Source organism: Sorex araneus, chromosome X (genome assembly GCF_027595985.1).
Source record: "Sorex araneus isolate mSorAra2 chromosome X, mSorAra2.pri, whole genome shotgun sequence".
Classification (NCBI taxonomy): Eukaryota; Metazoa; Chordata; class Mammalia; order Eulipotyphla; family Soricidae; genus Sorex; species Sorex araneus.
Genome location: NC_073313.1, coordinates 62,600,531 through 62,672,619, shown reverse-complemented (window position 1 = coordinate 62,672,619; position 72,089 = coordinate 62,600,531). Strand labels below are relative to the sequence as shown.

The 72,089-nt window shown below is 45.4% G+C and overlaps 2 protein-coding genes across 2 annotated transcripts; both read left to right on the top strand.

The window, feature by feature from the left end:
• Nucleotides 1-19,395: 19,395 nt before the first annotated feature.
• On the top strand, nucleotides 19,396-57,685 carry TMEM185A (transmembrane protein 185A). Its single transcript, XM_055122931.1, has 7 exons — nucleotides 19,396-19,548; nucleotides 45,200-45,376; nucleotides 47,697-47,904; nucleotides 52,358-52,441; nucleotides 54,399-54,575; nucleotides 55,049-55,172; nucleotides 56,186-57,685. Exons 1-7 carry the CDS (start codon nucleotides 19,511-19,513, stop codon nucleotides 56,428-56,430), a joined length of 1,053 nt encoding a protein of 350 aa, XP_054978906.1. The 5' UTR covers nucleotides 19,396-19,510; the 3' UTR covers nucleotides 56,431-57,685.
• Nucleotides 57,686-61,326: 3,641 nt separating this feature from the next.
• LOC101557695 (heat shock transcription factor, X-linked) lies at nucleotides 61,327-63,184 on the top strand. Its single transcript, XM_004606630.2, has 2 exons — nucleotides 61,327-62,109; nucleotides 62,548-63,184. Exons 1-2 carry the CDS (start codon nucleotides 61,327-61,329, stop codon nucleotides 63,118-63,120), a joined length of 1,356 nt encoding a protein of 451 aa, XP_004606687.2. The 3' UTR covers nucleotides 63,121-63,184.
• Nucleotides 63,185-72,089: the final 8,905 nt, after the last annotated feature.

Genomic DNA, 72,089 nt, shown 5'->3' with positions numbered 1-72,089 from the left:
GTCACACCCAGAAACTGCTCCCGGTGCCGCCATGTAATCCCATTTACAGCAAACATACGGAGACTATAAGACCAAGCTCCTGGAAGCATGCTTTGCAGCTGCATGACATTTTATAGCCTAGTTCTCCCTCTCAGAGAACCTGGCAAGCTACCGAGAGCTTCCTGCCTGCACAGGAGAGCCTGGCAAGCTCCCCGTGGCGTATTTATATGCCAAATACAGTAAAAATGATGGGTCTCATTCCCTTGACCCTGTAAGAGCCTCTAATGCAGCACCGTTGGGAAGGACGAGTAAAGAGAGGCTATTAAAATCTCAGGGCCAGGATGAATAGAGACATTACTGGGCCTGCTCGAGCAAATTGATGAACAATGGGATGATAGTGAGAGTGAGAGTGATAGTGACAGTGATTTAGCAGTCACTAGACTCACTCACTTCATGATATGGGCTGTCTGTGTTATTGAAGACCTGATTTCATATACTAGAATTCCCACAATCACCTCATGTGTGTTCAGCAATAGTATTGCAGTGAAATAGACCTTTGGCCCTCAAGTTCAGATCCTAGAAAGACAGAGACCGGGCACAGTACCCTCAGTAGCATTTATGGCAACTACATGCACATTAAGCCTACAGAGTATCTATTTCTTGCAATTAAACTAGAAATCTGGAAGTTTGGTGTCACTTGTTTCTTCAATTCAGGAGATGCTGCTTAAATATAAAAGTATGGTTCCAAAACCTCGAAAGAGATTAAGCTGCAGAGCTGCTTCTGGACCACCTGTGCCAAACTGAGCCTCATGGGTGGTATCCCGGAGAAGGACAAGTGAGTGTATCACCTGCCCAAACATCCCCAGCAGCTGAAAACCTCCAAACTCCATAATCATCGCCACGCTCAAGGCCCTACTCCACCTCTACTCAGGATGGGCCTCATCCAGAAATTGAGTGTTGAAAAACTCAGTTATGTGGGTCTTGTGACCGAAATCTCCAGGATGGACTACCTCCTGCCATCTCTCTGTTTTTCCAGGAGCCTGGCAGTCATGCCCACGAACTGCTTCTCATTAGAACCACATAAGCTCACTACCACCCATAATTCAGAGACTCATAAATAAATCCTGAAAGAGATCAACAAGCTGCAGAGATGCTTCTGGATCCCAAAGTCACCATCCAGTTAAAAAAAATTAAGACCAGTTTTATCACCCCATTCAAAACTTTTGAATTCCTGTAGCATTCATGGCCATGTGACATCTCAAACTACACCACTGACATACCAGGAGTAGCATACCACATTGGATGGGATGTAAAGTATAAGGCAACTAATCTCAATTAAGAAAATATTGACACACAAGGCTTAACCCGTAACAACATGTTATTAATATCTTATACAGGGGCTTAATAGTTCCATGGTGAGATACATCAATTTTCATACCCTTTCATTTAAGGAAAACTTTTTGTTATCATTTTTAGCAAATTATTATAACAAGCAATAAAATATAAATTATTTAAGGCCTGCTATTTGGGCAAGCTTGAGTAGTAGTTGGGAAAATGGGAAATAATGGTTGTGGGAAGGTGTAATTGTGGTGTAATTGGTGTTAGAATATTAAATGTAACAAATCATCATGAACAACTTTATAAAAATAAAAAAAAATAGTTTTTAAAGTGAAAAATAATAGTATGGTTGCCACCATCATTGTAAGTATGAGCAGAATTGAAGCAGTGTCAACAGAATCTTCCAGCAGTGGAGTTCAGATATTATTAAATGAAGACCATGTTTTTATGGCCAAGAAAGATGAATACTCAATAAATAGCCCGATCACTTTTCACAAGCAAAAGAAATCAAGAATGAGTGAGCAGTTGGCCATGGAGCAGGAGCAGGAAAGTAAAGAGTTCCAATAAAATACCCCAAGCACTGCTTAGTGTTCCCCCCCAAAAAACCCCCATATATCATGGATATTTTCCCAATTTCCAGATCTGAGACAGTTTTGAGATCCAGAATACAATAACTGAAGGAAAGATGGGGTCCCTGTGAAGAAGTTCCCTATGAGAAACACTGTTCAAAAGGTCATCCAAATTTACACAGCAGCAATACTTCCAAAGATACCTATCACCATTCACACTGGTGACTGGGGAAAGGAGAAATTCCCAAACATTTATAAAACATAGAACTGTTGGAAACAGATTAGTTTATTACCTGGAGTTTTATCACTTCCCTGTTGCATTGGGAGTCTATGAGGAACAGGTATACATGGAATTCTGCATTAGGCCTCATTTCTCCATGCTCCTAATGTATCACTAAAATGGACATGTTTGATAATGTGCATAAATTCCAGATACATTCATGATAATGTAAGAGCTATCAGAATAGGAAATAACAATTGCATTCCCTTTACTGTGATTATAATAGTAAATAAAATGCATTATTGCCTCATTTGTGCAAATATTAATAGTACTCTTAAGACCTAAGGGATTCAGTTGTAGTGATCCCCATCATATCTTCTTTACTTCTCTAGCTCCTACTATTTTTAAGAGATATAAAATCATTTATTGATCACACTTGATAATGGATTATACACAAACTTCATTACCATCCATAATTTTATCTGGTACCATAATTCAATTTGATGTCTTGCATATAATGTGTCATTAATAACAAAATTAATTCTGTTTAGGTGGTCCTTTCAATGGTTAACTCCAGGTCACAATACAGTAATTGTAAGTTCAACCAAGATTTCTACACTACTAGGGTAAGTTTAACAAAATGACTACAGAGTAGACTAACTTGACACAAGTCATTTTTTTAAAAAGACATTTATTCAGAATCATAATCTAATGGAGTCCTACGATAACCAGGAACTGCAATATCAACTGTATCTACATAATTAATTTTTATTTTTTCTGTAACAAATCATTATGGTTTTAGTCATATATCATGCAGCCCTTTATCATATGAAAGATTTTCTTAGACATACAAGGTGAGGTTATTCTGACAGAAAGAATGTATTGATGTATTCAGGATTAGATACAGAGTCATAGATTACAAGGAGGTAGTGTAACCCCTCATAGTGTTGCACCAGCATCTCCCCTCAACTTTTACTTGTAAAAATTTCACTTAGCCAATAGTAACTAGCAATATAAGTTTCAGGTGTTTAACATTGTAAGTTGGTATGTGTTTATTATACATTAAGATCACTACCAAAATGCCTATCCCACACCAATTAGTATGCAACTAACCCCCATTTCTCGGTTTACCCAGCCCTCTGCCTTCTCTCCCTCAGTATCCACAATACAAATGTAGTGGAACATGAACTGTTAGAAGCATTCCTATCACAAGTATTCATATATACTTTTTCAAAGTTGTGCTAGAAGATAAGTCATAGAAATGAATATCTAAACATAAGATAGATTTGAATAATGAAAATAAAGATGTAATATCTGGTGCCACAATATACTCATAGTTCTATAAAGTTCAATAGACTAGTTAATCCAATTTTTCAGATTAAAATTAAACTAAGAAAATAAATTTAAGACCATTATCATAAGATCAAAAGCCTTGACAAATAAAACCCAAACTATTTAGAATACACAGTATGAAATATATTCACAAATGTAAGAAAACCTAAATTTTAGCAAAGTAGAAGCATAACAGGCATAGAAGATCTTCATGAATGTAAAACTAGATACCAAATCAGGGCCAAGAGTTCCCCCAAATGAGAGATGGGATGCAGTAGGGCATTCATTGGGAATCTATAGTGGACTATTGCGGAAGACAAATTGTAAGGAGTACCATTCTAAACTCTCCCCTTACTGTCCACTTAAATGTATTTATAAGGAGTTAGAGATGTTGCAAAGATAGATGCCTAATGTCCTTCCATCGTATGCAGGGATCAAGGTATCTTTGGCCCGTAAATGCCAGTAATAGTCAAGTGATATTCAAGATAAGACCTCTGTCTTATGTTACCAAATCATCCCTGGAAAAATATATGCTACAGAGTAAAATTAAACACACACACAAACATCACTTCCAACACCACCACATCACACTACATACTACATGCTACTAGCAGAATGCCCTAAATCTGATCCAGTGACAACATAAAATATGGACAGGGTGTGGAGCATGGGAAATCTCACTCATTACTAATGAGAATATAAAAGCCTATAGTAGTTTCTTCGTAACAACACAACTAAGTAAACAATTAAGATGTCCTTTAGTAGATGAATGAATATATAAATGACAGTTAATCCCCGTAATGAATATTACTCAGTGCCGAAAGAAATGTGGAAACAAGTGACAAAAAATACAAGGAAGAATCTTAAATGCATATTATCTAGTGAAAAGACCTATGTGAAATGCTGCTTGCTTCAAATTTCTATAATAAGGCAAAAATAATGAGATAATGACAAGATCAGTAGTTAAAAGTAGTTACAAGTTATAGGGCCAGGAATTAAAATACACAAAGCAGGGATTGGAAACAGTTGTGAGGTGTCAAATTTTTTGTGGGAAAGAGAAGGGAGGAAAATGGGAAGAGGGCTTTCAGGCTTCATAGATGCAGAAAATAAGTTGGGAAGAGAAGCCCTGGAGTAGCTCTGGGACATGGGTCCATTGAGGTATTCAGTGGACCATCTGAAGCCTCCTTTCAGAGAGAAGACGGTCATTCAAAGACATAATAAAATAAAAATCATAATAAATTAAATCATAATAAAATAAATATAATAATAAAATAAAACTATACTAAAATATATAGAAGAGACAAAACACAAAATACCATGATTCAGTGTACATCCAAGAGTAGCAATTTTAAATAAGACTATATGCAATCTGAAATATGCACATGGCCATATGTAAATATATATATACAAGTTTATATATATACATATATATTTGCAGTATGTGTGTATGCATGCACAATATCCCTGTGTTATAGACACCGGGAGAGGTGTGGAATGTGTTTCTTACTGTGCAGGACGGTGAAGAAATGAGATACATTGCACTCCATGATGCAACAGCAGCTCACTTCCATACCTAGTCCTTGCCACTGCTCAGACTCTTCAGTAATAACACTCTTAGAACACAACTTGTCCAAATCTGAACTCCCAGATTGACGCCTGGGACTTAGTCCTTTCTGCAAGGGTTGGAGAGTAAGTTGGATATCATGAGGTGCACCTGTCCCACAAGAGACGGGAGACACAGAACCCAACTCCAGGCTAACGAGATACTGTCATTCAAGTTTGTGAATGTATGTATTACGCCCTCCCTTACCTTGCCAGAACCAACACAATCAAAGCCTATTCCGAGAGTTGAAGTCTCCGGCGGGGAGATGGCAGGCACATCCTTTCATATAAAGGAAGGGCAGACAGAACATTTTGTCCATTCTAAATATAATCCAGAGCGAACTAGGTAAGGGGTGTGGGACTGCACACTTCCCTCCCCACCTCTTTGGGTAGAAAAGGCAAGCCTGGGTTTGAGGGATGCAATCTAGGGTGAGCAGCGGGCATAGCCATGCCTGCTCGACTAAAGGCAAAGAACCGAAGGCAACCGGAACTCATTGGCACCCCCCACCATATTATAGGACGGCCCCCATATGTGTTGCACCAACATCCCCACCTTTTACTTCCGCCTGAATAAGAGCTAGACGATTGCCGCCAACCGCCTCCAGAAGAGCTAGTGCTAGTGGGGACTCCCCACAGTTCCTTGGAGTCGGAAGTGAGGTCCCCTAGGTAAGACAAACAAGGACTAAACTTCCAGGGAATTTACGAAGTCAAAGAAAAAACTCAGGATCACTCAGGTTAGAAGACCTTGCCAGAGTCACGGAAAGGGACCTAAGGCAGGACGGAGGGCCCCTGAAACCCAGATCAAAGTCAGTTATGATGGCCCCAGCGCACTATGGCAAGGTCGCTTCCCGAAGTCTGGTCTGAGAAAGGTTCGAAACTCTGGACCGTGGAGATAGGACTCCTATCACGTGAGGAACCCGTAAAAGGATAGATGGATCCTGAACCCCAAAGAAAACTTCCCCCACCTTTCTGTCTGGGGGGATCAAGTTTGGGATAAGTGAGGGATATCCTGACTTCCGCATTCGGGGCTGAATGTCTGAGGATTCCGTACAAGGAGCAGGAACTCGGGTGAACAAAGAGGGGTGCACAAGCCTCACTGCAGTCAAAGGGAGGGGGTGAGAGAGAAAGGACTGAGCCTGACCCCCCAGAAGCCCGCTGATGCTTCGGGACCTAGAGGCAGTGCCAGACCACGTACGTCATGTTTTCTATTTACATCCGGGTTAGTGCAGAAATGCAGTGGGTGTAAAAATTAGGACCCCAGGTCAGCAGAGGGAGGACGCTATTCTCCCAGGAGCCCCAGGAAGGACTCAGAGAGGGAACCGAGAAAACTTCAGGAGCCTAGGTCCTCAGACCAATGGAGAGCCCTTAAAAACATACACAAGCCGGGGCTGGAATATAGCACAGCGGGGAGGGTGTTTGCCTTGCACGCCGCCGACCCAGGTTAGATTACCAGCATCCTTTATGGTCCCCCAGCACTGCCAGAAGTAATTCCTGAATGTAGAGCCAGGAGTAACCCCTGTGCATCACCAGGTGCAACCCAAAAAGCAAAAAAAAAAAAAAGTGGGGGGAGGGGGGAGGTATACTGTGATTCTTGTTGGTGGAATATGTGCACTGGTGAAGGGATGGGTGTTCGAGCATTGTATGACTGCGACTTAAACCTGAAAGCTGGTGATTCAGTAAAAGAATAAATTAATTAAAAAAAAAACATACACAGGCTGTCACAAGTAAGAGGCTCCAGAAAGGGATGAGCACAGGTTGCACCCCAGATCTGTATCTGACGTAGGAGCTGGGCTGAGGTCCACAGAGGCAGGGTCCAGGTCATGCTGGCACACAAATGAGATGCAGGAGGGCAGGGTTATCCCGGACCCCATGATACAGACCTATAAGCAGCAGACAGCAGTTCTCATAAGGAGATGAGTCATGATCTGTGCCTAGAGATTCTTGGGGTGCTATGGGTTCATTTATATCATGAGTCCTGAGGCAGATAGGGAAGCATTCAAAGCCCTTGGTGGAAGCCCATCTGAGGTACAAGAAGGAGACTGAGATATTAAGCCCACAAGAGAGGGACCTGAAGCCATTATGTTGTGTCTTTGAGGCTCCATGCAAGATGAGGTGAAATGTATCCCAACTTCTACCTCTTGAGCCACAGAGCTGTTAGGGTCCTGCTGTGAGGAATGCATGGTTCAGCAGAGGGTGAAGCTTTGGGCCACTGAAGGACTAAAAATCCTCAACCCCAGACATAGGTTCCCAGGGAAACCCATGACTGCCTCCTAGGTCAAAGTGTAGTGGTGACCTTGACCTATAGAATTCTCCCTCTTGTGAGTAGAGAGGCAAGAGAATATTCCCTGCTCAGAATAAGTATAGCCGCCTTAAGGATAAAGGAGGGGACCCCAGTGCACACAGAGTGGGTCTGCATTGCTGTTACCTGGGGGTGACTGGAATGGCTCAGCATAGCTCTGCGTCCCTCACAAAGGAGAGGTTCTTGGTGTGGGGCAGAAGATTTGGGTTTTTAGACCGGGAGCGATAGCTTATACTATAAACCCCAAGTGAGGCATGAGAGGACCCCAATGCCCAGAGATACAAAATGGGACCCTTGGAATATGATCTACCCCTGATGTCAGGCCTGGGAGCCCTGGGCTGGGCTGTGAGCCTGAATCCTTGTGAATTCCATAGCCCTGGTCTCAGGAGCTCAGGACCTTGGTCTTAGTGTCTGAACCCAGGTCTTTAGGGGGGACTCTGGCTGTAGCAGGACTGCGGCAGAGTCTCAGCACTGTCCACTGTTCAGGACCCTGGGATGCCCTAAGGTAGTGTGGTCACATGTGGATTCCTGATCTCCTTCTGTAGCATCTGTTATGTGGGATCCTGTTAGGTGTTTTACAATAGGATAGTTGAAGGGTGGCCACCAGGTCCTGGCAATGACAAATAGTCCAGCGAGCATAAGGTACTTTCCACCACAGAAGTAAGGAATTCCCAGAGACTTTCCCATCCCTTCTGCTGGCATTGGGTCTCATAAAAGTGCTTACTGCCTGTACCCTGAGGGTTTCTCTTCTTTCCTAGCACAGCAGCTCTGGGAACTGCATGGTGACAGCTACTCTAGCCCCATATCAGGTGACAGTATAGAAGGCCCAGTACAAAGCAGAAGGTCAAGGTGAGGGGGGGTCATCCTGAATGCACAGCCAGGAGTCTTCCACCAGAGGACAGAGGGACCCCCACAGCACCAATGATATCCAACAGGTCTCTGACACTGAAGCCTTGGGCTATGGTGGCTATTAATTTGTCAATCATCTTACTTCCTCCTCTAGGTTTTTGGAGACATCTGTCCAGGAGAATAGAGAGAGTGAGAGTAAGAGGAATGCTTTAGAGGATTCAGGTCAGTCATCTTGATCATCACCACCAAGGGTGTGCCTAGCTCTGCAAAGTTTTCTTATACTCCCTCTCTCCCCAGGCCTGTGGGTCTCATCAGCACACTCCCGTTTCCTGCCTGAAGCTTTTTTCATGCTCTTCAGTCATAACAGCTTCAACATGTTTGATGAAGACCAACACAACCTATTAGAGATTCCCCCACAATTAGAGCTGATGTTATGGGGTGAGGAGGGTAAGATGATGGTCTCCTTTTCCTCTTCCTCCTCCTGGTCTTCCTCTTCCTCCTCCTCCTCCACCTCTTTCTTCATCTCTTCCTCCCTTTACCTCCTCCTCCTCTTTCGCCTCCTCCTCCTCCTCCTCTATCATCTATTCCTCCAAAAACCCCACCCCACCCTCTACTACCTCTTCCTCCAGATCCTCTTCCCCTTTTATTCTCTCCTCAGACACCGCTGGAGGTGAGGATAGTCCTGTGATTCCCAGTGCTCCCCCAAACTCTCCTACTTCCGTTACCTCTTCTGAGAGCAGTGCTGAAATTCCAGAGAAGCTTTCTGAGGAGAGCTGCAGCATCAAAGCTGAGGGTGGACAGGAGGTAGCAGGAATAGAGTCTTCCCTCCAAGATGCAGCATTTCAGAAGATGATCGACCTAGTGGCATTCCTCAACCTCAAGTACCACACTAGCAAGACAACCACCAAGGAAGAAATTCTGCGTACCATCTTTAGTAACGACCAACACCTCTTCCCTATAGTCTTCACCCAGGCTTGTGAATACATGCTGCTGGTGTTTGGCATTGAGGTGCAGGAAGTAGATCCCCAAATCCTCTCTTACATCCTTGTCCCTGCTCTTGGCCTCACCTATGATGGGATGGTGGATGCTGAGCAGAGCGTACCCAAGACCGGCCTGCTGGTCATGGTCCTGGGGATCATTATTCGGGATGGTAACCACTCCTTAGAGAATGATATGTGGAATGCATTAAGTAGGCTTGGGGTGTATCCTGATATGGAACACTTCATCTATGGGAATCCCAGGGATCTCCTTACCAATGTGTGGGTGCAGGAGCAGTACCTGGAATACAGGGAGATACCCGGCAGTGACCCTGCCTGCTATGAGTTCCTATGGGGTCCCAGGGCCCATGCTGAAACCAGCAGAAAGAAAGTCATTGAGTTATGGCTCAAAATCCATACCAGGGATCCAAGATCCTTTGGCTTACTGATGGCAGAGGTTCAGAGCCAAGAAGAGGAGGATCCAGGAGATGAGATTGCAGAACAATTCTCAGAGTAGTCTGGGTTCTATGTGGAAGAGGCCAGAGTGAGTTGGGAAACTATGGAGAGCATCCTAGATGATGCTCTCACTCTTTGTGGTGAATTGTAAATTAACCTTGGTTTCCCATTTGGGAAACTTAAAATATTCATTTTGTGAATAACCTTGACAACACAGTATTTGTACTTACCATGGATGGAAGAAGTTTGATGTTTGCTTAAATTAACTGGCCAAATCTTATCTTGTTTTGTAACCTGAAACTGGATGACATTGCAATAGGAATTTTCTTGAAAGTGTGAATGAACTTAGCAACAAAATGGATGGAGTCAGAAATTGAGAAATAAAAGTAACATATTCTCTTAATATCTTGTTTCATTTCTTATATATTTCTAATAAACACACATATATACAAACATATTTCTATATATGCATACTTGGATATAACTATATTATTCAAGCAATGGGGGGTATCTCAGTGAATGAGGTTCCTACTCACTGATTCATTTTATATACACAAGACTCTGTGCTTAAAAGGTACCACCAAGTATGGGGTGCTTGGAGGGCCCGCTTGGGATGGAAGTTGTGTGCTGAAAGTAGACTACAGACCTAATGATGGTCATTTAATACCTCTATTGCAAACCACAACACCCATAACGAGAGAGAGCAAAAGAGAATGCCCTGCCAATAGAGGCGGGGCGGGGTGGAGGGGGTGAAATGGGGGTGGTGAGAGGGATACCGGGATCATTGGTGGTGGAGAATAGGCACTGGTGAAGGGATGGGTACTCGATCATTGTGTGATTGAAACGTAAGCACAAAAGTTTGTAGGTCTGTAACTGTACCCCACGGTGATTCATTTAAAATATATATCACTGTATCATTAAAAATATATATATCACTGTATAACTGTCATTGTTCATCAATTTGCTCGAGTAGGAGCCAGTAACATCTTCATTTGTCCCTGTTGCATGCTAGTGTATCCTAATGGCGTCTGCTCGCTACAGGAACACGAAGAGCATGTTGTTGTTATTGTTTTTGGCATATCAAATACATCATGGGTAGCTTGCCAGGCTCTGCCGTGTGAAAAACAAAAAAAAAGAAAAATAGTTCACGCAGCTGCAAATGGGGCCACGCACTCCACGAAAAATTGTGTCACTTTCTTCTGGGAGCTTTGTTTTATAGTCTCTGGATCTTGGCCATTGATGAGATTACATGGCGCCGGGGGGGGGGGGGAGTTTGTGGGTGTGACTGCCAAGCTATTGGAAAACTGGGGATCTGGTTGGAGGAGCCCAGTCCTGATTCGAGCAGGCTATGAGATCTCAGCCACAGGTCCTGAATATCTGGGATTCTCTGTCAGTTTCTTCATGGGTGAGGCTCATCTGAGCATGTGGAGAGTAGCCTTGAGCATGGTTGCAGCTGGGTTCTGGAGGTTTTCAGCTGCCGGGGCTCTGCTTGGGGCAGGGAGCTAAACTGAACCCACCCCCCTCCAAGAGGGGCTCAGCGAAGACAGCCTGGTGTAGGGGCAGGAGATTCTGCATCTGTCTCTTCCGGGAGATTTGTTTTAGAGTCTATGGATATTGGCTGTTAATGAGATTACATGGCGCTGGGGATAATTTATGGGTGTGACTGCCAAGCTACTGGATAATTGGGCATCTGGGTGGAGGAGGCCCAGTCCCAATCTGAGCAGGCTTGGAGATCTCATCCACAGGTCCTGCATACCTGGGTTCTTCTAAACATATAGATATAGATATAGATATAGATATAGATATAGATATAGATATAGATATAGATATAGATATAGATATAGATATAGATATAGATATAGATAGATGTAAATTTTTAAAAGGACTCTGTTCTTACGAAGGTTCTTTGTTATTAATAAGGATACGAGGATGGGTAGAATGCACCCCCAATTCATAGAGCAATAGAGTAATTTAAGGGAGATGGAGAGATGTCCTCTAAGATCCACAAAACAAGTGAAAGAAGGGAGAGCCAATGGGTTCCAGGAGAGAAAGCACCCACATTAGAGCAATTTGAAGATTGGGAAACTGTAGGATTTTTAGTGGGAGGTAGTTGTCACTGAGCTGTGTGGTGTCAGGAAATTGTCACGAGCAGGGATCTCTTAGGTAAGAGAAAGGTCTGGTATAGGCAGATTCTATGAGCATTCTGTGGGATCATGGTGAAACAGGAGAGAAAGCTCCTAAGGCAGATCTGAAAGTTTGTGGGCTCTCTCATGGCGAGGAACAGATTGTTGTCCCCACTTTGAGCCAGAAGGTATTCATGTGCAGGGTCTTGCTTCTTGAAGTGAAAACCACTGGGCAGGCGTGTACTCTCTGCTCAGCAGAGCCAAAAGGACTCCAGAGAAATGGTAATGAACTCAGTGACCAAGAATTTCCCTTGCCAATCGTATGTAGCTTCTAGTTTTCCCTGAGGATGAAATGAATAAAAAAGTCGCTCACTTGTCAGAAGTACCAAGGAGTACAGGAGATAATCCCAAATTCACAGAGCTCCCACCAGGAGCACCCACCGGGAAACCCCTCCACAGGTAATGAGTAATAAAGCCTGTAGGGAGGAATAAGCAAATATTTCCTTATTTTCAGTTTCAGTTTCCTATGTAATGGTGAATTCTCTGAGATGTCATAAAAACAAACAAAAAGGCCCACAGAGAATTGTGGTAGGTTCGAGGTCAAATAATTTCTTGGACTATCTAACAGCCATTAAAATTCTCTAATAAAGAAGGACTTTGCTGCTGGGTGTTTAATATATTACCTACATTATGCAGTACCAAAGTCTTTCAAACTCATTTTATATATAGCAATTGAGGCTCAGAGGCAAATAAGTTATCAGAGAGCTCAGACAGAACCAAATTGCTGTGAATTCATCTTCAGTACCTAGGTTCCCACTATGGCTATATCAGGATCCTTTCTGTGTCTTCATTATTCTTTCCCCACCCCCCATTTCATTATATTTCCCCATGGATGAAAGTGAGACTGTTTACAAATTACTAAAAATAGAACTAAGGAAGGTGACAGGGAAATCAAACTGATTTCAGCTGCACCTGTGAGTACCTGAGGTCGTCCTGCCTGAGTACCAGAGCTTCTTGACAGCTGATTTCCCTGTGTGGGCATTTAGATAGAGTTCAAGAACTTTCCCAAAGTCTGTCACCCTTCGCCCAGTGTTGCCTCTTGTCCATTTCTAAAACATGGCCATATAACAATCTGGTCACTGCTACTCCCCCGAGGATGGAGGGAGTAATAAAAATCCAACACAAAGTGTCCTTTAACTGCGTTGTCTCTCTGGTGTCACATCACTCACCCTGGACTCACTAGTATAAAAGCAGTTGACCAACGACTTTAATCTGGGCAGTGAGGATATCTCGTCATCTGTGAAAACACAACATCTAATCATTTTATATACCCCTTCATGTCCCTAGAACATAGGTCAGGGAACACCCTGCCCTTTGTGGAGGTTTGTGAAAGGGCACATATCTGACCCTGGCCACTGAGAATTTATCAGCCCTGCCCTTAATTTTCCCAGAGAGTGGAACATTTGTGGCCTGGTGGACCTGCTGCTGCTCTGACAAAAAAAGATGAAAGTCACCATTCTTCCACACTTTCCTGTCTGTATGTCCCCACTGAATGCCCTGATTTCCCTGTGCCTACCTGATCCTGTCTACATCTTAAACACTCATAGAGGTGTGGACAATAGCAGACACTCAGGAGGATTTACCAGCATTGAGAAGAAGGAGAGAAGTCAATGTCCTGATCTTAGAGGTAATTTCATGGGGCCAGAGAGACGGTACGGTGGCTAGGGCATTTGTTATGTATGAAGCTGACCTGGGTTTGGTCTTTGGCATCCCATATGGTATCCTGAACACCACCAGGAGTAATTCCTCTAAGCACAGAGCCAGGAGTAATCCCTAAGCATTCCCAAATATGGCCCAAAAGCAAAAAATAATTTAGAGGTGATTTCTATGAGAGGTACAGAAAAGTATGTGAAGAGAAAAGCAGTCTGTCCTGAAATTTAGAGAACAGTATCCAAATTAGCAGTGAAACTGTTAGAGGGCACTTGAAGAAAACATTGGGGCCCTCTTACCCAATATTTTCTGGCAGGAGAAGCTCCTTCCAGAAATGAATTGGACTTTGTCATAACTAATGAAATCCTCTGCTCATTGTGATATATCTTTCAGGCAGTAAGTTAATTGGGGACATCAAGTCTCATCCACATCTTGTCCCCTCACTTTCTGAACAATGTGGCCAGAATTGCTTGTCCATGTGTGCTCAGGGAGGGTTTTATGATAAACTGTTATCCCTGGATTAGGAGAAGAGCAACTATGGCTACAGGAATTTCTACAGAAGATTGTATAGAAGCTCATAGATTAACAATTCTTACCCAGTATATGTTTTCTGATCCCTGGGATAGGAGGGCTGGTGTGAATTTCACTCAATGATGAATTATTCCTTTTCCTGACACGTTCTATGCTTTATGGCATAGTCTCCAACTATAAAAACTCTATCATCTTGGACTGAATGGTGTGAGTCAGAGACGTCTTTTGGGCATGAATACCTCACCAGGTAATGGGAGTTGTTTCTTGGGGAAGCAAGAAAACATAAGAGGATCTCCCCTCATACCTCCCAGCCCTAACACAAGTGGTATGGAGGGATCTCTCAATAATACACTGAACATCAAGTAAAATGGCCAGGTCTATGCCCACCTAGGGTTCTCAGGTCCTTGGAGCTTTGTTGCCACCTTCCAAATTCTTCCCACCACAGACTGGAGTAGCCAAGTGGACCTTCACAGGATTATTTTAAAGGCATTCTTGCTTATTTGGCCATTATAAACTTTAGAATTGCCCTAAACTTACCCATTGCCCATCCGGAATCTCTTTTTGCCTGTATTATTTCCAGTTTCTTTTTACATTTTTTTTTTGCTTTTTGGGTCACACCCAGCAATGCTCAGGGGTTACTCCTGGCTTTGCACTCAGGAATTACTCCTGGCGGTGCTTGGGGGACCATATGGGATGCCGGGGATCGAACCCGGGTCGGCCGCGTGCAAGGCAAACGCCCTACCCGCTGTGCTATCGCTCCGGCCCCCTACATTTCTTTTTTTTCCTTTTTTTGTTGCTTTTTGGGTCACACTCGGCGATGCACAGGGGTTACTCTGGCTTTGCACTCAGCAATTACTCCTGGTGGTGCTTGGGCAATGGAATGCTGGAAATCGAACCTGGGTCGGCTGCATGCAAGGCAAACGCCCTACCTGCTGTGCTATCGCTCCAGCCCCTCTTTTTACATTTCTTCCAGAATTTCTGATGAGGAATTTTGTGCCTAGGGTGAACTCCACTAGGTTTTGAAAACACACCCCCACTTGGTCTACACTGAGGTCAAGATGGGAGGAGTGTGCTGGTACTTGGGTTAGAGAAAACAATCCATTTAGAAGGTCATATGATCCCAGGGCATCTCGAGACTAGGCCTCAGTTTTCTGCCTATGTCCCAAATATATGGAGTTTCTTTGCTGACACACTATTTTGCATTACCATACTGTGTGTGAGAGAGTGTGCACATACATGCATGTGCATGCATGCACACAAAGTATCTCAGTAAAGTCTAGGCTGAATCTTGCTGTGAAATGGAGAATTTTGCTTGGAGCTCAGAACTAAAGATTGGAGGACCTGTGTATAAGAAGAAGTCTTCAAAAACTCCCAAGAGAATATATGCCTATACAATTTTCTCCTGAAAGAGCCACCCAGCTAAACTTGGTGGCTTACTTCTGCCCCCCTGTGAGTGGCATGGCTTCTTCCTGGAAGCCCCTTTCCTCTTTCTCAGGATGAAACTTTGAGGTAGAGGGATCCAGAAATTAACTGAGGACCTCCCTCATGTGAGACATGTGCTGTACCACTGAGCCACATCCCTGGCCCCTGAATTCCAATTCAGTTTAGTTCCAACATCCTGGAAGATGGCTACATACTTCACTGAGTTTTGATGACTCATGTCTATGTGCCCTACAGTGCCTGGCACTGAGGAGATGCCTCTTAAGACATGCGTAGAATAAAGGTGATGGGTTCATTGAAGATGACAGGCCAGCCTAACCACACAGATACATTAGAAGGCTTGGGAAACCTGAGGGCTGATGTGAACTCTAATGTAGAAATGATAAGTGAAAAATGTAAGCAATGAGTGGAGAGTCAGGACACAGACAAGAGAAGAGGAGACTCGCAGGCAACTGGCTGTGATCTCTGGCAGACACCTATCTTCCTGTCTGCTCCATAGGACCTCACCACATAACCTTGACCTGGACTTTGCAAAAAACTCCTTATCCACCTGAAAACCCCTCAGTAGGGGGCCATGTAAGGACACCCTGGAGGCTCTGGAGGACTGTTCCAGCTGGAGACCATCCCTGCTCCTTTCAGTGGGAATCTTGATCCAGGAGGAGTACTTTCAGGCTCACCCTAAGTGACAAGTGGGCCAGAGCTACTTGGTACTACCCTCCTTCTTGTGTTTCAGCAGCATCACCTTGCTAGTTTAGAGGATAATCGTCCTGGGAATGGTGGTTCCTTTTGAACTTTGGAAAAAGACAAAGGGCAAAGGTAATAGATTACCTCTTTTGTTCCTGCCAGAATTCCCCAGCCTCCAACCTAGATCTCTCAAGACCCTTTCCCCAACCCAGCCGGGATTCCACTGCATTCTTGTCCAGGCCCCAGCCTCTCTCAGGGAGATAGCAGGAATAGAGTGATTTCAGGTCTACTCGGGTGACCCTAGAGTTTCCAGAAACACAGGGCGCTTTTAGGAAGGCAGATGGCATTTTATAAGAGCACAATGCTCCAGGGACCCCAGTGGGTGGTATGCAGGGCACGAACTTTCAGAAATTTAGGGTGAAAGATTTCAGATGGAAGTCATGCTTTTCTTTTAAAAATTGTTTTTATAGAATCACTGTGAGATAGATCGTTACAAAGCTGCTCATGATTGGGTTTCAGTAATACAGTGTCTGATACCCATCCCTCCATCAGTGTAAATTTCCTAGCACCCATATTCCCAGTTCCCTCCGCCCAACTCCCCTTCTCCTCATCCTGCCTCAATGGTAGGAAGTTTTCTTCTCTGTCCCTCTCTCTCTCCCTCCCTCTCTCTCCTTTTGGGCATTGTGGTTTCTAATACAGATACAGAAAGGTTATCAGGTATATATTTTACCTATTTTCAACACTCAGTCTTGTCCAGTGTGATCATTTCCAGCTACTATTGTCATACTGATCCCTTCTCTATCTTCCCTCTGTCCCTCACATACTTGTGGTAGATTTCAACCATTGATGAGTACTCTTGGTCCCTGTTTCTAAGTTGGTGCCTTTCCTGCCTTCATATGAAGAACGTGGGAGCCTCTAGTGATAGCCCCCAAAACTAGAAGAAATGGTGGGGACTTAATCTATCAATGACTTAAAGTCTTTCTTCATTGTCTGGGTAACTTATAGATCATTCATGGTCCTTCATGGTTATGGTCCTTCATGACTATGGTCATTCTTGATCATTCATGGTCATTCACAGATGAGTAAATTTTGGGGTCTTGACACTAAATGAGGGGGTTGAGATGACAGCATGTGGGCAGCAGGTCTGTTGCACTTGCTGGTGAGAGAACAAGAGGTACATCTGGAGAAACTGATTTTGGGCTGGCTGGGACAGCAGTGAAGTTGAGACTGTCTAGGTCTATCTCCAAGATTGGGAATGGAGGCCTTTGGAATACCCAATTTTTCCCAAGTTCCCTCATGAACAAATTTGTGTTCCTTGGGAGCTAGTTGCCTTATCAGAGCAATTGAACCCATTGATGATTGGTTCATACACTCTGTCATACTCCCCTACTAGGCAGCTTCCAAAGATTGGTACTTTCTTAGAGGACTATGGGTATGTAGGGCTGAGTTGAGCTCTGGGACTCTCTGGGATCTCCCCAGATACCTTTGGCCATTCCTTTTCAAGGCACAATGTTTCCCAAAGTGGGCAATACCTCCCCTGGGGGACAGGCACTGGACTTTTGGGAGGGTGGCAATAGCACCTCTGCTGCAATTGTGAGGCACTGCTTTCTGTTTGTTTAAAAATGCTAGATTGTTAGGGGGCTCTGAGTGATACTCTTTCTAAAACAGGACGGTAGGTCAAGTAAGTTTAGGAATCTTTGCATTGGTCCCTGAGCCCTCTGCCTGCTGTCTGTCTAGGAAGCTCTTGAAAGGGCAACAGTTCTGTGAGTCAAGCGTCTTAACTGACAATCTAACTCTTAATGGCTGTTTGGAATGAAGCCACCTATAATTAAGATGGTGTCGACTTGTCTGGTCACTGGTCACTGGAAGTATCTCTCTTTTGTTTTTGTTTTTGCAGTACTTAGCCAGACCACAAGTAGTACGTTTGCTGCTACACCCTTCCTAGCTGGATAGTTCCGAGTAGGCAGCCTCATCTTTCTTTACCTATCTCTTCTGTATGTTAACACCAGCTGGCACCTACTCAGACAATGGACTCTATTCGGAGGTCACACAGGAGGCTTGAACCGAAATGTCTGGGACAGGGTCCTAGTGCTTCACCAGCTAACAAACTTGCTTAGGTTACTCATCCTTAAAACCAGCTCCTGTAATAATAGCCATTTTCAAGTTGGCTTGGGAAGAATAATTACCACTTGTGAAATGTTTTCAGGTTCTCAGAAGAAAGGTGATACATCCTGGCAGAGTATGACTGTCATATTGTGAGATTCTCATGCTGCCTCGGGGCTAACCTCTATAAAATTGCTGTTCATGAAACTCCACTATTGTAACTAAGCACAGCTATTACCCATAATGACATTAGACTAATGTCTAAGGAATTGCTGTGCTCATGGTAAATTCTTAAATCAGCTGGAAGCGAAGGTGGACCAGGTCATCTGCTGTGAGCCTGGCCTTTCCGCCAACTCTAAAATCAAATTGACTCCTTGGGAAGGTGGGCTCCTGGAAAAGCACCAGGTAGCAACAACGCGTCCTTAGGACACCTAAGGAGAACCAGGCAGCACGATTCCCATGCACTCTCACTGAATCTTCCTGAGATTAGGAAAGATGTGTGCTAATTTCCATTCCACAGAGGGGAAAAGCAGTGGTAGAAAGATGTTAACTTGCCCAGGGAAGTAGAAGCTGGCAGTCAAGAGTACAATTGCCCAGAGTGGAGGAAGACATCAGGTGTGAGCTGGTCATCAGGCTGTCGCTCCCTCCACTCATTCCTCTCACCCCGAGGAAACAACGTTCAGTTGGCAAGAGAGAAAGGCAAGGCAGGAGAGGAAGAATTTGGGAGGGCGGACGACTATTGTGCAGGGGGCCCTGACTTTGGGACAGTTTGGGTGGGCCGGCCCTGGTCTTTGGAAAGGAAGTGGAGACAGAGACTTGGAAGGCACGGGCAGATGCTCAGGCCACGCCCGGGATGCGGGAGCGCAAGTGGCACCCGTCCACTGCCGCATCCCCGCCGAGCTCCGGCCTGGGGTGGGGGGTGTCTCGGCAGTTTTGCCATCAGAGCGCGGCAGCCAGAGCGACAGGTGTCTGCCGACCCCGCCCCTTGGCCCCGCACCGGCTCGGATCCCCGCGGGCCGCGCGACCCTCCCCCTTCCCCTCCCCCTCCGCCCGCGGCGGCCCCCCGCTGCGGCTTCGCGGGCACTCGGGGCGGCCCGGCGCGGGCGGGCGCGGGGCGCATGCGCAGGTGCCCTACGGAAGCCCGGGAGGCGGGGCGGGCGGCGCGCGCACGCGGGGCCGCGGAGACAGACGCGGGGCCGCGACGGGCGCGGGCACCATGACCCCGCGCTAAGGCTCAGGCGGCCTCGGGGGGGGGGGCGGGCGCGGGGGACGCCGCCGCCGCTGGGAAGTTCTCCGCCATGAACCTGAGGGGCCTCTTTCAGGATTTCAACCCGAGGTGAGGCGCCCGCGGCGGGGACGCGCGCGGGACCCTCCCCGCGGCCCCCGGTCCCTGCCCGAGCCTCCGCGCCGCGCCCGCGGCCACCGGCACCCGCGCCCCGCGCCGCGCCCCCCGCGCCCCGCTTCCGGGCCGGCGCGCCCCGTGGCCTCTTCACCCATGAGCGCCACCGGCCACGGTCCCGCTGCCGGGGCCGCCGCGGGTGCCCCCGGGCCCCTGCCCGCCCGCGGCCGCTGCCCCCCGGCGGCCCTCCGGCGTGCGCCCGCTCTCCCGCCCCGTCTGCCGCTGCGTGGTCCTGGCAGCCGGGATTCCGCTCCATCCCCCGAGCCCGGGGCCGGCAGCGCCTTACATAATTGCCTCCCGGGGTGAACCTGACCGCTTGCCCGCTGCCCGCCCCCCTCCCCGTGTGCGGGCGAAGTTTCTGTGCGGGAAGTCGCGCCTCGCGTTCATTTCCCAGACGCCGAGTGGCTACTGGACGTTGGAATATGTTGGACCTTGGACAGTGCGGCGAGACCCGGGTCCCCGTTCCAACCCCCAGGCTCTGAGTTCCCTGAAACAGAGACCGTCTCTTGCTCCCCTGACTCCCCCCCCCCTGCCCCGTCTGTCACTTGGGACAGCCCAGGGAACAGTTGGGTATCCAGGGAATTCTCTGCCCACCTGCAACTCAAGGAGTTGGTCTGAGCCCTTTTGGGCAATGTATTATGATGTCAGAACGCCCGTGCCCTTCTTTGAGGGTGGGAAAGTGCTTCCACTAAACCTTTTGTTAAATGACTCTAGGTATTCTGGATACTGAGAAGTCCTAGATTGGGACTGGAGAGGGGGAACGTAAATAAAGGCTTTTCAGTACTGGGCGGTGGGAGTCTATTGGAGACCAGTCAGGGCTGCTTGTGAGAAGTTTAAGGAATTCTTCAGGGGCTGAGGGGAGTACCCATATGGGAATTGGTGCTTAGATATCTCGGAGATCTGTCAAGTTTATATTCTAGAGTGCCATTCCCCCCTCACTGGACTCACTGTTCATGGGCTTGGTCTGGCAGCGTTCAGTATTGGATTCTTGGTTGAGATGAGGTAAAGGAGAACTTTACAGGACCTTTATCTGCTGCCTGAGGATAGGATGAATCTGCTGGGTGCCTGCATTGTTTGGCGAGAGTGATAAGAAAGTGATGTAAAAGCTGACTTGTTTTGTGTCTTTGGGCCACTTATCTGTTTTATCTGTAGAATCACTTGCAGGATAGTAAGGCACATTGATGTCTGTTTGCTCCTTGTTTTACAAATGTAAAGTTGCTAGGTGACAGATAATTCAGAAGCCACTAGCAGTTGCCTCAAGCAGTCTTAACAGGGTGCAAAATAGTGCTGCCCATGCTTAACTTTTTCTCCTGTTTAGAATCAGCTCCCCTCAAGTAATCAGGAGGTAAAAGTGCCGATGAAATATTAGATCATCACTGTATCATTGTCATCCCTTTGCTCATCGATTTGCTCCAGCAGGCACCAGTAACATCTCCATTGTGAGACTTTATTAGATAGCTAACCAGATTTATACCAGTCTCCAACATGAATCTATCAACACCTTAATTTTACCAGGATTAAATGCTTCTGTGCCACAAAAGTTGAAAGCTCTGTTATAGGGCACAGTCGTTCTGTCTTGTCATTGAGTCTGTGGGAGTGAGCACTGCGGCCTCAGTACTGACTTCTAAGACAGTGGCCAGACTTGGTAAGTTCAGAGTTTTACCCAGTGGGGTTGCCTGTGTCATGGGGACACTGAGTTTTTGACATCATTCTGTATTCTTGTTCCTGTGTTGAGGGTCACGTCCCACATAGTTGGAGAGAAAACAAAGGGGGATAGAGAGGATAGCTTCTTGCATCGTGTCATCAGAACTTTCTATGTCACCTCACTCCCTGCCACATCAATATTGGCCTCCCGTTCCAGGACCTTGGCACTTTTCTTTTGCCGGGTCTTTTTCCTCTCCTCTTGACCCAATTAATTCTAATTTCTCCTGGAGTGCCCATCTTGTTATTTGCTGCAGCTCCACTTGACACTTGAACATTCGCTGTCCAACACTGTTCTCCTTCCTCAGCACTTCTTTGTACCCTTCTGCTTATATACTGATTTGGCTAATGCTTATTTCCCTTTTAACTAAACTTGTCAGCTCTATGGCACCAGGGCCATGACTGTTCTACATTATTGTATCCTGTGAACCTGGAATAACACCAGGGATTACGATAGCCTCTCGGTGAAATGAATGAACAAAGGTGCCTATAGGAAACATTTAGATTACTATTTCTTGACCTTTTGCCAACCGTGTCCCCCTTCCATGATTTTTTTCCATGCCCCTACCCCATTGTAGCAGTTAGTTCCATAGTCTTATGCCATGACCTTTCACTTACGTATTTTTTACCTTGTGGCCCCCCTTTGAATATCCTAGGCATATGACACCCAGTTGAGAAAGGCTGCTCTGTAGCTTAAGCTTTCCACTCAGTGTTTTCTTTCCTGGTAGTGTGCTCCCTGGCTGTGTTTACACTCATCTTCCTCCTTCGGAATGCATTCATTGCTTTGAAGAGATGGGAAAGAGCATGGTGCTCAGGATGTGGCTGCCTTTATTTTATGGATTAAGGTAATGTCACAGAAACAGTCACTTGCATGATTTATGACTTCCAAGGTATGGGCTCTGTTGCCAGATGGCCTTCCGAATCTTTCAATCCTGGTGAGTCTGAACCTGCTGCTGTATTGCCAAGGCTCTGGAAAACTGCTGTGACAGAGGATGAATCACAGGTTTCAACACTTTGATACACAGGGCTGACAGCCGACCCTCTGCCTATTTCCATCTGGCACAGAATTAGTTGATCATGAACTTCCTAGTTACTCAATTTAAGATGTGCTGAAACAGACACTGGATCCACCATGTCCTTCCCTGAATACCAGAAACTTCCTAACATCTAGGGAGCCCTGTTTATTGACTAGGCAAACTATTAGAACCAGACATAATTGACAAACCTCTGAGTAGCTCCTAAGGTAAGGATCTGGGAGTGAGTAGCCTTGACCTAGCACTCCACCCACACTGTGGAGTCTTGGGATTTTCTGTGACTTTAGTAGAGTTGCTGGCCCAGAGTAGCAGGCTCTTCTGCTCTAGTGGCCAGGTAATGCTATGAAAACTACCCAGGCTTCCTGAGTCAACGTCCTCTGCCAGTGTGCTGAACTGGACAGAGTCTTAGTAATGCCGCTGGGAGGCCAGGTAGAGGGGGTTCCATCTGTGGGCCTGGTATCCCATGGAGATAGGACATATTTAGAAACGTCCTCATGTTGCAAATTCTAAAGTTGTTTTGGAGTCTATATAAGTCACCTTGTCTCTTACTTTAAGTCAGGGATGGGGGGGGGGTGGGAAATGAATGAGATTTCTGGCAGTTAAAGTGAAGACAGCTCCCTGGCCATTAATAGTTGTTTGCACAGTGTTTATATTTAAGAGTGTTCATTTGCCAAGCAGCATCTACTGAGTTTTGAACTGTGTTGCAAGAGATGCTGTCCTGTGTTTCAGGTGGTGTGAGCCTAACAAATGGGGATGCAGTCCCATTACATGCCCAAGTGCAATGGAAGGAAAGCTAACTGACATCAGCACAGAATGAGACATCCCAGAGACAGGGATGCATGCTGGGAGGGAGGGAGTGCACAAAAGTGAGAGCCAAGGATGCTCTCTAGGGTAGGCAGACAGCTAAGGTTCCAGAGCTTGATCTTGAAGGAGAACTGTGGGGATTTGTCAGACCAGAGGGCAATAAAGACCTCCTAGAAGCACAAAGTAGTTCAAAGTCCGGCTTCATGGGAGGACCTGGAATGTCCAGACAATGGTGAAGATTCAGTGTTTGGGGAGCAGTGTAACCAAAATGAATCACACAGTTGGCAAATATCACACACGGTGTTAGTAAAGATTGCCTACTGATTACTATCCTCAGGAAAGTCCAAGCTCCACATTTGTCTGTAGTGATTGAAGGTCAGTGCAGGTAATGAACTTCCCGCCCAAATATTTGCTTGTTTGTTGTCCTAAAATCATCTCTCTAAAACCATCTATAAGACCTCTTGATCACACTGACCTTACTATTAATAATAGCTGTAACTGATGGGGCATCTGCCGTGTGCCAGACACATTGTCGGGGCCTGTTTCTACTATCTGGAATCTTTATAGCCCTGCCAGGCAGATACCAGCCTTATTCTGCAGAGACTGTTAGAGCCAGTGACTTCTCTGAAATGGCACAGGCAACACAGGGCCTCAGTGGATTTGTGACACACAGTGGTCTCCTTCCGAAGTCTGTGCTCTTTCCTGCAATCCTGTGCTGTGTCTCTAGTGTAGTGACACAGTCAGTTCCATATACTAAGGAACTCTCTGTGACTAAACACACCAAATTAGTGCTAGTCTTCAAATAAGTTACTTTGGAAAAAAAGAAATACATATATACGTATATATGTATATCATATATATATACACACACCATATATATGTATATACCTTTGCTCATACTCCTTGTAACTCAACTAGAATTTTCTTTGGAGTACATTATAAATAATGATATAAAATGCATCTCGTCCTTAATAGCCATTTATTATTTAGGGATTTGGGGTCACATCCAGTGATGCTGAGGTATGATTCCTGGCTCTGCACTCAGGAATTACTCTAGTGGTGCTTGGTAGACCATATGGGATTCTAAGGTTTGAACCCGGGTCAGCCTCATGTAAGGCAAATGCCCTATTTGCTGTATTATCGATTCTCCCATTTATTATTTTGAACCAAAGTAGTGCCAGTTAGTTTGATCACACAAACAATTGTGACACTTGACTCAGGCAGACTTTTGGCTGTCTTCAAATTTTGAATCCACTTTGGCACTGTTGAGGCTTTTAGAAGAGTAGAATCTAGGTTCTCTAGGCGACTCCAGAAAGATTGCTCACAAAAATATTATGGGCAGTGAAGTGGTGCTTTGCCTCCCAGAGGGTGGGGGAACTGTTTAAAGGAGATATGTCTCATTTGAACACGTAGTTTCTGGTTTTAAAAATACCATTTTCATTGCTTGGTAATTCTACGCATATTTTTCTTGACTGTGAGTCTTGAGAGCAGGATCTTGAGGCATTCAGTGGATTACAGGACCAGGTAGACATATCCCACTGGGAACTTTTGTCTTAAACAAGAGGCAGTGGGTTGTTCTAGATGATTTCCAAGAACTCTGGGAGTTGAACTTCTCAGTGCTGAACTTGGAGCTTCTAATTGCCTAGCCTGATCATAGGTCGGGCTTATGCAAGGCGGCTTAGAATTGAAAATGAAAACCCTGAATTGAACTCTAGAGATAGGCTCTTTTAAACCAATGATTCATGTTTTGTCAGCTGTGACCTAATAGTGAAAAGAATGATTGCTAAATGAGGTATTAGAGCGTTTCTCCTTCACATAGCAGCAGCAGCTAAAGAAGGCTAATCATTTGCACAAGCCAGCATCCCCTCATATTCACGAATTGCCAGATGAGCAGCCCAGCTTGGAGTCAGGCTTAGGTAGAGTGAGTGGCCCTCCTGAGGACATGTTTTCTTCCTTTGGGCTTAGGCTCCTCTAGTCTCTTCTGCAACTATGATTGGCTCTTGTATTTCTTTCTTTCTTTTTTTTTTGTGGGGCTGGAGCGATAGCACAGTGGGTAGGGCATTTTGCCTTGCACGCAGCTGACCCGGGTTTGACTCCTCTGTCCCTGTCAGAGAGCCCGGCAACCTACTGAGAGTATCCCGCCCGCATGTCTGAGCCTGGCAAGCTCCCCGTGGCGTACTCGATATGCCAAAAACAATAACAAATCTCACAATGGAGACGTTACTGGTGCCCGCTCGAGCAAATCGATGAACAGTAGTATGACAGTGCTATGACAGTGCTACAGTGATATTTCTTTTGTGAAGCAAGATAGTTTCATTGAAACATATTTAGAAAGGTGTGAGGGCAAAGAAAGAGAGAAGTTTATGCCCCAGCGAGAACACCGGCTTCTCCAGAGTGGAAATAAGACAGTAGAGAAACATAGGCACGAGATATGTGTTCAGCGGAGAACAGGGCATGAAGACTTTCTTAGGTCTGCTGCTGAGAAGCTTTTATGTTGTTGTTGTTGTTGACTCATTTATCTTTTTAATTGAATCACCTTGAAATACACAGTTACAAGGTTGTTCATGATTGGGTTTCAGTCACACGGTATTACAACACCCATCCCCTTTACCAGTGTACATTTCCCACCACCAATGTCCCCAGTTACCCTCTCACCCCCCCTCCTGCCTCTGTGTTGGGCACTTTCTCACCCTCTCTCTCTTTCTCTTTTCCTCCCTCCCCTCCCCACTTCCTTTGAGCATTACAGCTTGCAATACAGATACTGGAAGATTATCATGCATATCCCTTTACCTACTTTCAGCACTCAGTTCTTGTCCAGAGTGATCATTTCCAACTATCATTGTTATAGTGGTCCCTGCTCTATTCTAACTGCTCTCCCCGCCCCTGCACTGTGCAAGCTTCCAATCATGGGCCAGTCCTCCTGGCCCTTGTTTCTACTGTCCTTGGGTATTAGTCTCATAGCACTGTCACTGTAGCACTGTCAAATAGCACTGTCAGACTGTTGTTCATCCATTTGCTCGAGCGGGCACCAGTAACGTCTCCACTGTGAGATTTGTTGTTACTATTTTTGGCATATAGACTATGCCAGGCTCTGCTGTGCAGGCAAGATACTCTTGGTAGCTTGCCAGGCTCTCCGAGAGGAACAGAGTAATCAAATCCGGGTCAGCCGCGTGCAAGACAAATGCCCTACCCGCTGTGCTATCGCTCCAGCCCCCATATTATGTTTTTTTTTATATCCCACAAGTAAGTGCAGTCATTCTATGTCTGTCCCTCTCCTTCTGATTCATTTCACTCAGCATGATACTCTCCGTGTCCATCCATATCTAAAGAGATTTCATGATTTCATTTTTCCTGTTGGCTGTATAGTATTCCACTGTATAGATGTACTATAGTTTCTTTACACAGTCATCTGTTCTTGGGCACTTGGATTTTTCCACATCCTGGCTATTGTGAATAGTGATGCAATGAACATAGAAGTGAAGATTTCTGCTGTGTTTTGGGGCCCTCAGGGTATATACCCAGAAGTGGTATTGCTGGGTGAATGGGAGTTCAATTTCTAGCTTTTCGCGGAAAGCCCATATTGTTTTATAAAAGACCAAGCCAGTCAGCATTCCCACCAGCAATGAATGAGAGTCTCTTTCTTCTTACATCTGCACCAGCACTGGTTGTTCTTGTTCATTTTGATATGTGTCAATCTTTGTGGTATGAGGTGATATCTCATTGTTGTTTTGATTTGCATCTTCCTGATGATTAGCGTTTTTCCTGTGCCTTTTGGCCACTTGAAATTCTTCTTTGTGGGGGCTGGAGCGATAGCACAGCGGGTAGGGCATTTGACTTGCACGCAACTGACCCAGGTTCAATTCCCAGCATCCCATATGGTCCCCCAAGCACTGCCAGAAGTAATTTCTGAGTGCATAAGCCAGGAGTAACCCCTGTTTATCGCCGGGTGAGACCCCCCCCCAAAGGAGGAAATTCTTTGAGGAAGTTTCTGTTCTCTCCCCATTTTTGATGGGGTTGGATGCCTTTTTCTTGTAAAGTTCTATCAGTGCCTTGTATATTTTTCATACTAACCCCTTACCAGATGGATTTGGGTAAATAATCTTCCCCGTTCCATGGGCTGTCCATATAACTTAGATGCTTTTAAACAGGTTCTGTCTTAATAAAATAGACAAAACTACCACTGAAAGTTTTTCACTTCTGTTACTGTGCAGCTTCTGCTCCGCAAAGAGGTGCAGTCCCTTTTTAATATTTTGAGAGGCTGTCGGCAGGCTGTGGATTGGAGCCAGCCTCTGAAGACAGAGAGGTGCTGCCTTAGTTAATTTTCTGGAGGCATGCCTTCTAGAATGTGTCTGTGCACATGCGTGCATATGCACTTTTTTTACACATGGACCTGCTGCATCCAGACCAGCAGCTTTAACAGGAGGACACCAATGGCTTTTATAGTTTATCTTATATTTATGTTTATTTTGGTATTGGGATCACACCTGCAAGTGTTTGGGGTTATTGCTGGTGGTGCTCAGAAAAGCACATGATGCGGGGGCGGGGGGGTTGACTCCATCCTCTTGTATGCAGAGCATGCGCTCTAGGTTATTGAACTATCTCTCCTTGAACCAGTGACGTGTTTTTAAAGAGTACTGTTGTACAGTTGCCTTAATTTGATTTGCAGAGACCAGATACTAGAGCTTTTGAACTCACAGAATTATCCTTTTACTAGTTTTATGCCTTGTCAAGTCCCTTTGCCTTCCCAACAAAATGTAGAGAGGAAATTTGAACCTGGAGCAGAGAGCTCGACATAAAGTTATGGGAACCTGCTTAGTGATTGTGTCCTGTATTACAGATCCTGATGAGAGTGTAATAAGCCCATTCTAACGGTGTAACTGAAGATGCTGAAGATAGTAACAGGGGTTAAAGCATATGCCCTGCATAGGGCTGGCACTGGTTCAATCACTGATACCACACGGTTCCCTGAGTTTTACTGAATGAAACCCTTGAGGTCCCCCAAGGGGCCAGAGATTTAAACCAGGTCCACTGTGTGTGTGGCAAGCACCTTACCAGCTTCCCTCCTGTGCATTCTCACCTATCCTGGCTTGCTGAGATTTAGGCAGTCTGTGTATGTGGCTCTAATATGGATGTTTCCTTTTTTGGGTAAAGCATAATAGTTTTTATTGAAACTTATTTAGAAAGATGTGAGGGGAGAAAGAGGTAGACATATGTATTTAAGAGAGAGCACAAGCTTCTCCAGAGTGAAAATAGGGAAGCAAAGAAGCAACATACGTTTTCAAGGGAGAACATGGACTTGAAGAACAAATCTCCATCTGAATGCATCTTTCTTTCTTTCTTTCTTTCTTTCTTTCTTTCTTTCTTTCTTTCTTTCTTTCTTTCTTTCTTTCTTTCTTTCTTTCTTTCTTTCTTTCTTTCTTTCTTTCTTTCTTTCTTTCTCTTTCTTTCTTTCTTTCTTTCTTTCTTTCTTTCTTTCTTTCTTTCTTTCTTTCTTTCTTTCTTTCTTTCTTTCTTTCTTTCTTTCTTTCTTTCTTTCTTTTGCTTTTTGGGTCGCACCTGGCAATGCACAGGGGTTACTCCTGGTCTGCACTCAGGAATTGCCCCTGGAGGTGCTCAGGGGACCATATGGGATGCTGGGAATTGAACCTGGGTCAGCCACGTTCAAGGCAAATGCCCTACCCGCTGTGCTATTGCTCCAGCCCCTGAATGCATGTTTCTTAAGAAAGTAGTTTAGGCTTCACAGTGACTCTTTCGAAAATGCTTTTTCTGATCACTGTGTCATTGCTGCCATATTCTCTTGCCAGTCGGGCTTTGCACTCTCCTTTTATGCTTGGCTCTCAGATGCATGGGTTTAGTTGAGATATCATTACTTCCTTGGCCCAACTAAAGATCTGTGTGTATATTGTATGTTTGATAAATTTGCTTTAGGGGGCCACACGCAGGAGTTCTCACGGCTTACTTCTGGCTTTATGTTCAGTGGTCACTCCTGAGCATAGAGCCATTACTCATATGGCATGTCAGGGATCGAATCTGGGTAACCTGCATACAGGGTCAGCATCTTACCCGCTGAGCTATCTCTGGCTCAGATAGTTTGATAATTCCTGCTTTTGCTCATTTGGTTTAAATATTCAACTCTATAGTTTACTTTTATTCAAAGAGCCATCTATGGTTGTCCTTTTTAACTCTGATTTTTTTACTATTGTACTTTTTGTTTTATTATTTACATATTTTACCCCCTCCATAAATTTCTTAGTTAAGAAATCAGTAGGTTAGCTTTCTCTTTTCCTCTATTTCCTTTCTTTTTGCTTTTATTTGAATTTTTGGAGTAGACATATTTTCTGAGTTTTGCTTTGGCAGCAGTCTGGCTATTTTGATGATTTCAGTTGTGTTTGAAATATTCTGTAATAGTCCTGTTTTATCCTTGATTTCCTTATTGCTTAAGGGGAAACTGTAAGATTTACTGCGGGGCACTATGCTCTTTAATTCTCACCTCCACACTGCTTTAGAGAGGTGTTCTATCACCCATCTGCATTTTGCCTTTAAGGAATCTGAGACCCAAAGTTACACAATATAGTAGAGTTGAAGAAATTATCTTCAGGGGCTGGAGCGATAGCACAGCGAGTAGGGCATTTGCCTCGCACGCGGCCAACCCGGGTTCGATTACCAGCATCTCATATGGTCCCCTGAGCACTGCCAGGAGTAATTCCTGAGTGCAGAGCCAGGAGTAACCCCTGTGCATCGCCAGGTGTGACCCAAAAAGCAATAAATAAATAATGAAAAAAAAGAGATTATCTTCAACTCTACTATATTGCTTAACAAGTGAATATTGGAAAAGCCCCATGTGTGTAGTTAGGCAGTTTTCAGTCTGAATTGTAGAGAATTCTACATTTAGAATTGTACAGCCTATATTTCTAGTCTGTTTTTTACACATTTAAAGAAATTCTTTTAATTTTTGAGGAATGTTGGTTTATTTATTTATTTTTGGTTTGGGGGTCATACCTGGCGATGCTCAGGGGTTACTCCTGGCTCTGTCTGTACTCAGGAATTACTCCTGGTGGTGCTTAGGGGACCACCTATGATGTCAGAGATTAAACCGGCTTCAACTACATTCAAGGCAAACACCGTACCCACTGTAGTATGGCTCTGGCCTCTAAGGAGGAATTTACTTTATAGGAAGGCCTATGTCTTACTTGTTTGTTTGGGCCACACCCATTGATGCTCACAGCTTACTCCTGGCTCTACACTCATGGATAACTCCTGTCAGACTTAGGGGGACCATATGGGATGCTGGGGGTCAAACCCAGATTGCCTGCATTTATAAGATAAACACCCTACCTGCTGTACTATTACTTTGCCCCAAGAACGTGTAAGTTTTAGGGGGACACTTTCATACCTCTTGAACACTCTTACTGGTATACATTTTCTGTAAATCTTGCTCACAAAGTCTTCAATGACTCTCTCTTCCCTGTTAATGAATCCAAAGGTGTATGCCTTGATTTTCAAATGCCCATACCTACTTACCAGTAAGCATTGCCTTACCCACTGTACCGTCTCTAACCCCAGGAATTATATTTTTGTACTAATTATTTGACTTCTTACTAATTTTCATTTTTTATGTAATAGACCCAGACTTTTTTTGTGTTTTATTATTGGGTCACAGCCAGCTAAATTATCAGGGGTTTCTTCCATCTTGGTTCTTAGGGTTGCTCTCCGAAGTGCTGAGAGTAACACATCATGTGGTGTCATGGATCAGACATGGACCTCCTGCATACAAAGCAAGCAAGCAGCCTTTTTGAGCTTTTTCAAGCCCATAGACCCAGAATTCTTAATTGTCCTATAAGTTACATCAAAATTATAAAATCGCTTTTCCACCCTCTAAAGTACTTGGGATTTCCATTTTCATTATTTTCAGTATTTTACTAGGAAGATTGTCTTTTTGTATGTTTGGATTTGAAGTCACACCCAGTGATGCTCAGGGGTTACTCCTATCTCTCACTCAGGAATTATTCCTGGTGGTGCTCAGGGGCCCAAATGGGATCCTCAGGCTTGAGCCTGGGTTGGCCACATGCAAGACAAGTGCCCTACCCGCTGTATTATCTCTCTAACCCTAAAGAAGACTCTCTTAAGGAAAACAGTGAATTTTTTTTCTTTTTGGGTCACACCCGGCGATGCACAGGGGTTACTCCTGGCTTTGCACTCAGGAATTACTCCTGGCGGTGCTCAGGGGACCATATGGGATGCTGGGATTCGAACCCGGGTTGGCCACGTGCAAGGCAAACGCCCTACCCGCTATGCTACTGCTCCAGCCCCCTTTCTCTCTCCCTCTCTTTTTTTTAGGAAAACAATGAATTTATCTTACAGGATTTACTCTCCTCCTGCCTCATCTATTTTTTGTGTCTGAAATTCTTTCAGAAAAATTTTTCCTCTACATTTAACTTTGACTTTTGTTTATCGTCATCTTTCTATTTCTTAATGTTCTTCCCATTCTTAATAGACTATTTCTTTAATGTCCTTTGTTTCTGATATGTTTTTGGTTGACAGGTTGTTTCTGATTTTCTCAACTTTGTGATATTTCCTTATGCTTATAGAAACATCATCATCTCATCTTTACTTTCTTTCTGGTATCAATTATTTCTGTTAGGCTTGTGATCATCCCCCCTCCCTATCAGCCCTTTTCTTCTCCAGAGTGTACCACTCAGTCATTCTTGTTTTCGTATCTCTCAGGCTCACGAACCCTTTTATTTTTAGCAGTTTGGAGCATTTTAAAGCATTCTAATCATAAAAGTATGTTGTGCAGCATTTGGTTATCAAGTTGTTTGTCACAGGCCTCCCAGGGGTCTGAGTGCCTTTGCTTTCGGACCTGTGAAACCAAAATTATTTAGAATAATGCTAAGTTATCCTTTTAAACTTCCTCCATGCTGATGACACAAAATGCAGTGTCGAAGCTGGATGGAAACTGGCCCCAAAGTAGGCTTGTCACCATCAAGCCACCACACCTGGTGTTCAGCGAAGCCAGCTACAATAAGAATTATCTGGATAAAGTAGCAAAGGATGGAAATCTCATTCAGTAGCAGTCCTCATTGTGAGAACTAGACCAGTCCCATGTACTGAACTGTGTTGGTGGGTTCAAGGAGGAATGCACATGCTCCTGAGTGGCTAACTGCTTTTTTCATTGACCGTATTCTAAGTAGAAAGAACAACTAACAGTGTTTAAATGTGATTATTTGTATTCGTTGTCTGTGTTTGGTAAACATTTCCTTGAAAATTCATAAGAATCTGTCACTTCCAGGAAAACTGATGGTTTTGTTTTATAAATGATAAATTTGAGCTCTCATGGGAAACTCTGAATTTTTGACATTTCATATTTACCACCATGAAATCAACAGGCTCCCTATATCTAAAATATTTCCAGCAAAGTATTTCTTGCTAATAACTAATTTGATTTAATTTTTGCTATTGTGTGTCAATAAAAATCAGCATTGAGAGATCTCATTCATTACTTATTGATTCAGTGTTTTCTTTTTGACCCACATGGAATTACACAATCATGCAGGACTAAAAGATTCATTCATAGAGCATGAGAGACCAGTAGATTTTAATGCTATAGAATATAGAAAGTTCATTAATATTTCAGGTTCCACATCTCAGCTAACCTTCAAGAAACCACTACTTGCTGAGTTCTGGTTCCCCTCAGAGATGATTACATCATTCTTGGAAAAAGCTATTAAAACCCTCAGTTTTTTTTCTAACTGCACATCTTTGTGAAACCAGAATTTCTTCATATACTTGAACCAGAACTGTTCAAGTATGTGAAATATAAACATATATAAGATTAAAAACCTGGAAATATTCTATGAAGACAGACTTTTAAAATATCTGTTAAGGGGACTTAAGCAGTAGTACAGTGGGCTGGTATCCCATATAGTCTCCTGAGCATCACCAGGAGTAATTTCTGAGTGCAGAACCAGGAATAATCCCTGAGTATCACCGGGTGTGACCCAAAAAACAGTAAATAAATAAATAATATACCTGCTAAACTTGTAAAAATAATTCTGGAATTTTTTCATAAAATCATGTTTTTATCTTAATATGTAATTTCATTATTTTAAAATTAATAAATGCTTTTAAAATAGCAATTTTAGATCAAGTAAAGTACATTTTAGAGGGTATAATCTGTGACAACAAAGCTCTTTGGAGTCCTTAATCATTTTTCTTTTTCATTAAAAATTTTTCCATGTTATTTATTTAAGTTTTTATTTTATTGAATCACCGTGAAAAAAATACAAAGCTTTCAGGTTTAAGTCTCAGTCATATAATGATTAAATCCCCATCCCTTCACCCGTGCACATGTTCCACCACCAATATACCCCCTCCCACCCACCCTCCACCTAAGTAGCTAATGATCTTCACTATATTCTCTCTATACTTTGAATACATTCAATATTTCAATAGAGAACTATTATTGTTTGGAATTTTCCCCCCAACAATCAGGCCTGCTGAAAAGGCATCATTTAATAATTTCTTTTCATTGCTGAGAATGAAGACTCTGTGAGCTCGCGTAGCCGCACAGTTTTGAATTTCTGATATTTTAGCTCAGTTCACAGTCTAGATGCATCTGTAAGAAGCCACTCTGGGTGCCAAAATGGGTTAGAAGACCTCTCGGATCATAGTCTTTAGGAGCAGAGGGTCCCTTTCACGAGCGGCAGCTCCGGATCTTATCTGGGTGGAGGGCGTGCCAGTAACGCCCCCTTCCATGATTGCCTACAAGCCACATCACTGCAAAACTCATACCTCTAAGTTGGGAGTCTTAGGAGGTGGCTCTCGTCACATGCATGTTGCCGCCGCCGCCATTTTCTGCCTAGAAAAACAGGGTAGAGAGGGAAGATCCCTCCCCGGGCAGCACAGGGTTGTAGCACAGCTCACAGTCTAGATGCATTTCTGTAAGAAGCCGCTCTGGGTGCCAAAATGGGTTAGAAGACGTCTCGGATCATAGTCTTTCGGAGCAGAGCTTTCCATGTTATTTAAACGCCATGGTTTACAAAGTTAGTGATGCAATTGTTACAGGCATTTAATATTCCAACACCAGTCCCACCACCAGTGTGATTTTTTCTCTCCACCGTTGTCCCTGTATACCCAATCACCCCCCAAGCATGTCCCTTTCGCAGGCCAAAATAACTTTTTTATATTGCTTGTTATATTGCTTGTAATGACTAAAGGAATTAACACAAAATACTTTTGTGAAATTTGTTATCTCTCACCATAGACCTTCTGGGGGTTTACTAAGCTGTTGTTACTTGGGCCTTCTCTGGTAATGTTTTTGTTTATTGCGCTTAATTGGCTTCTATGTTACTCTCGCATCTAATTTGGTGCACTCCTGCTGGGATGACAGTATTGTAGCCTTTGGAAGTGTTGCATGGTTGCAAATGCCTCTGAACGCTCTGGAACTTCTGAATATTTAACTGGACAGTGAGCTTACAAGGCAGTGACTGTGGAGTGTGGGTGTGGCTGCTGGCGCTTCCAAGGGTACTGGGGTGGGGTGGGGGGAGCCTGCCTGCTGCCACTCCAAGAGGACCCCAGAGTTCTGAGCCAAAAACCGGTGTACCAGAAATTTTTGGCAGTTTGTCATCTTTGCAGAGCTCAGTCATGAGGTGGTGGAGTCTAGCCATTGGCATGGGAGTGCAGCTGCCAGGGCTTTGGCAGGGGCTCCACCTGACCCCTCCCCAGGGGCCTCAGAATTTTCAGCCGGGAGACGGGTATATCCGTTAATTTTTGTGGCTAGTTGATCTCTTCTGAGATTTAATCAGGAGTCTGAAGCTGAATCGATCGGTGAGCTCACATGGCAGGGGAGGGGGGATGTGGGTATGGCTCCTGGGGCTTCTGGAAGTACAGGGTGGGGTTGGCTTAATCATTTTTAAGAGTATAAAGGAATCCCGATACTAAAAAATTTAAGAACCACCTGCTTAATGCCTTTCAGAAAATACTTTGTATATTCATTAGCTTAGATCCATTGCCACTTTATGAAGTATGTAATACTCTACAGATGGTTATAGTATGGCAGAAGAAAAGCATGTAGACAAGCATAGATTCTAGTAACTTATGCAAATCTGATTCAGGAAACTTGAATTCTGACTTGAAGTTTGGAGTATCCTTCTTTTTACAGCCTCCCCTATTTTTCCTAGTTGAAGCCTCTTGTTTCCCATGTTATAAAAGCTGTATATGCATCTTGCAGAAAATTATGAGCAAAAGACCCCACTGGGGAGCTTGGTTAACCTAGCTCTATAAATCTAGCCAGATGCTTTTCCAAGCATACTGAGTTTCCAGTAGGAAGTCAGGGTTTTATATTACTCAATTAAAGGACTTTAGTGTCAAATAGATCTCAGCTTGGATCCCAGCGCTTGTAAATTGCTATCTGCTTGAAAAAATTATTGAAATACTAGACCTTCTCTTAAATAAATTGGGAAATAGTGACAGTTCCTCCTTCATAGGGTTTCTGTGCGGTCTAAGAGAATGTATAAATAACAGTGCAATACCTGGAATTCTACTAACATTCAATAAACATCCATTGATGTCGTGTGTCAGCAGATAAGCCAAGTTTATTGAGATGTCTTTTAATTTTATTGAATTACTGTGTGAATTACAGAGTTACAAAGGTATTTATGATTGATTTTCAGGCGTATATTGTTCCAACACTTATTCCTTCATCGGTATCCACTATCCTCCACCAATGTCTCCAGTTTCTCTCCTGCCTCTCAGATTATATCTTTTAAATGTCCTCCCTTTTTTAGTGAACATTCATGTGAGTTTTTATGAGTACATGTGCTTGTACATAACTACCAGACACAGATGTAGAACAGTCCACTCACCACATAAAATTTCCTCATTTCCTCATGCTCCTTTGTAGTCAGACCTTTCTCCATCACAATCACTACTGACCTCACTGTTTTCTATGTCTCTACTTTTGACTTCCCCAAAAGGACTGTTCTAGCATTGATTTAACCATTTACCAGTTTATAGACATTTGGGTTATTTCCAGCAGCTGTATGAATAAAGTTTCTTTACTGTTTTGCATTCCCACCATGTAGTTGCTTAACTGTTTTTACACTCCCAATTTTATGAGATTTCCAGTTGCTCCACATCGTAGCAGCAATTGTTATAGTTCATCATTTTAATTTTAGCCATTAAAGTGTATAGTTTTAGCTCATTCTTTTAATTTGCATTTCCTTAATGACTGAAAATAATACTGTTTCTCTTCATGAGCTTATTTGCTTCTTGTATGACTCCTTTGATGACTGTCTGCTCATGTTTTTGCCATTTTCAGTCAGACATTTTTTCTTAGCTTTGAATACAGTTACTTTTTATTATAGATTTGGTAAAATGCTTGTAATAGTATCCAAATTTCTAGTATTGATGTATAGTTACTACACATCACCAAAATGCCTGTGATATGTCACCTCTGGCTCTGTCACCATAGAACTCTACCTTTGTTGATAGTAATGGTTTTGGTGCACAGGGTTAACTAAATTTGCCAGCAGTGATGTACTCAGGATCCTCCATCAGTGCTCTTGTCTTACCTCTGATTCACCTCACCCTCTTTCAACTTTATCCCCTTCAAAATAGTATTCTCAAGTCTGCAGTCAAGTGTCTAGCGTTTGTTATCAATTAATATCATCTATACTCTTAAGATCATGTCCCGTATCTGGCTCACTTTGCTCAGCATGATTCCCTTTAGCTCCATCCAAGTCACCATGAACTGTATGATTTTGTTTTTATAGTGGCTCTATAGTATGTTATTTGTATACATTCCAGAATACATACCAGAAACTATCCATTCATCTGTTGTTGGATATTTGGCTTGTTTACACATATCCTGTTTTTTTTTTTTTTTTTTTTTTTTGCTCAGTGCTGCAGTGAATGTAGATGCACATAGAACTTTTTGAATTAAAGGTTTTGTGTTAATTGGGGATATATGCCAAGAACAGGGATATCTGGATTATAAGGGAGCCTCATTACTACTGTTTTGAGAAATTTCTATTATTTTAAATAGAGCTTGAGCCAGAGATGACATTCTGACCATCAGTGAATGAGCATTGCTTTTCACCACTCTTGCCAGCACACACACACATATGTGTGTAAGACGTGTGTTTATCTATATATGCCATTCTCACTGTTGTGATATGTTATCTATGTGTCATTTTAATTTGCATTTCCTGATACAAAGTGATGATGAACACTTTTTATATGATTATTGGCCATACAGAGCCTTGCAAGCTATATTGGCCATACAGAGCCTGGCAAGCTCTCCGTGGTTTATTTGATATGCCAAATACACTAACAATGATGGATCTCATTCTGCTTACCCTGAAAGAGCCGCCAATGCGACACCGCTGGGAAGAATGAGTAAAGAGAGGCTGCTAAAATCTCAAGGCAAGGTCGAATGGAGACATTACTGGTACCTGCTGGAGCAAATTGATGATCAACGGGATGACAGTGATACAGTGATACAGTGATTGGCCATCCATATATACTCGTATGGGTGTATGTATTCATGTCTTCTCCCCATTTTTGAGGAGGTCATTGTTTCGTTGTTGCTGTTGCTGAGCTCTGAGAGTGCTCTATGTAATTTGAATATTCATTCTCTGATTAATGCATTGTGTGCAGATATCTTTTCCCAATTGCTTTGGGTGTCTTTGTTTTAGCCAGGGTGTTTTATAAATTATTAAAGATCCATGATTTACAAAGTTATTGATAGTTGACGTTAAGACATAAAATATTCTAGTACCAATCCGGCCACAAGTATCAACTTCCCTTCAGAAGTGTTCCCAGATTTTTTCCTGCCCCAACCACATTTTTTTTGCTTTCTTTTTTGGTCATATCCAGCTATGCACAGGGGTTACTCCTGGCTCTGCACTCAGGAATTACCCCTGGCGGTGCTTAGGGGACCATATGGGATGCTGGGAATCGAACCCGGGTTGGCCGCGTGCAAGGCAAACACCCTACCCGCTGTGCTATTGCTCCAGCCTGCCAACCACATTTTAAAGTCTGGTTGTTGTAGTTTAGATCTCATGTTTTCAGTGTTGTTGATTCTGTGGTTTGGATATAGAGCTCTACCACTACACTACAACACTGCTGTACTCAAGTACCTTGACCCGTGCCTCTCCCCTTGCTTCCTGTCCATATCTCTTCTTAATCTCCCCCCTCAGTTTCTTTTCTTCTCTGTTCTTCACATCCCTATATTCTGGGATCAAGGTTGATCGAGGTGCCCTCCCCCCACACACAAATAAGTGAGAAAATCCTATATTTTGTTCTTCTTCTGGCTTAATTCATATAATATCTTCCAGTTCCTTTCAAGTTGCAGCTGATTGCATAATTTCATTGTTCCCTTCAGCTACATAGTATTCCATCTCTTTCTATTCATTCATACTCATTGTAATCCACATACAGCTAGCCTAGTTATTCAGGTTTCAAAAACAAGAGTATATATATATATATATATATATATATATATATATATGTATATATGGACAGGAGCGATAGCACAGCAGATAGGGCATTTACTTTGCACACGGCCAACCCTGGTTTAATTCCTCCGTCCCTCTCGGAGAGCCTCGCAAGCTACCAAGAGTATCCCGCCTGCACGGCAGAGCCTGGCAAGCTCCCCGTGGCATATTCGATATACCAAAAACAGTAACAAGTCTCACAATGGAGACATTACTGGTGCCTGCTTAAGCAAATCGATGAACAACGGGACAACAGTGCTGTATCTGGACCACATCTTTATAATCCATTCGTCTGAGACATCTAGATTGATTCCATGTCTTAGCTGTTGTACTATGTGCTACAGTGTAAAATGGTGTGCATATGTCCTTTAGAATGACTATTTTTATATCTTGGGGAAACCAGATCTGGAATTTCTGGATGATATGGTAGCTCAATTCTTAGTTTACTGAGAAATCTCTGTACTGTCTTCCATAAAGGCTGAACTGACAATATCCCCAGCAACGGATGAAAATACCTATTTCATTATATTCCCATGAACACAGATTGTTCCCAGTATTTTCTTCTATGTGCTATTTTCACAGGTGTAAGATATCTCATTGTCATCTTAAGAATTAAGGCAATTACCTTAACCCCTGCACACTCTCAGCCCTTTCAGTTTTTTGTTAGCCTGACAATTTTTACAAATGTGCTGTTCAGTTTGCAAGTATTTTGAGAATTTTTTTGGTTTTTTGGGTCACACCCAGTGTTGCACAGGGTTTAGTCCTGCCTCTGCACTCAGGAATTACTCTTGGCGGTGCTTGGGGGACCATATGGGATGCTGGGAATTGAACCCACGTCAGCCGCGTGCACAGCAAATGCCCTACCCGCTGTGCTAATGCTCCAGCCCCTAGAATTTTACAGATATTTTTCTTACTGATTTTTTATTTAATTTTATTGTGCATGATTGATTTTTAGGGCTGGAGCCAAAGCACAGTGGTAGGGCATTTGCCGTGCACGCGGCCGACCTGAGTTTGATTTTTCCACCCCTCTCGGAGAGCTTGGCAAGCTCCCGAGAGTATCTCGACCACACGGCAGACCCTGGCAAGCTACCCGTGGCATATTCAATATGCCGGAAACAGTAACAGCAAGTCTCACAATGGAGATGTTACTGGTACCCGCTCGAGCAAATCTATGAGCCATGGGATGACAGTGACAATGATTTATTTTTAATGATTTCAAGTGTTTAAAATTTATTGAAGTCTGTGTTATTGTTCAGAAATCAGTCTGTCCTGGTGATCTGTATTCTCAATAGGATTTTGTATTCTGCTTCTGTAGGGAGGAAAGATTTATTAATATTAGGTTGTATTGGTTGGTAGTGTTATTATAATTTTGTGTGTCTTTAGTATTTTTGTCTATCAATTTCTGAAGGAGGACTGTCAGTTTACAATAATGACTGTGCATTTTCCTGTCTCCTCTGGTTTGACAAGTTTTTATATTTATTTTTACTCAGGTTCTCACATTTACTCAGGTCTACCACTGAGTCAACCTTTCAGCCGCCTACAAACATTTTCAGTTAAATCAGTTTGTCAGAATTATGTTATTATAAACTACCCATATTTGTCCTTGGTAATAGTCTTTCTTCAAAAATATACCTTATTTTATATTATTCTAGGAAGAATGCCTCCCAGTCCTCCCCAAAATATACCCAACCCTAAGCCCTAGAACCTGTGAATATGTTCTAACGTGGTAAAGGGGATTTTGCATGTGCAGTTATGGCTGCGGACTGGAGCAATAGCACAGTGGGTAGGGCGTTTGCCTTGCACGCAGCCAACCCAGGTTTGATTACTCTGTCCCTCTCGGAGAGCCTGGCAAGCTACCGAGAGTATCCCGCCCGTACTGCAGAGCCTGGCAGGTTACGAGAGGTGTTTTCAATATGCCAAAAACAGTAACAAGTCTCACAATGGAGACGTTACTGGTGCCCATTCGAGCAAGTAGATGAACAACGGGACTACAGTGCTACAGTGCGATTTATGGCTACAATATTAGATTTATTTTTACCATGATAATTTACCACCGATATAGTGTCTTAAAACAAATATATTGCTGGCAGTAGGATAGATGTATTGGTACAATATGGTTCAGTTGGATCTTCTATTTAGAATCTCACAAGACTGATAGTGCCCAGCTAGCTCAGATGATAGCCCATGAAACACTTTGAAACTCATAAAGCTCAAGTCAAGTGTATGCAGAGATGTATGCCTTTGTGGAAGCTCTTGGAGATTAACCTCCTCCCAAGCTCAGTTGAGTTGATGTCAGAATCTAGTTACTAGTGTGTTAACAGCAGAGAGAACCCCATTTTCTTATTGGCTGTCAACCAGAAGCCAATATTAACTTGATAAGTTTGCCTACATACCTTGGCTAACTTATATCATCTTCAAAATAAGCAAAGTCAGGTGAAGTCCTCATCTATTAGACTTCTCTCTCATCTCGCATCTTCTCACAAGTCTTTTTTGCCTTCCCTTTTTCTGCCTTTTACAGACTACTACAATTACATAAGGCCCATCTACATAATATGGGATAATTTTCCTTAAGTTACTAACCTCAGTTGTGTCTGCAAAGCCCTTTCATGGTAGTACCTAGAATAGTGTTTAAATAACCAGAGAATAGAACATTTTGTGGGAATTTAGAATTCTATCACAGTCACAGACTTTAAAATAGGAATAGTGCTTTAGCTTGTTTCTAAGAGAAAGAGCACTTTGCTTGCATGTATGAGGACCTGAATTCAATTACTGACACCACACACAAAAACATGCAAAAGTAAATAACATAAAATAGGAATAATCTGGATGCACTGAATCTAATTACATGAGCTCTTAAAAACAGAAAACTTTCTCTTGAAGCAAGAACAATATGACAAAAGGGGAAGTCACAAATTTCGGTTGTACAAAAGAGTTGCTATGCTACCACCAGGAGTAATTCTTTAGTCCAGAGCCAGGAGTAACCAACCCCTAAGCATCACAGGGTGTTCCCTCCACCCCACCAAGAAACAAATAAACCAAAATATTTGCTATGCCTTGCTGACTTTGAGATTTTAAGATACTTAGTGCAGAGAATAGACTAAGATCTGCATTCTAAGGGCAGCTTACACCAGACAGCCAAGCCAAGAAACTTCAAAATGGTTGCAGACAGTATGAGTGAGCTTGGCTGCAGATTCTTGCCAGAGACCCCTGATAAGAGCACAGTCAGTTAATATCTCGAGTTCCTTAATGAGACTCAGAAGAGAAACCAAGCATGTTTGAACTTCTAACAGACACACTGAAGATTATATTAAGTTGTAACAAATTGTTAGTAGCAGGAATAGAAAATGAAAACAGACATCTCATAGCCTCTGCCATGTAAATTCATACATCAGCCCAGCTTTACAGATTCATGTCTAAATCTCTTAGGAGAGCAAGCCAAGGTGCTAAAATTCACAGGTACACTGTTCTCCCAATTGAACACTCTGGGTGCCCTTGGAAGAGGGGAAGGCCTAGTCCCCGCCCTGCCTAAGCTCGCCAGCAGCCACACCCACAGCCCACAGCGGCCACCATGCCAGTGGCCCAGCTTCACTGTTTCACAACTAATCTCTGCAGAGACACCAACCAATGAAAGTTCAGGGTACACCAGTTTTCAGGCTGACAACTCTGGGTCTTCTCAAGAGTGGTTCAGGAAGCCTCCCCCCCATGCTTCCAGAAACCCTGGAAGCCGCATCCATAGCCACAACCACATAAACTCATCCATAAGCTCAGTTCTACAGATCCTGGAGTTCCTGGAGTGACAACTCCAAATTGCACAATACTGACATCCCAGTCTGAGCAGACCAAATAAATGGGAAAGTAACAGAAGCCAACTGAGATAATAATAATAATAATAATAATAATAATAATAATAATAATAATAATAATAATCAGAAGACTCAACGAGCAACACAGCTTAGTAAGCCCTCAGGCAAGGACTTAATAACCCCATGGTGATATATAACAATTTTCACAAAATTTCTTTTACTGAAGTATTTTTTGTAATTCATTTGCCATTTAGTTGTAACAAACAATATACAATAAATTATTTTGTGCATGCTAAGAGGACAGGCTTGGCTGAGGGAGGCAGTTGGGAAAATGGGGACAGTGGTACAGGGACGGTCACTATAGTGGTTAGATTTGTACCAGAACATTGAATGCCTGCAACAGCTGTATTATGAACAGCTTTGTAAACCATAGTGTTTAAAGTTTAAAAGGAAAATGTTGTGGCCAGAGTCATGGAACGGGGGCACATATGGCCCCCCGACCCCCGCCAAGAGTGATTCCTGATCACAGAGCCAGGAGAGAACCCTTGAGCACTGTCAGTTGTGGCCCCCAAACAAAACAAAAAATCAAGGTGGAGAGATAGTATAAAAGGTAGAGTGTTTGCCTTGTATACAGCCCACCCGGGTTTGATCCCAGTATCCCATATGGTCCCCTGAGTAGTGCTTGGAGTGATTCTTCAGTGCACCAGGAGTAACTCCTGAGCATTGCCAGGTGTGGCCCCAAATAAAAATATATATATAAAGGGATTAATATAGTCACTCCAAATTTCTTTTATTTTTGTTTTTTGGGGGGATTTTGTTTGTTTGTTTTTGGCCCACATCTGGTGGTGCTCAGGGCTTACTCTTGGCTTTGCACTCAGCAGTCACTCCTGAGGTGCTTGGCAGACCATATGGGGCGCTAGAAATCAAGCCCAGGTTGACTGTGCTAGGTAAGGGCCCTACCGCTGTACTAACTCCAGCCTCCACTTCCAGTTTTCTTCCGGTTAGTATTTTGTTGGTATTTTTCTGACCTTTATCTTTAATCTGTGAATTTATAGATTGATAATGTGGGGTTCTTATCAATAACACCTAATTGTCTTAATTTTTTAAACATCTGCTTTGACAGTCTTTGTCATTTAGACATTAATATTTAATGTAATTGTCAATAGAGTTGAACTTCAGCTGCCTTTCTTTCTATAACCCATAACTGTACCCAGGCATTGGAGGGGGACAATATGAATTTATTTACCTCCTTCAATTTCTTTCTTTCTGCCACTACAGTCCTTCACTGATTTCCCATGTCTAAAAACTATTAAGAATTTTGCCTTCTTGTTTTAAGATAGGGTGAAAAACCCAATTTCACATACCACATCAGAGAATAGCAATGATACTAGCATTTTTTTTTTTTGCAAAACCAAAGCTCCAAATTTGGATGTTTTCATCAATAGACAACTCAATGTTGCCTCTTTCCCAAAAAAGGATTATTCTAAAATTAAAATGTAGGGCACATATGATAATACAGACACTCAAATACAACATAATTTCATCACTCTTTGTTAATTTTTAGCCTGACTATATAGAGAAATAAACTACAGATCTATGACTGAACCTAGTTCACTCTACTCATGTACTTATTTGCTCAGTACTTATTAGGAAGCAATAAAGCAATTGCAAATCAGAAGATATCAAAAAGTTGAATAAAGTTCCAAACTACTCTTTAAGGCCATAAATTTATCTGCATCTCCGACTTTGATAGCTACAGTTGACTTATAATTGACATTTCATGTCATCAGGGACCACCCTGTGCTTTGTTAATCAGATACAAACTTCAAAAATGATTAAGTAACTTCTTCTTCTGTCTTAAAAATCATGTTTCATTGATTAATCTGGACTTTAAAAATAATTCCAAGGCATTATTGTTCAATATCTAGGCATCAAATGATTATGCATTCTAAATCAGAGAGCATGCAAAGTCAAATAAATATTGTCTTTGAAATCAAAATGATGCAAATAATGAACAGAATGCTCTTTTTCTAGCCTTTATGTACTAGGATTAACATAAATTTCTTCCATGAATTTCTATGAAAAAAATGCATAACTTTCATCAAGAAATACTTTTATGTAAGACATTAAAATTACTTCGTGTAAAAAAAAAAAACTGGAAGTAGAAGTCCTCAACAGTGTAATTTCAGATACTATCATACTTAGGATATCCTCTTCAGAAAGTAACTTTGATATGATATGAAATGGGGGGGGAGACTGATGACTACCCTTAAAAAAAGAAAGCAGAATCAAATAGTGACATAATTGTACTATCCTGAGCATATTGACATTTTCCAGTATTAGTTTCTTGGTATGATTAGTTCTATTTTTGTAGAATACTTCCTCATCTTACATATTTTCATCCCTTTGACGTATTTACACATTCTTCAAAATCAACTACAGTCATCACTTCTTTGCTTAGCAGAATCCCAAAACAATTCTCATTTCCTTTTCTCCCCACAGTACATTATGGCACACAGGATGCTTTATTATGAAGATGTTTCTGTGAATTCGTACAGAAGCCATGGAAAGCAGGAAACTTATTTTAGCCATTAAGTTTTTCTTATTCCCTAACACAGTGTTTCTACTACATTGAATTCTTAAATGAATATTTTTTTAAATAGTGACTTGTTTTGACTTGCTGAAAAACAAAACAGGGTCACATGTTAGTAAAAGTGAATCCTCTTAAATTATTTTTCTTTTCTTCTAGTAAATTCCTCATCTATGCCTGTCTGCTGCTGTTCTCTGTGCTGCTGGCCCTTCGTCTGGATGGCATAATTCAGTGGAGTTACTGGGCTGTCTTTGCTCCAATATGGTTATGGAAGTTAATGGTCATAGTTGGAGCCTCGGTTGGAACTGGAGTCTGGGCACGAAATCCCCAATATCGGTAATACTGCTTTATAAAACTACTGCTTTCTTCCATAGGAAGGAATAGCTGCATTTTTAACTTTGGTAAAGAAAGGACTACTTTATTTCAACTTGTCTGGAGTTTTCTAAGAGCTAGAATAAGGCTGGGAGATAGTACAGAAGTTATAGTACATGTCTAGTTTGCGCCTGCCTGGCCTGGTTTGATTCCCATCACTACATGGTACTCTGAGCATTGCCAGCTGCAACCCTGTGCACCCCTAACAACCTTTGGGTGACCTGGGTATTCCCAGAACCATCATTGCATCCTGTGGGTCTAGCACTGAACTACTGGCTCATTTGGCCAAGAATCACTGGTGGGGCCCTCAGACCACCTAAGCATCACTTGGGTGCCTGTCCCCTCCCCTCAAAAAGAACGATAATACAGGCAGACTGTGTCCTAAGTTTTATAAATTTCCGTGTTTGATATGTATTTTCTTGCAAAAACAGTGTTAGGTTCAGTGATTAAGATACTGACCAACCCACACAAGCCTATGCATCTAAGTAATATTTAATCAAACTGTATAGCACCCCAAAGTATACTGTGCTCCATTAGGAAGTATGAAGCCATCATGATTGTAGAAGTTCTATAAACCACATTTCTAGCTTCAGTCATTGGGAAATCGATCCTTGGCTTATTCAGTCCTGGGATTGAAGCTCCTTTTGGAGCTATTAGCAGTTGGGGGCAGATAACTTGACCAGGAGATGGGGAATGATTAAGCCTGATGCTGCACAGGAGAGCAGAACTTTGGAGGCCAGGAAGAGGGGAACTGTTACCTTCATTACCCTTGTCTTCCTTCTTGGTGCTTCTACTGCCCCAGGTCCCATTGTTGGTTCACGCCAGTGTGCAGCCTAGTGCTGATGGGCCTGTGCAGGTCTCTTCTCTGTAAATGGGGACTTACGTCTTGAAATGTCTGCTTCAACATGAGTCTGCTTCAACTTCTTTTGTTCTTGATTATCAACTTTAAAGACAAGACGTATCTTACAGTAGATCCTGTAAGATAAGTCATCATACACATTAGTACCATGTATTTTATGCCATTCAAATGGCCACAGGAGCCTGGGCCGGTGGGGAGCGCTCATGTGTAGCTGTTTTAATGTTCTTGGGGTGGGGGTGTTGTCTGTAAGATTCCCTGAAGTGACTACAAAGTATTGCTTCTCTATGAGGTAAGTTTATACACGTATTGTTTATACTAAAAAGAAACTTTAGACCCCACTACTTGTTATTTCCAAAATTGTTGAACTATTATATGTTGGTTTAAGTTTTTTTCAAGCAAGAGAAAGAATATATGCAGCTGACTGTACAGATGTGGTCATTCAGGCGTTCATATCAAGAGACAGAAAGCTGTTAGGTTCTATAAGAATAACCCCTACTTCCTTTGCTCTGTATCCTAAACTGGGTGTATTTATCTGCAGAAGACACATTAATGTCCATCTGGATTTTTGATTGAATCATATAGGTCTTCCAATGCATTATTAAGCATTTTCTGATTGGTGACCTTATTAACAACTTTTCATTGTTTAATCTATGAAAGTCACGGTAATGCATAACCAGATAATGAAACTGACTTTGTTTATGAACAGTTTTAACACTTTTGCTATTGTTTCTCTTTTATTTTCAGGTGTTAATTCATCCTAACAAGATAGAAAAAAAATGAAAAAGCATCGATATTTTTATTATTAAGTTATTACCTATTTTATTTTTTTAAAAAACTAATTAAAGTACCATGATTTAGAGTTATTCAAAGTTGAATTTTAGATATATAATGTTCCAGCACCAATCCTTTTTAAATTATATGTATCAATAGTTACTATGTATTTTTTAAAATATGACCCATATTTTTTCATAACCCACACTTGTAGAGAAATTGATGATGTGTGAAATATGATCTAATGGTTTTTAATTTGTAAAGAGATGTGGAGCATAGTGATATAAGGGATATTTGTCGGGTTTTAGCAGGAAGTGCTCAGTTTGATTAATCTTGAATTTAGTTGATTTCCGAGTTCTGAATAAGAGAGTGTATACCCTGTCAGGAGATGATGACTATGACTGTTACTTCTGAAAATGTCAAACATTACAAAGGTTAAGTCCAGTTTGCTCAGAATGTTCCTATTTTGAGATGGTAGTAATCTGAAGCTTGGAAGATGACTCAAGATCAGGATTCTGTGAACTTTTTTACCCAATTTTTTCTTTGCTTTTTGTTAGATTTTCAAATGCAGTTTAAACCATCAAGGTATGTTGCCCTTATGCTTGTTGGAGAGATTCTAACTGAGGATGCTTTTCTTCTTCTGTCCCTTTTCAGAGCAGAAGGAGAAACCTGTGTGGAATTTAAAGCCATGCTAATTGCAGTGGGCATCCATCTGCTCTTGTTGATGTTCGAAGTTCTGGTGTGTGACCGGATCGAAAGAGGAAGCCACTTCTGGCTTCTAGTCTTTATGCCGCTCTTCTTTGTATCCCCTGTGTCTGTTGCAGCCTGTGTTTGGGGCTTTCGACATGACAGGTCACTGGAGGTGAGAGGTCACATATTTAAGAAATTGTTATTAAGTAAAATGTTTGGGGTAGTTACTGAAATTTAGGGTGGAGCTGTGAAGGGATTGATCGTTCACTCTAGATCATGGCACAAAACGAAACAAGAGAATGAGAATAATCATGATGCTCTTTCTTGAATTTTCACCCAGGCAGTCAGGCTTTGTCTAGTTTGCTTTCTTTCCCTTTTCACCTCTCTCGATCAGACTGTTCCTGAGAACTCAATTCAGGAGGATAGAAATCAATTCAGATGCATTAATTACATTAAGAAACTACTCACAGTTAGGGACCCAGTAGGTCTGATATGACTAAGAGTTGGGAGGCCAAATTTCTTTCTCTCCACGACATCTGATTTTGCTCTCAAGGCCTTTTAGTTAATTGAATAAATACACCCACATTATCAAGCTGAATCTCCCGTCCTTGAAGCTGTTACCTTTGCTGCAAAATCTAGATTAGTGCTTGACAGAGAACTGTCATCTAGAGCTCTCTGACTTGACCCTTGATCCAACACTTCTCCTGCCCTCTGATTAATTCCAAGCCCTTTTTGCCTGAACTTAGGGGCTACCCAGGTGGATGAAAAAGCAGGACTAGCACGGGTAATGCAAGTCACTGTGGAGAATGTCTGTAGAGCACTAACTGTGTGACAGGCACTGGACTAGCTCCTGCTCCTGGGTCTGTGTCAGTACAGATTAATGCTGATCCTACAACCGCAAGTGGTCACCATCCTCTTGTGCCACAGAGTATCAACAGTTTGTTTTGTGTCAGCCTGAGTCCCTGCCTTGATCCAGAGGCTGATGGCCCCCTGCCTTATGGTCAGGTTGAGGGGCAGAGATGGAGAAAATGGAAGGTGGGTTTGGAGACATGGGTGAACGTGGAGGAAGGAAACTGCAGTTGGATTAGAGAGCATGAGGTTGGATACATGAGCCTCAAGAGGGGGAATGATGGAGCAAGGCCCTGGGAGAAGCCGATTAATAGGACCCCAAATGCCAAGGTCTTGACCAAAGAGAATAGGTATCCGCCACTCTGGTGCTGGAAGAGGGCAGTGGTGGTCAGTCAAGTCCATTTCTTCTTTCTGCATCCAGCATCGAGTCCCTACCTGCACTGCCTTCCTCTGGCTATTTATTCCATGACTGAGAGCACCTAGGCACCACAGGTCTTAAAGGACTCTCCTAGGGACCAGTGAGATAGGAAGGAAAGCCAGCTTGAGGAGCACCAGCTAGACCCTACATAACTTCTCGGTGGTGAGCAGTAAAGTGGCAACTGTGTGGCTCTGGCTCTGCATGGTGTCCCTCCCTTTCTTCCCATGAGTCATTTGACACCTTTGATCCTGTGCACTTCGGCCTCCCTGCCCATTCATCTTGTGTGCTGTCTTCGGGCAGGCTGGATCTCCCCTGCTTTGAGCCTCTGAGTCCCTGAAGTGTTTGCTCTGTACTTTTCCACACTTGCCAGGAACTCCTTCTTTCATTTAGCAGAGAAAACAAAAGGGAAGCAACAAAGTGCTCTCAGTCCTGCGCTGTTTGGCGGTTTCCTTCCCGTCACAGAAACACAGAAAGGCTCCCTTGCATTTCCTGAAAGCACAGAGAGCAGCTCACGCCACTCCCCTCCAGGGTGCCCTTCCCGCCCTTTCTCTCCTGTGCCCTCTCCCAGCTCCTCCAGCTCCTGACACGCCTGGTGCTTTGACATGTCTGACCGTCAGTATTTGGTTCCCTGGCCAAACTTCTTTCCCTTCATCGCTAGCACACAATTTCCTGTTTCTTTAAATTCTAGTCTCAGGCATTTTCCAGCCCCACTGTGTGTACTTTGCTTTAGTTCACACTTTCTGTCTCCACGGCCATTCCGGTGCCATGGCCACCTCGATTCGCATTTCTCAAGTTGTTTTTCTACACTAGGCTGTTTCTCGTCCAACTTCACTCCAGTCTGCGTCCTCATGATCTGTTAAAGGACCGTTTTTCCTCTTTTCAGTTCATCATGCTGGCCTTTTGACTTGTGTTCTCTGTTATTTTTCCCATTTTCAAGCAAATAAGGTAATGCCAAGTTTTGAAGGTCCTCAAAGGCATATGTGAAACAAAAGCCCTGTGAGCAAACATCCTAGTTAGCTGCCTTCCGTATATTCATGCTGTTGCCATGCCTTCCTGGAGGAAAGCTCCTTGAGGTGCCCTCCTGCTCCAGGAAGGTGCTGCAAATATTTGCCCAGCGTGGCAGATTGGGAATTGAGAAGGGACAGACGGGAGAGGTAGTCTTTAGGTCCAGAGAACAGCAAATCGGAGCCTAGGGGGTAGGAGAAAATCTCATGGTGAAGGGCAGCAGGTGTGTGCTGACCTGAAAAAAGCAAGAGTTCTAGAAATAGACAGGGGTCCTGGTTACACATTGATATCAACATGATTACCGGGAACTGCACCTGTAGATACTAAGATGGTAAGTCTTCTAGTTTGTGTCTTTGGCTGCCATAAAATGCTAGTCTGGGCCATAAAGTGGAGCGGGAGGAATTGTGGAAGTTTGGCAGGAGAGTGTTTGGAGGAATCAGGCTGAATTTCAGTCCTTCAAGCATGTGTTGAGCTGTTCCGGGCCCATAGTGAACTTAAGGGACACCAGGGGCCACTGGAAACTTGTTAAGGGAAGGCAATGAAAGCTGATATCTACGAGACACCTTTCAAATTCAGCCCTAAACAGAATGATTTTCTGTTCGGTCCCACTGTATTCCTGGTGGTGGGTGGTTAGCAGCAGCTGTGCTGAGATCACTTGGTTCAAAGCTCCCTGTGGAGAGCAGCTAATGAGGGTGGGAGTGTCTTGAGAAACTGCAACAACTAGTACACATACACAGGCACACACACACCCCCCATTTGGTATTATTTCAGGTTATCTGAGAATGAAAGAAAAATTACCTTTTTCTGTGCATGGGATTTTTTTTGCTTTTTGGGTCAAACCCAGCGATGCACAGGGGCTACTCCTGCCTCTGCACTCAGAAATTACTCCTGGTGGTGCTCAGGGGACCATATGGGATGCAAGTCGGCCACGTGCAAGGCAAACACCTTACTCGCTATGCTATCGCTCCAGCCCCAGTGCATGGGAATTTTTTGCAGATAAGCCATAATGATAAGTTTAGATCCAATTAGTGAACTCGGTAGAACTGGGGGTCTTTGTTAGGGGGGTATGATTCTGTGAAAGCCCTGACATCTCACTCTATGTCCTCTCTGTGAGCTGAGACCTTAGGGGAGACGGGGCTAGTCACTTCAGTTTTGCTGGCTTTTCACTATGGCACCACTGCAAAGCAGGCAGCAGGCCAGCCTGGAAGGCCAGGGAGCAGTAGAGTCCAGTGGCGGGCAGGCTAGCAGGGCCCTGCAGGAGTAGGGGCTGTTGAGGGGGCCCCAACTAAGCGGGAGACAAATCATGGCATTGCTGACAGCACGTACTGGCTACCCGAGAGTGGGGAGCTATCTGGGCACCGTCCTGCACGGCAGATGGTGAAATAGGGTGAGTCGATCATGAATCCTCTTTGGATGTGATTCCACTGGAAGTGTCCCAGCAGAACAGCTATGCCGGCAGTGGAGACTTTGAAGACCAAATGGCAAGAGGCAGCGCAAGCCAGGGCTGAGAGTGAGAATGAGTGTGTTGGTGTCCAGCTCTGGGAGGGGATGTCTGTCTGATCTAAGGATCTGAGGAACATCTCCCAGTTATGAGCAAGAACAGGCGCTGAGGCTCCCAGAGAATTGCTGCATGGCCACAGAGCCTGTTGTTGCCTGGGCGAAGGCACCTCCTGTGTGTCCTGGGAGGGAGCTGGAGCACAGTAGGTGGAACTCAGAATGGCAGGGGTGACCAGAAGGGAGTAAGTCTCCAGGGTGCCTCAGGAAACTCCACTGAAGTGGAGTGAGAGCTGGGGTTTAGAGGGGATACTGCATCAAGCTGGGGTTCGGAGGGGATACTGCATCAGGGAGGCGTCATTTGGAATTGGAATTGCAGTTTTGTGGAAATGAATAAAACTCTAAGCTCCTGGGAATGGCTGCTAGAATAAATGGGATTCACAGTGCAGTAAAGGGCTTGCAGTTGAAGTCTTGATATCATTGGATCGACTGGGAACCAGAAAGGAAGGTGTGGGTGCCTATTCTGACAAGAGGAAGTCATGGGCTGGTCACGGCTAAAGATATTTGAACGGGGCAGGAGGGAAGCTTGAGGAGACCACAGTGAACTGCCTCCATTCTAGTGATCTGGAAGCAAGGTGAAAGCCTAGGCAGGCAGAAGGGGCAGGGCAGCCCCAGAGCAGCGGGAAGAGGGATGCCACGAGTAGGTTCCTCCTAGGCATGGTACAGCTTCATTCCTCATGCTCAAAAATGAGGTGGTTCCAGTGTACTTTATCAGCTCTGTATAAGTGTGGTAACCCAGTAACAACAGAATTGAATACAGTGTTGACTGTGCTTAACTGATACTTCTCTTGATTTTCAGCTAGAGATCCTGTGTTCTGTCAACATTCTTCAGTTTATATTCATTGCCTTAAGACTGGACAAGATCATTCAGTGGCCTTGGCTTGTATGTAACTTTTAAAGTCTTTAATGACAATCTTTCATCTTTTAAAAGTAATTCGTATTCATTGTAGAAAACTTGGAAAACATAGACAAGCATAGGTGATAGAAAAACCATTCCAAGTCAAGAAGAGACAGCTTGATTGGCGTCTTTTGTTGTCTGGTGTGGGACTTGATTGTTCCGTAAAGGTAGTTGAGAGCAGACTGCATGTGTAATTTTGCATCCCACCTTTTTTTTTCCCAAATATTGCATCATAAGTGTTTTCCACGTCAGTTCACAACTTTGTAAATATTACCTTTAAGATTTAAGTGATATAAAATAATGTCCAAATGCATTTACCAAATGCTTCCCTTCCAAATATTTCTGTCCTTAGCAATGTTTTTTCGGATTACAAAGCATGCTGCAGTATCTACTTTTGTGCATTTTTAATTGTTTTCTTAGAAAATGTCCCAGAAACCAGGGGCTGGAGCAATAGCACAGCGGGTAGGGCGTTTGCCTTGCACCTGGCCAACCAGGGTTCGATTCCCAGCATCCCATATGGTCCCCTGAGCACCGCCAGGGGTAATTCCTGAGTGCAGAGCCAGGAGTGACCCCTGTGCATCGCCAGGTGTGACCCAAAAAGCAAAAAAAAAAAAGTCCCAGAAACCCTAATACTGAGCAGAGTGTGGGGACTTTTTTTTCTTAAAATTAGTTCTATTTATTTATTTATTTATTTATTTATTTATTTATTTATATTGAATCACCATGTGGAAAGTTATAGAGCTTTCAGTCTTAAGTCTCCGTTATAAACCTAGCTGCTTGCTGGAAACTTACCACAATGTGGTGTTGTATAACTTGAAACACTATTTCAAGGTAATATCTTTATGATTCATTATCAGTAAGCATTTAATTTTTATACCTATATACTGGGAGACACATAAGCATTTCTTAGGTGAAAAGGGAGTTTTGGTGGGAAAATCATAAGAAACCCTGATCTAAGACATCTAAAGAAGTCTCAGAACTTAAAACTAATAGAACAACCTAATTAAAAAAATGACAAGATTTGAATATGTAGTTGACACGAAAATTCTACACTTAGGGTAAATTGGAAAGAGATTACCCATTAGGCGAAATCCAAAACCAGGATGCAGTATCTCAATGGCAAATGAAAATAACAGCAGCAACAAGAGCGGGGTGGGGCTTGTCCGGAGGCAGGAGGATAAAGGACTATCAGACATGCCATGCTCTAGAGGCCCTCTCCAAATGGTCAGTTTCTTTGGAAGCCAGCAGAAAGGGGGCACATAAAGCAACAGCCCTGATTTTGGCTGTATCCCCTAGAGAAATGTAAATCACCAGCCACCCGTGAACCTAGACACAAGTCCCAGGCACGAGTGCGTCCCACGCGCCTGCAGTGGCTGTGGGTAATGAGGCCACTGGGCTCCATCTGGTGGAGCTCAGGAATAGGAATAGGCTATTCACACGGGCCCCATGCATGAATGGCACGGACACTGCTGATGGACGCTGGGAGTCTAGAGTGGAAAACCCCTAGAGAGCAGAGCAGTGGGTGAGGATGTGACACCACAAAGGAGGCTTGTTGGGGAAGAAGCTGCCTCGACCTGTGCCACACACCAGCACTGGACACCGGGAGAAAGCAGACTCCCTGTGGTAGGACAGCTTAAGACCCAGGGATGACAGACTTTGTCGCAGGGAGTGCACAAGGGAGAAAAGACCCGAGGGGTTGTGGGCACCTGACCAGTTGGAGACCCCAGGACAGGTCATGTGACTTGTGGAGGCACGGTGTGGGAACAGGTCTTTCTAGTAAGATAGAAAGACAGGAAGCAGGGGCGGGGGCCTGCCTATGGCAGAACAGGGGAATGCTACCTATGAAAGGGCACATCGGGGAGGGAGGAGTGCAGTGTGACGGTGTGACCGGGGAGAGCCTCATGGATGCTCAGCAATCTGCAGAGACACATCTCTCCAACAGGTGGTGTGTGTCCCCCTGTGGATTCTCATGTCCTTTCTGTGCCTGGTGGTCCTCTACTACATCGTGTGGTCCGTCCTCTTCCTGCGCTCCATGGATGTGATTGCAGAGCAGCGAAGGACACACATCACCATGGCCCTGAGCTGGATGACCATTGTTGTGCCTCTCCTCACGTTTGAGGTGAGCTGGAGGCAGCTGGTCCCTCAACCTGGAAACCCACCTTTCCCCACGACCGCGCCCCATGCTCCTCAAGGACCGCTGCTCTCCGCACAGTGGGTTTCCAGAGACTGTTCTCTTTTACTGTCATCCTTGGGGGGAGAGCAGGGTCTGGGGTCTGCAGGGAGGGCACAGCTCCCTAGGCATGACGTATCTATACATGCCCATGCATCCACTTCTAGAAGGAGAAAGCTAGAAGGCAGAGTTGCATGTTTGAATTTAGTGGAGAATTTTCAAATATGGGCCCTCGGCACTTAGAACCAGGTGTTTCCCAAACAGATGCTGGCTTTGGAGCTGTTCGGGGAGGGCAAGGCTTCATCCTGACCCTTTGCCCGAGACCCGTGGTGCCTGAGAGCCTGCAGAGCTGAATGTCTCATAAGGCCCGAGGGAGGAATGTGCACTGCAGATGTGGACGTCACTTTTTACTCTTTCCTCAGATTCTGCTGGTACACAAACTGGATGGCCACAACGCTTTCTCGTGTATCCCGATCTTTGTCCCCCTTTGGCTGTCACTGATCACTCTGATGGCAACCACATTTGGGCAGAAAGGCGGAAACCACTGTATGTACTCAGCATTTCTGAAGTCCTTAGCCTGGGTGTCTGAGGGGTGTGTGTAGGGGTGTTCGTGGCCCCAGTGCCATTTTCACTGGAGGTAGAATCTCCCAAGCAAGGGCATGCTCAGCCCTCCCTTCCCTGCCTTGTAACACGGTTGCCCTTAAAGGTTGGAGTCGCAGAGTGGGATCCTCTGAGCACCCCTTTTCCCTGCCAAGGCACTGGAGGCTTAGATGGGCATTTGCATAACCCACAGAACCTTTGGTTCTTCTTCCTGGCTCTTCCCAGAGTCTACCCCAATGTTCCCAAGTTGCTTGGTGGTATCTTGCTTATTTGCTGGTTTTGTCCACTGCATGCTCTGATACTGTCAGGAAGTTTTCTTTACGAAGGGTTCCTCTCTCCTGGGGCCAAATGCCTCTCATGCAGGCTGTGCCTGCTGCCTGGTCCCAGAAAGTCCTGCAAGGGTATAAGATACCACACATGCAGAGCAGCTGAGAGGTGACCCATGAGCTCAGGCCACCACCTGACCGGGGCCAACAAGAGCCTGCTGTCTTTACACATTTCAGAAGAGCACTGAAATTCTTCCGTGGGTACTTCAGTGCCTCCAGGCGGGGGTGGTGACAAGGTTCCTCCTATTTCAAGACTAGGAACTTGAATCTCAGTAGAGGTCTGGGGGGCATTCCTTACAAGACTCTGGAGACACAGATCCAGATACAACTGCTTGGAGAACTGGGGAACTCCACTATTTGCCTTAGTGGGGTGAGTACACCCAGCCACCTCCTTGTGTGGTTCAGCAGAAGGTCCCAAACTTATTTTACCCCTGGTCCCCTTTTCAGAAAAAAGTCAGTCAGAGGCCCTCTGGAAATCTGCCTTTTTTGAAGCAGCAACAAAAAATGTTGAGAGGCTACTTTCCCCATTCCATACCCCAGTCATTCCAGTGCCTCTCAGAGGAAAAGATAAAGTCCACTGGAGAGGAAGGGAACTTCAGATGGAGAGTCTCAACACAGGACTTTCTCTTCCAGGGTGGTTTGGTATTCGCAAGGACTTCTGCCAGTTTCTGCTTGAAATCTTCCCATTTTTGAGAGAGTACGGAAACATTTCCTATGACCTCCATCATGAAGATAATGAGGAAACAGAAGAAACCCCAGTTCCAGAACCTCCTAAAATTGCTCCCCTGTTTCGAAAGAAGACCAGGGTGGTCATCACACAGAGCCCTGGAAAGTACGTCCTCCCACCCCCCAAATTAAATATTGAAATGCCGGATTAAACAATCACATGTTAGGTCTCACATGGGTGGACTGGACGCTTATTCTCCTCTCCCTGCCTCTGCCTCTGTGTTCACCCCAGAACTGGCACTGGAGCTGGGGCTCCAGGGACCTCCATCTCATGCCTTGTTTGCAAATGCCAGCCAGTGACTTACTGCGGGCGACACAAGGGGCCATATCAGTGGATGTGAACTGATGGTGGAAGTATAGGAGGGAAGGAGAAAGCATTCTCTGCAGATTGGGCCTTGGAAGGTGGCAGCATACATGCCCATTAGGATGGATGTAAAGCCAGAGAGAGCACTTATGGGTGGCTGCTTTTCAAAATGCTAAAATGCTCATCACAAGTGTTGGTCCTCAGTGCCCTCTACACCAGGCCACCTACATGTGTAGCACAGGGTTCCCCTTGCAGAGTTGCTGGGGAAGAGCTAGAAGGTGTGGCCCATGTACACACCAGTCATCACTGTGTGTCACTGAGGCAGCAGATGGCAGCAGGTAGTCCTGGTCCCATCGCTGAGACTCCTGGAGCAGCTCCGTGCCTGTATAGTATTTATATGACTCAGCATTGTTACATACCGTGTACACTCCCAGCTCTGTACAGTTGATTCTGGAAAGTATTTTTTTACAAGCTTGGACTGGACACGTACATGTGGTGTAACAGAAGTTGAAATCAGTGGCATGCCTTCCCCATCCATGGCAGGGCCAGTCTTTTGGGGAACTAGGCTTTTTTTCCCACGAATTTCTCCATATACCTAGTATTTGCAGCTGCCAGAATGGCCATAGCAAGAAGAAAGAACCTGGGCTCCTCCGGCACTGGGAATACGGGCTCCTGGGAACTTCGGAAGCCCAGCAGCATCTGAAGAAGCTGCCAAGACCAGAAATAGGCAGCGGGATGAGCAGAGGTTAAGGGCTGACGCTTTTTTTTTCATTTCCTTATCAAAATAGACTGTGCCCGTGTGTGTTTTGGGTGGCAGGGACAACTAGGAGTCAAGAAGAACCCAAACCCTAGGACAGAACTTTCTGCCCAGATGTATAGGAGGTGAGGGAACTGGCTTCTCCCCCAGGTTACTGCTCCCCTGTTTCCAACAGGCGCTCAGCTGTTCTCCGCCACACGTGTGTCCTCCTGTTCTGTTGAGGGTGGAGGAGCGGGGACTTTCGGAAGGGTGTCGTGTCGCCTTTCCTGCTTGGTGTGTAACAGATGTAGCTCCATCACCCTTTTTGATCCCTTTAGCTGTTCAAATAAACTGGCTCCTCGTTTTCCATATGTGTGTGTGACTCTGGCTTAAACATGATAGGGCACAGGAACCATCTTTAACCAGTCAGTACAAATGGAAACCTTCCACTGCCACGGGCAATCAGGGTGCTGTTGGGCAGACACCCTCAGTGAGAACTGCAAATACAGCCCAAACAAACTCTCTGGGTGGGTGGGTGAAGGTCAGGGAGCTTGTACCCTATTAGCCACAACTGTCATTCCTTGAAAACTCCTTACTCATGTTCTCCAGTGCCCCAATGATCTCACACTGAAATCCACGGCTTTAAATAAATATTCATCTTTCTGCCTAGCTCACCCATCCATCTCTACATGTGCATGGCCACTTTGGATGTTTCAGCCCATAGTTTGTTGCAGTTGACGGAAAAGGCAATAGGTGACGGAGGTGGAATGAGGCTGTATGGTAGCCAAGGTTCCACAGCTCCTTCCATGTCAGCCTTGCTGTAGACCAGAGCTGTCTTTCAAGTAGTCACTGTCTCTGTACTGCCAAGTAACTTGTTTTTACCCACCAGAATTTATTGAAATACCAACACCAGGTAGGATTCCTATGCTCACAAGAAAGTCAGATCCCACACCTTAAGGTGGGTTAAGTGCAAGGAGGTTAACCCATGACATGGGAAGTCACTGCAATGGGAAATGACAAGATTAAGTGGTTGGTGAGGGCAGTCAGCACTGTAGAGCCCCAAATCTCACTCACAGTGCCGGAATGTTGGATCTTAGGCAGGTAGCCTCATAAGTTTGAAGAAATTTCTGCCTCACGAAACTGTCTGGAAGACCTCTGCGATCCGTAGCCAGAACTCTGTGGGGAGATCCAAGGAGGTGCACCTACCTGAGGGGGGAATGTCTAAGGTCACCAGGTTCGGGCTGCATCTCTGGCATCACTCCTACAAAGATAGCATGGCAGATCTCATGGGGCATTTGCTAAAAGACAGGAAGCCATTGGAGTCACACTATTCCAGAGACTTTGCAAGACACGGGGTAGATGGGTGTGTGGCTGCCTGGTCAGGGCAGAGGGCATTGCGTGACTGCAGTCAGAATATCTGCTCCTCCTCAGGCTGCTGAGGGTAGTAGGACACTCAGCTCACCCTGTGACTGTCTGGTAACTGATGGCACCTCATGTTGAGGTATAGAGGTCTCTGGAGGCTCTCACCACCTGGCCCCTGACACAGAGTAGGAAGGTGTGGCTGTACTCGACCCTCGTCACCTCTCCCAGATTTACAGAGGGATTCCACTGGAACATTCGGCAAGCCAAGAAAAGCATCACTCCCTAGAAACCACAAGGATTCACTCTGCTGGTCTCCACAAAGGGTTTTAGAAAGAGCCACTGACGAGCCACTGACAATACCCACAATTTCGAGCCTACAGAAACCACCTGAGAATGCTCTCAAGAATGAACAAGAAGGTGAAGAAGGAGCACTCAATCCACAAACCAATAGGCAAGAAGGGGACGAGGTGCTGTGGTTCTGCGTTAGATGGTAGCCAAGTGCCAGGGAGGAGGAACAAAGGACTATGGGGTGGTTTTAGTAACATACCCAAACGTCCTTCTGCATTGCTCTCAGGGCAATGAAATAGCTTTGCCCAGTGTTTTGTCTCGGTTGAAAACTAGAGAGTCAGAATTTTCTTTCTTTGAAGGGAAAGAGAACAAGTAAAAGGCTCCTGTGTTGAGTAACCAAAAATCTTGGAGACATAGCAAAACACTGCTTGAGACTTTTCGCCTAGAGATCTTACACCATTAGGTCACTGGACATCATTTATTTCTAGTCACTAGGTACAATTTGGTTCTGGGCTTGCTCAAGGAACTCCAAAGTGACATTCCTGGGTTGAAATGAGGTCCTGCATTCTCTCTTGGCTTTGATGACATGGGCTTGGCACCACTGTAGGCTCAGGCACTAAAAGCTGCAGATCCCTATTGAGGCTGCTTCCCACCCCACACCCTGAGCAAGTCGGAATTTTCTCCTTGGATGACAGAGTTTACTTGGATTACTAAACAAACCAAGGCAGATCCAAGTATTACATCTTCATGAAAGCTCTAAACACATGCTTCTTTTAAAAATAGATGACCAAACTATGCTTCATTTCCCCAAATTATCCCAGATAATTCTCCCATATTATGTCCCAGAATATGGATGCTAGTCCATTTCCCTGAGATTTAGTGATTTCCCAACTTATGGGCCCATCATCCTGAGGAGAGTCGTATGACAGCTGTAGGGTACAGGAAAGCATATTTTCCCCCTCTAGGTCAAGGGGCACCTTTCAGGATCTAGCAGGGTAGCAACACAACCTCGCAGCCTGGCATTACTAGGACAAATCTCTGAGCGCAGAGCTAGGAGCAAATCCTGATCACGATTGGGTGTGGCCTAAAAAACCACAAATTAGAAAAAGAGGGGGAAACCCAGCTGTAAGAGTAGCTGTTGTGATTGTCAGTTGACAGTGACAGTCCAAGCATGGACCTATGTATTCCCCCTGTTCCAGGGCCCAGCGGCCTTGTTGACCTGTCTCCCGAAGTTCTCAGAGCAACACCGGGAGACCCAGGAGCATGAGGCCAGGAATAGCCTCTGATTGCCAGCAGGAATGGCCACAAGAGGAAAAGAAGAGAGAGGATGAAAGCACAGGCAATTTGAGTCAGGCCTGTAGAGGAAGGCAGATTGGGAAGAGGGAGCTGAAGTGCTTCTCGGCTGCTTCTTGCCTTATGTCTATCGGACAGCTACAGTTCTGATCCAAGTTACCATCCAGAAAAGGATATTTCATTTCATGACATTCTTAGTTCTGAAGCCGAAGCACCGCAGTTTACAATGCTGTTAGTAATAGGGCTTTGTGTGCGGCCACCTGCCCAGCACCCGCGGGCCCAGCAGGGTCCATTCCCGCAGAAAGAGGGATTCATGTGCCAGACAGATGGAGCAAGACCCAACGGCACCGAGAAAGTGTAGCAGGGACAAACACACTGCCCTGGCAACAACAGCCCATGAAAGACGATGTTGCTGCTCCCGCCCCAGGCCGCCTGGCCAGAAAAGGAAGCAGGTTGAGAGTAGGCGGTGCCTCACAGTCGGCAGGCCTGCGGCACGAGGGGCATCCCTGTCCTGCACTTGGGGCTCTCACCACACCCCTCCGAGCCCCTGGGCTTCACTCATCGCCACCCCAGGATAGCGGGTGCTGTCGAGCTTGGGACACACAAAGCAAAGACCTTTGACGGGACCTCGGCGGTGTTGAATACCAAGACCGGCACGTGGGGTGGCGAGTATTTACCCACGAACCCCAGGGTTCCACCCACAACCGGGAGCTCACGTGGCAACCATGGTGGGGAGGCAGCCCGAGCAGAGAAAGCCAAGGAGAGGGGCCAGCAGCCCACGGGAAGGGCGCTGGGAGCGGGGGCAGGGCTGGTTCCCAGGAGCAAGGCCTTGGCCCAAGTCCCCTGGCAGGACAGCGGCAACGGGCCGTGCCGGTCATGGGGAGTCGGGTGGACTCAGTGGACGTGGCCTGGCACGGTGCTCACCTGCATGGGGCTTGTTCCCCCAAGGGACGGAGCAGTGCCTGATGCGGGCGTCGTGGGGGTGGACAATGGAGGGTGGCTGGGGGACACTGCAGGGCGTGTGTGGCTTTCAATCCCCGAGGGTCCGGCGCCTTTAAGCTGAGAATGTCCAGGGCTGGGTTCAAAGGGGACCCCTTGCCCATTGATGACGTCAGCCCGGGCCTGGCTTCCGGCGCCATTTTGCCCGGTGCCCGCCACGTGTCCGAGCGAGGCCGTGGCCAGCGGCCACAGTGCGCAGAGCCGAGGTCGCGTCCGTCCCCGGAGGAAGCCGCGGGGATGGCCAGCCCAGCTCGGGCCCAGACCCCAGGCGAGCCCCCTCCGGGGTGCGCAGAACAGGGCCCTTCAGCGCCCGCAGCCCGCGCTGAGCCGTCCAGGCAGGGCACGGCCTCCCCTCGGGGGTCCGAGCCGCTGCCGACCAGCCCCGCCAGCCCAGGGCAGCGCCCCGAAGGCGCGTCCGTGGCGCCGCCGCCGGCAGCGGCGGCCACCCAGGGCTCCCCGGGAAAAGAGGGTTCGCTCGAGACCCCCAGCGTCTTCCCATACCCCGAGTCCCAGGCCAGGCGGCGGCGGCGGCGGCGGCGGATGCGCAAACACGCACAAAACCAATTCCTGTACTGCCACTTCCCCAAGAAGCTTTGGAGGATGGTCAGTAGCGACAGGTTCCAGTCCATCCGCTGGGCCGAAGACGGCACGTGCATCTGCATCGACAAGCAGCTCTTCCAGCGCGAGGTCCTGGACAAGCAGGGTCCCGACCGCATCTTCCACACGAGCAGCATGAAGAACTTCGAGCGCCAGCTCAACCTGTACGGCTTCACCAGGGTGCGCGCCCAGACGCAGTCCTACACCTGCCTCCTCACGCCCGAGGCCAACGGGCGCTACAACTTCTCCAAGGTCAGGCCACGGGACCCGGGCCCCAGGCCGCGTTGGCGGGAGGGTGGGGGAGTAAGGGAGGAGCGGGGGGCGGCGGGGGAAGGTGGGCTGGGCCGGAGGGAGGTGGCAGGGAGGTGGGGGTGGGGGGTGGAGGACCTATGCAGGTGGGGGTCGGGATGGCCCCCGGAAACCAGTGCCCTTCACTGTGGGAGTGGGAGAGGGTCACCAGGAGTTGCTTCTGTGGAGTTGGCCCTGGAGGCCTCCTGCTGGGGAGGGCGGCCCCCGGGAGCCTCTTGCTGTAGTGGAGGGCTCGCCCTCAGCGCTTACTGCTCTGGAGGGTTTGACCTCACCCCCGCCCCCCCCCCCCCCCCGGGCAGCTCCAGCTCTGGGGGCCGGGCTCTCCCTGGATGCCTCCTGCTCTGAGGGGGGGGCATTCACAGACCGCTGTCCCCCCCGCAGATACACTACTATATTAACCCCTCATTCAAGAGGGACAACCCGAACCTCCTGAAGCAGATGCGGAGGAGGGTGAGGAGAAGCCGGAGGCTGTGCTTGGACTCTGCTTGGAACTACCAGAGCAGTTCCACAGCGGTGCCCCCTGCACAGGGACCCACACTCTACTGGCAGCAGCATCTGCCATCTGCCCCGCAGGGGCCGCCGGCGCCTCCCATACACCCCCAAGGTGGCCCAGCTGCCGGCCTGCAGGAGCCCAACTCGGGACTGCCAGCTCCAGGCGCCGCCCAGCTGGACACTGCACACGAGTCCAGCCGACCCATCGGCGGTGCCCACCCCGAAGCCACTGAGGCCTCCTCGCCCAGGGGCCAGGCCTTCACTGTGGTGGTCCCCCACCCTGTGATAGTGAGGCCTGGCCAGGACCCCCTGTGGGCCGTCGGCCCCGTGATTTCCATGCAGAGCCTGGCTAACGGGCCTGAGCAGAACGTCACCGTCCTGGTGCCTGTCCCCGTGGTGCTGCCCGTCCTGCAGCTTCGTGTGCACCTGCTGCCTCCCCAAGCAGACCCCAGGCCCCTGTAGCTGCTCCAACCCCGTGCCCGGCCGCTGCCATATGGTTGCTCACTACCGCTGCACCTGCACCTTCTTCCTGCAGCGGCAGCCCCCGCCCACCAATGCCTGGGCAAGGCCCACTCTGCCCTGGCCCAGCGGGGGAGGGTCCCTGGGAGACAGTGCAAATAAAGGACTTCTTTGTTGCTGCTCATGACAAGGTTTCTGTTTCTTTCTGCAAAGCCATTCCCTCGGCCTCTCTCTCCAGCAGCTTAGGCCTTCACCACTTACCTTCCACACCCAGTCCCAGGTTCCCTCCCTCCCTTCCCTTCCTCTTCCCTCAGGTCTCATCCTTCCTGTCCCTCTCTCTTCCTCTGCCCACCCTCTTTCTCCTCTCTGCTCCCCTCTCCTCCTCACCTCCTCTTCACTCAAAAGGGTGAAGACATGTTTTGCATGCAGGATGGCCGGACTCTGATGCTCAGCACCACAGGACTGCTGACGCCCTCCCCCAAACACCACAGGTTCCATCCTGGTGGTAGTAGCAGCACCACTGCCACATGTGGCCCTGCTGACCACAGTGACCCAGCCTCAACCACATGGGGAAGACTGCTAGCACCAAGGGGAGAGTGGCTGTAGTGGGTGGTCTTGAAGGCCCCTGAGAACTATTGGGGTGGCCCTGGTGGCCTCAAACACATTGGTAAGAACCCTGACAGGTTCCGTCCAATGTAGGGCGAGGCCTTAGTGACCCCAGCACAGTGGTGCATTGGACACACCCAAGAACCAGCAAGCACGGGACTGGTGGCCTCCAGTACAGCTTGACTCCACGAGTGGCCCCTATCAGATCCTATTTAATATGGACTTGGTGAACCCCAACAGTGCTAGGCTCCTCCTGATGTACCCAGGGTCCCAATAGAGAATGCCAACATGACCCGTGAGAATTCTTTGTGGTGGCTCCCAGCAATGGAGGATGTACCCCTCTGCCCAAGAGTCTGGCCAGATATAGCCATGGTGTTCCCCAAAACTAGTTAGGATTGGCCCTGGTGGTCCCTAGCACAGTTATTTACGTGTGGTCTGGAGATGCCCTGCAATGCATCTAGTAGCCCCTTGGGCCCCAGTAGTACCCTTGAAGGCCTCACCCTAGAAACAGACACACATAAAAACACCCACACCCCACTGTGTTTGGAACACGTAGTTCGCTAGCCAAATACTGTGCATTCCCTGTGACCTCAATTGACAGTTTGCCCTCTTGGTGGATCCTCACTGGGAATGTGCCTGGGTCCCTAAGCACTGTTTGGGAGGCTCCCAGGTGAGTGAATGGGTGAATGAATTAAACGCAGGTATCTGTATTACAAACCAGGGGTTGAGGATAGATAGAAGATTCTAGTACTGGGACAAGAGGTCTCTAACAAAATAGGTCTCACACTCTCCTATCCCTACGCCTCATCTATACCCAGTCAGCCTGTGCTCACACTTCTAGCACAAAACATGTAGTTTTACCCTACACCAAGTCTTCTGTGGCATCCACTAGGTGTCCTACAATCACACTCAACTCTGAGGCTCTCACCCAGATATTCTACACTGGCTTCCACCTGTTAAAGTCTCGATGTCACGGTTAAAGTCAGCTTGTCACAATGTGTCTGATGCCAAACCCAAGTAGCATGTCCTCATAAAAAGCCACCCAATTTCTGCCCAACTTGGCTGTAAACAGACGTTTCCACAACCCACACACTCCAGAATTGACAGAGAATATTTGTTACAGTGGCTCGGGGAACTGAAGGCAACATACCATTTAGTCACCCGAAGTCTCTACCATCAGGTTGCGTCCATCTCACTACCAACTCCTGCATCCATGGGTCCTTCCTCCCCCGGGTCAGAATCTTCACAATATGGAAGCTTGGGGCCCGTAGAAATGCCCGTGACAACATTGTTTCTGCAGCTAATCAGGAGAAGGGAGGTCAGGATAGCTTGATGCTGTCACCGGGGTTGAGGGAGGAGAGGGGACCGCTGTGCCAGATTTGGAATTCCCAGGTCACTGCTGACTAGGAGACATGGTAACCAGAGCAGAGGTTCCCAGCAGTTATGGCAAAGTCACATCGAGTAGCAGCTTGTCACGATGTCAAATGGGCCTTGATATTCTCTCCCTTTCCAGTGCCCCCGATAGGTGGCCAGGCTGCAAGCCGGATCACAGCTCAATCTGACACTGTTCCCCAAGCCTCAGGACACATGCTTTTCACTCCACAACTTTCTGCCCCTCCTTGCAGATGCACCTCTAAACTCTCAGTGCCAGCTCAAAGGATGTAGCTCAATGGTAGAGAATTTACCTTGCATGAGCATGAGTGAGGCTCTGAGTTTGATTCCCAACACTGCACAATTAATCGATTAATTAAGAAACCAACAAAATCTCAGGAAACTGACTTCTCTCCTTCACTAAAGGTCATCTTGAATCATCCTGGGTCTCTGTTACTGTCCCCATGTCTGAATGTACTGAATGTGAGGACAAGAGGTCAGCAGGGATACAGCAAAGCAGGGGAACGGATAGGAAGTGCACTTTGGAAGGACGGTGGTTTTGACCTTTTATTCTTTAAATTCTCTTTGGTTTGTGGACCATAGTGAAGGTGTGGGGGCTACTCATTGAACTGTACTCAGGAGTCCTTATGGGAAATGTGCAGAGGACCATGAGGTACCAGGATCACACCTAGGCCTCCTGTATGCTGACTAAGCATGTCCTAGGAGAATCCAGGACATGGCTGTATTGTCTGTGTCTATGCACAGGGAGAGCGGCAGGTCAGGGCACCCTCCATATACCACCGCCAGGGGAAAGTGAAAAGTGTACATTGCCAAACAGACTCCACTATGCACCCAGCTGTAAACAGGGAGTGGACTGTGTGAGTGGGCAGGTGAGCAGATGCCCAAGGTCATGGCCCAGATGAACCTTTTGGTTAATGGTTAGTGTCACCAGACTACCCAGGGTAACTTATGTGACATCCAGGGAACATTTGCCATTGGAGACTTGTTATCTGTCCAGATGGGAGGAGGTGAGATCACGGCTGGGATCACCCTCTGGGAAGCAACAGTGGCCACCGGTCAGCTGGCCACATTCCACAAATGGACAGGAGGGCAAGCGAGTGGAGGGTGACAGACTTTGAGAGACTTCTTAGACTGTATAGCAATGTCCACACGGGGCAGGCATCTGTCAGTCAGTTCGGGCACTCAAGCAGGAAGATGACAGATGAAGGAACCCACGGGCAGGGCCGAGGTGGCTCGGAATCCTTTGGTCACTTTTCCTACTTGGTTCTGTTTTCAGAACTTTGGAAAGAGTCTGGCTTTTTGGCCCTGGGGCAGACGTGATTGAGTGGGGAGGAGAGACCAAAGGCGCAGAAGGAGGTCTGAGGCAGAGACAGTGAGAACCTAGATAATGCAAATGAAATTACAGCACTCTGGTCTTGTCTTAGCCCTGTGATCTAGGGACTCATACCAACATATGAGCCTCAAGTTCTTCATCTGTGAAGAAGCTTTGCTGTTCGTGGGGATGTAGGTGATGCCCTGGTCAAACTGGCTCTTCGCTCTGAGACCGTAGGCGATGCACTGGTGAAAGTGGGTAGCGGTGGAATTTATCTGGGGGCAGAGCACCAACAGCTGCACTCAAGGTGTACTTCAGGCTGTGTCCTCCGGGTGACTGCCAGCAGCTCTCCGGGATTATGCAGTGCTAGGGATCTAACCTAAAATCGCGCTCCTGCCTGCAGAGTCTCAGCTCAGTCCAGGGCTCTCCGCCTGGAACCTATTAGACAACATTGGTGGCCAGTAGATATATACTCTAGTATGAATAGGTCCCCAAACCCAGCACTCTGTTGGCTTTGCTTTGGTTTCCAGGGCTTTGCAGTTATACGGTAAATAGATAGGAGAATCAGGACAGCTTGTTGCTCTGCATTTTTCTTCCTAAGGGATTGCTTCTTATTGTGTGTCAGAGGGAGTTTACCATCCCAGAAGATCCCCAAGGCAGAGATCATCTCTCCACCGTGACAGATTCTCTCTCAAGGGAACCACAATATGTATTTTCTTTCCCAGGACAAATGAGCCACTGCTTACGATAGGTCAAGGGACACAGTAGGTCACCTAGTTCATTGTCGTTTCTCTGGGGCCTTTCTGGTTTTGCTGGGATAGGCAAATGAGCCTGCCCAGTGACTTGTGGCTTTCAGATCAAGGAGGAAGAGCCTGCGTTCTTTGTATTCCTCACTGTTAGTACTGCGTGGGCTTGAAAACACCCACAGTTTCAGCCTCGGCGCACAAGATTTTTCTCAAGGGTCTGCATGATCCCCACGTATGCTCAGTGCGTTTGGTTATCATCACCCCCTCAGAAACACCTGCTCATGACTCGCCCTGGTCACCACCCAGCTTAAAGACCAACACTGCACACTGGCAGTCATGCAGGTTTCAGGGTTCTGAGCTAACCTGATTCAGACAAGCACAACCTCTCTCCTGAAGCCCAACTGCCACACCCTCTTTCACTTGTGGGTGGATCTTTAAAAACTTCTCACCTCCGGGACTGGAGCAATAGCACAGCGGGTAGGGCGTTTGCCTTGCACACGGCCAACCCGGGTTCGATTCCCAGCATCCCTGAGTACTGCCAGGAGTGATTCCTGAGTGCAGAGCCAGGAGTAACCCCTGTGCATCGCCATGTGTGACGCAAAAAAAAAAAACTTCTCACCTCCTTCCTTCAAGGAACAAGGTCCTATCACTCTTATTCTGTGTGCGGGTTCAGTCCACTCATCCTCGGGTTCCACTAGGAATCCATGGCACTCAGAAGAGCAGAGGCTCAGTGAAAATCTGGGACATGAATAAGCCAGTGTACATCAGTTAATACACACAGTTAACTTTTTAGAGAAGCTAAGAGCAACAGAGGAAAAACTTGCTCTCCTGCATTTTGGCATCGACTGGATTTAACATTGAACTTCTGTCATATTTCCGTGGCAAATTCCACATCAGTGCTAAGTTATCTTTTATAAGTCACATCCTGACAGGGAAGCACTCCCAGTCTCTTTAACTCTTTAACAACAGAAATCTCCCTCCTGAACTTGGCAAATGTGCATCCTTGAGTGTTCATACATAACAGTAATTCAGAAACTCAGATAAAACTCAACATGATGTTCTAGAAAACATAACAATATCTGAAATGATCCCAAAGAAAACCAAGATTGATTTACAAGTCCTCTCAACAAAAATAAAAACCCCAAATCTTCTCCATAAGGTATCCCACTTGCCCTGCCTCCACTGCTTGGAACCCTGACTGCTCTATGTAATTCTGTTTGGGCTTCTTGCTCCTCTTTATTGCAATGTGGCTCTTCAGTAAAGGACAAGGTACCTTGGATTATTACTATGGAATTTTAGATAAAAAACATTCTGTGGCTTCCATCTTGCTGGTTTCTATTGGAGCCCCAAGGCACCAGAGTAATTGATAGCAGGCCGGGACATTGTCAGGCGCACTCTCATAATCCAGATACTACTCCCCATGCAGAAACATTGCTGAGGAGCTCTCTGTACTCCCCAGAGAGAAAGTGCTCCCACCCACAGTCAGTGGCACCCAACGGAATGGCCAATTGTTATCCTCAGAAGTACTGTCATCTGTTATAATAATGACCCCCAAGATCATCACCAGCTTGACAATCATCATCCATCAGTTGACCAGGCAAAACAGTGGGTTAAGGATTTATGTCCTTCACGAGAGTACAAAAGACAGCTGCGATCACTCACACACCTGTCTAAAGATGAGAAGGTAGTGCTCCTCTTCATCTAATGATATTATCCCATTGGCAAAGATAACAGAAATTAAATAACCCAAATTTTTCCAAGGCAAATGAAAGTCTGGCTTAAAAAATATGGTCACTTTACCAAGTGTGAGAAGATATGCACATGCAATTTATCAGATAAAGGACTAATGTTCAGGATGTAATAAGCACCCACAAAACTCAGTGACAAAGAAACCAATAATGCCATATAATCTGTAGAGATGAGATGAACAGACACTTTCACAAATAGTACATAAAGAAGAACAACAGGTATATGAAAGGTGCTTATTATCTATTACCAGGGAAATCAAAATGCCAATTAAACATTCATTACCTGATACCAGATACAATGACATATATCAAGAATATGAAGAGCAGTAAGTGTTAGTGGAGACATGTTAAAATTATAAGCTTCCTGCATCACAGGTGAGTTTCTGGTGATAACCTAGTGTGGTTCATTATCTATGGAAAATAGAGGGAAATTTCTTCCAAAACTAAAGCTCCCATAAGACGCTATGATTCCAATTCATGGCATTCTTCCCAAAATACACAATGTAAATTCCAAAAGATATGTGCACACCCAAGTCATTGCAGAGCTGGGTAATACAGACCATTTCAGGGCACAGCCCAAATGTCCTAGGAATTGCTACATATACATATATATGCATATGCATAGTGGTTACGTGCACAAGCATGTTCATTGTAGCAATAAGTGCATCAGCCATTTACTGGAAATCACCCAAATGTCAAGTGACAGACTCGTTGTATGTACACACTATAGAATATTAAAATGAAATAAGAAAAGTTGAATTCATGCAGATCATTGCAAGCAAGAAAAAACACTGGAGGGTACCACAGTGAGTGAAGAATTTCAGAGGGAGACTAAAATACCAGATGATCTCATTATCTGTGGTATATAGAGGTAAAAGGGAATGGAAAGTATCAAATGGTGACAACCCTTGCCAGGGATTACAGAAATTAGACTATGAAAGAAAAATTGGGAATCTGTGAGGAGGCAGGCTGGAAATGCCATAAGGAACTTGCTCAAGAGCACACTGCTTTTAGTGGTTTAGACGGGAGATAACTGTGTATATCAAAACCATGAGATAACATTATTATAAGCACGTGACTCATACTCTAATACACCATAACTAAGGAAATCGGTGGGCACATAAATACCTTAATTGAGTGCCCACAACAGGTAGGAACCTTGCCTTGAAGGCAACAGTCTGGTTGGATCCTGGTATCCCATATGTTTCCCAGAGCACCGACAGGACTGATTCCTGAGCACAGAGCCAGGAGTAAGCCCTGAGCATCTCCAGGTGTCGCCCCCAAACAACAATCAAACAAACTTGTGACCACCCCCACAAACAAACGTGGGCTTCCTCTCAGCATATCTGAGGCTCTGCTTCCAGATAACTAATTCCCAGTCTCTGACTATGATGTCCTGAGTTCGTACCACCTCGGGTCTTCCAGGAATAAAGTTGGATGGGCCTCTGTGAGATTCAGGTTAACTGGGGCCCACTCCCTTCAGACTTCAGCAGATACCCTGAGTTCAGAGGTGGAGAGTGTGAACCCTGCAACCACACCTGGACTCCCTAAGGGTTGTGATGGAGCTCAGTCTTGTGGGTCCCTTCTGGCCTTCCTCGAGGACCACACCCTGACTCCTGGAGGAGCTGGGCCCATCCACCACACTCCTGAAGCTCCTCCCCACACTGCACTCCTGCTCTCTTCAGGCAGTTCCCTCCAGGTGGAAGTGAAGTGAGGTCACATCTGGTTGGCGTCTTTTAGGACCACAGGAGTTCTAGGAGATCAGAGAGAGGAAGGTTGCAGGGGATTCACTGTTCTGTCTTGTCTTCAACTTGACTCGGGCAGGGTTGCTCCCGCTCCCAACACCTCAGTCTGTTCCACTGAAACCCAGGCTCTGAATCCATGACATCAGAGGAGGTGAGGGAAGCGAATATGAAACCCCAGAAACATACCTTGGGCCCTGGGGAAGCAGCTGGGCTTAATGTCCCTGTGCAACAGGTGCCTGCCACCTCCTCACACCGGAGACTCCAATCCAACCCTCGCAGAAAGGGTTGAGTCCCAGGAGTAGGGGCTGAAAATGCTGCTGCACCAAAGAAGATCAGAGAACAAATCATCCTGTTTCCAGGGGCTCCCCTTAGCAGGAAACACAGATTTTGGGCACATTGTGTTTTAAGGATCTGAAGAATGAACAGTGTGACCTCACTCAGCTTGACCTCCTCTGGTACCATCCATGACCCAGAAAATTTCATGAGTTTCTTCTTTGTTAGGACTGCATAATAAACACCATATTCCTTCAGGTGTGATGTTGGAATTATGAACATTTATGAATTACGAACACTGTCACTGACAGTGACAATAATGTTGTAAATGAAAGTATCTCAACAAAACTGGTATAAATTCTAAGTATTCCTTTATTTTGCTTAATTGTATTAGATGAATGCTAGAATCACAGATATAAAAGCTGCCAGGCTCAAATAGTAGATCTGCCAGAATCACATTCTGTGCAAATAGCACCCAAGGGTTTGAACTTGTGACCATAAGTCTGCAGGGTAGCAAGGCAGGTCTTTTGTGCCACTGCTGTTATCTGCACCCTCACTGCATTCTTCCTGGGGATTTCATTGCAAAGCGTTAATAATGCAACTTGTATTTTCCTTTGTTGCCCCCAGTGTGAGGTGAATTACAATGAAAAGAATTGGATAATGCTGAATTGCAGTTTTCCTTTCTTGACTGCAGTCTCTTGGGCCATTTCCCTCACTACTATGCTAATTATTCTAAAGATTTATTGGTATATGTGTTGTTGGAAATAAAATGAGGATTCTGGGCCACTTCTTGATCCAGTTACATATGCCAAAGCTTTTCATTGGTGTACTTGGATGATTTCATTTAGCAGTTTTTAAAAGACTTTTCTTACCCACCATAATTTATAACCTTATAAATTACAAAGTTTCAAGAGCACAAATCCTAACTCCACACCTATCACAAGAATGTCCACTCTCTGCCCCCAATTTCTCATGCTCTTCTCTCCCATCCCCCACCCCACATTCTTGGTTAACTCTATTCTGTAGGCCACCTCTCACAGCCTGATGCCATCCGCCATTTGGTAGTGTCTTACTGTGTTTCTTTATACCCAACATGAGAGGAATCCTCTCAACCTCTTTCAGTCAGAAAGAGACAGAGTTGATGGTTTGT

Coding starts and splice junctions, on each gene's coding strand:
- TMEM185A (XM_055122931.1), top strand. CDS start 19,511: ATGAACCTGAGGGGCCTCTTTCAGGATTTCAACCCGAG. Junction 52,442..54,398: donor TCATTCAGTGGCCTTGGCTT/GTATGTAACTTT, acceptor TCTCTCCAACAG/GTGGTGTGTGTCCCCCTGTG. Junction 54,576..55,048: donor TGCCTCTCCTCACGTTTGAG/GTGAGCTGGAGG, acceptor CTCTTTCCTCAG/ATTCTGCTGGTACACAAACT.
- LOC101557695 (XM_004606630.2), top strand. CDS start 61,327: ATGTCCAGGGCTGGGTTCAAAGGGGACCCCTTGCCCATTGATGACGTC. Junction 62,110..62,547: donor GGCGCTACAACTTCTCCAAG/GTCAGGCCACGG, acceptor TCCCCCCCGCAG/ATACACTACTATATTAACCC.